The following is a 72,089-nucleotide window of genomic DNA, read 5'->3' as shown; positions in this document are numbered from 1 at the left end:
TAAAGTTAAGCTTAAGGCTAATGATCCATGTGTGCTATATGCTGTGGTTTCAAGACATCCTCTCACTTTTAGCAACAGGTGTGCAGGTAGGAAAAAGGAGTTACCAATTTTTTTCTGTCCTTATGTTTTCCTGTCTCATGAATCAATTTAAAACAGTGTTATAGCAGAATCTGAAGTATCATTCTCATTTCTTCCTCTTTCTCTTTCTTAATAAGCTAATTTTAAAATAAGTCTTCATTTTTATCTACAGGCAATTCTTAATGTTTTTCCCATTTCTCTGAAAACATTTGTCAAATATTGACTAATTCTTTTTTTCTTCTCATAACTTCTCGTAACCACTACAGCTTAAATCTTTATGTCTGTACAGTACTGGAAATTTTAATAAAAAAGTCTGAAATAGAATGTTTCTCATTGCATCTAAGTCAAACATAGTCTATTTTTGCATTTAATGTTAATGACGCACTAAGTTATCCTGTGTTATCCTGTATCTCATTAAGAATGCTAAAAATGCTGGGTATGCCACAATGAGATTTTTGCGAGGATTAAAGGTAACCTTTCTGGCTGACTCATGCTTTGTATTTTCTGCTAATAGCTTGCAACTCCCTGAGCTAGTTGGGAACCCTGAAAATGCACAAAAGGACATGCTAATGTTTATTCAGTGTTTGCTCAAACAATGGCAGTTGGCCCAGGAGATTCCTAATTTTAATGGTATTATTAATAATAATTCATCCTGTCAGGAATGGTTTGTTGTACTACGAAGAAGTGAGATAGGAAAATTAGCCTTTTAAATCAAATACTATGCACTAATGAATTGTACTGCTGTTACATACCCATTATATCCTTTGCTGCCACTGAAAAGTCTAAGCAGAAAGATGTGGGAAGAAGTACCAGATTCCCTGTGTAAAACCTTCTAGAGCTACACATACTGTTTAATTTTTCAAAAACAGCATTTTTTTTAATGTCTGCAGAGCCTTTCTTCATAACCATCAGATAAATACAAAACACTCCCAAACTGAGTCGCATTTCCAGATGGCTTTAGTCTATGTAAGGAAATGCGTAAGTATCATCACAGAATCATAGAATCAGTAGGGTTGTAAGGGACCTCTGGAGATCATCTAGTTCAACCCCCACCTGCTCAGCAGGGTCACCTAGAGCACATTAGACAGGGTTGCATCCAGGCAGGCCTTGAAGATCTCCAGAGAAGGAGACTCCACAACCTCTCTGGGCAACCTGGTCCAGTGCTATAATGCCCCATGTGCTCAGTCTTTTGGTAACAAAGGATGATTTTATATCATTACTTATTCTTGGTATAGTTATGTTTAGGGACTGCTGAGCCTTTGCAAGGAGGGCAGAACAAGCCAGGTTATTATCATCCGGTGTTCAGCCTAGGAATGACTTGGTTACATTCCTGACTGACCAATTTGCAAACTTACGTGGACCGTGACAATGACAGTGACTGTGGATGCTAAAATACTGCCATTAAGTCAAAATGTGCACCCTGGAGAGGAAAGGTTTTTGCCCTTTCTGGCAAAAGTGGAAAACGATTTTGCCTCATTAAAAATAGAAATGGTAATTTCCATAAGGCTTAGCAAGGCTTAAGTAAAAAAGTTGTTACAGATTTTCACAGCGGACTGTCAATTATAGGAAATCATTCTGACGGAGCAGATCATAAGTGTAAGTCTACGATAATGCAGGCTAAAACTGTACTTGTTGCATAGAAAAGAGAAAATAAAGGCAACTTCTGCAGAAGCAACAAACTTATCTTAGTATTACTGATAGCTTTCATAGTGACGACTTGCCTGTGAAGCAAATGAGGTGATGTCTTCTTTTTGGTATTTATCCACAACGAATAAGACACACATCAATAGGATAAAATCTTTGTTTATTGACGATAACAGAGTAACTCTTCTTTCAGGTGAAAAAACAGCTACAAACTTAGCATAGACGTATCAGCATTCATATCTGCAAAGAGAATGTAATAATATCATTTGAAAGTGAAAAAATATACTGCAAGATTTGATCTTTAACAATATAGTCACTTGTATCTGAAATACTACTGGGATACTCCACTAAGACTAAAATTCAGAGCAAAATGAGAACAAATATTGTTTCAATTCATACGTTGCATAATAAATTAGTATGCTACAGGTACGTCCTCTTTTGGTATTGATGGTTATATAAGAAAGGCTTTACTTTTTTTTTTCTGCCAAAACCAAGTTTCTTAATTTGAGGCAATATTTAGTTCTCTTGACTGTGAATTTTGAATACGTTTGGCTACATCACAACTATACAGAACTGCTTGTAAGCTGTTATTAAGGGGATTTTAAAATGTTTTCCAGATACTAGCAATTATGTCTTGTAAACTACAGGAGTTTTCGACAGTTCCTTTTTTTCTATTTTCCTTTCTCTTTTTTCTTTCTATTTCATTCGCTAAAGATGCTCAAAGGTGGAATAAGTTCTAAATCGTTTACTATGTTTCTGTCTTTACTGGGAGGTTAGTGAGTTGAATTTCCTCACTAAGGATTCAGTCAGACCTTGGAATAAGGCAGGATGGGGCTACTCAACTAGGGCCTTGGCAGGAGGAATGGAGAGGGCAGGAGGGTATAGGACCATTCCTTTTGGCAGCAAGTCTTGAAAAAATTGGCACAGTTGTCTCATGAAATATTACCCTCAGCATACATTTATTTTACATATATCATCTGGGTCAAAGTCTTGGGCTGTTTTCTGTCAAATGACATTACATGCTCAGGCCTCTACAAACAGAAGAGGCATCTAGAAAATCCTGTTTGCAAAGTGATTTGTAAGCATTGGATAAATATTGTCAACATTCTGGTAATTCAGTCACAAGTAAGTTGATTTTCTGCTTTCTATTAACAAAAAATAATTTTCTATACAAAACATGTGGCTTATTCATTTTTCTTGCTTTTTATTTTTACTATCTGACTAGTTATTTGACAGCTAGGGACACAGAGTTGAGTAGCTGTAAAGTTGAGAAAATCCCACTGTCCAATGATATACATATGGACAGCAGCAACAGAGGACAGAGAACATTCAAAAGAACCATATAACAACATGAGAGGAAAGTCTTTTTAGTTAATGATTCCCATGAATTTATGTTGCTTATACCCATCTACCTGAGGTAAGATACACCTCACTGGCTGACCAAAGCGAGCCTGAAGGCTTCCTTCTCTGTGTTGGGGGTTTTCACAGGATTTAGGCATTTATTGGTTTGAACAGAAAACATGTTAAGGCTTGAGCTCTTCCTCTCCTAAAATGTGCTTGTATGTCTGCTTTCTGGCACAAGGCTAAAGACCCTGCATTTATGCAGCATAAGTGTCAGGTTTCAGGATCTCTCACTAAGTTGTGAGCATTGCAATTATGACACTCCTGAGTGTTCAGTTCTTGTCATCTGAACACGAGTTGGGGATTTTGTGTGTAAAATATCAATCTCAAGGCAGCAGCACACAGAAAGGTGCTATTTAGTTGACAATTTTCATCATTTCTAACAGGATTAGTCTTACACCTCACGTATTTATTCCAAATAAATTACATTTTTCTCTGTGTGTAATTGCACATTACTAACTTCTCAGGGGGTGTATTACGAAAAGCCTACTCTTATTGTTAAAAGCACTTCTGTTTATATTCTCTTGTCTCCACTAATTGCAACCTAATAAGAAAACTGCTAGAAACTGAATGTCTCATTATGTGGGGGGGGTATTTAAATTGCAGTATGGAAATGGAATTGAGTTCTGCTAAAAAAATCCCTGATGATAAATGTAAAAAAGGTGAGATGTATGTTAATAATAACAATAATACTCAATATGAATCTTAGCTGAAAGTAGAGTATCTATCTAATTCTGAAGCTGCTGGTCCTAAAACTATTTCTAGAGGATTCTGTCCCCCGCCCACATTTCCTGGAAAGTGGGAAAAGCAAGGCTGCCGTCAACCTCTGACCCATTCCTTCACTTTGGCAGGGAAATGATTCCATATTGTAATTATTCCTTCAGCAGTGACTAACTTTATCAACTGTATTCTGGACAAAACGAAGCCTTTAAAGATTTCAGTTTGGAAATCCACACATAAAAACATTTAAAAGGAAGTAGAATGAATGTGATACAACAGTCACTTTAAATGAATTTGCTTTAATCCTGGAGATCCTGGGTTACTCTGGAGTAATCTGAATGTCCTGAAGATATAAGTAGGAAAAGCATTTTGGAGCTAAAGCTTTGCAATATGTCCTGTAGTTTCTTAGAAATAGTTGGCTTTCCTTTCCTTTTCTTACCCTTTGCATTTCAGAGAGAACTGAATCCTCTCTGTTACATGGATGTCAAAGGAGTTTTCCATTAGTGTTCAACAGACCACCACTTTCTAAAGTTATAAGAATTCCTTGGAAACAGATCCTGCCTATCCTGCCTATGCTGAAAAGGTGTCTAGACAATGAAGAAGAGCTCAATTGTTTCCTGGCTGCCTTTTAAAATTGGTACCATTTGCACTGCTGCTGTAATCTTCTCCAGCGAGAGGGTAAGCACTGTGTACTGTTTGTCTCCTTACTCTAGCCCTGTCTGTTGAGTGATATTTGATATTCTGATATGAATTGTTTGATGGGTGACAGGTGGAATATTCTTTGTTGGAGCATCGTAATATAAAAACATAGACAAAAGGCACTTATTTAGGCTTATATCTGATTTTTTTTTAACCTGGCCACTTACAATAAAGGATGTATTTCTAAGAAAATAGAAACTGGTGCATTTCTAGGAAAATAGAAGCTGTCTCACATCAGACCAGTGTATTCCCTCTTGTCTGTGACACAGTCCAATACTGAAGATGTCAGCATAAGGCACAAAAATCTCCAACTGATCACTTGTATGGAAACTTGCTCCCAAGAGGGTTTATCATTAACTTTGAAAAGGTAGCATTTTGCTTGCTTCCTGGTTCAGAAGAAAATTAAAACAGGATAAGGGAAGCAGGATTTTAAAACTGGATCCAACTAGACTTTTAAAGTCAGTGGGAGATTTTTAATCACTTTCAATGAGAAGTTGAATCAAATCAATAAACTCTGCACAATTGCACATTCTTATGCCACTACATGCCACTACTTTAACACTTAACTAAATTACACTGTACACAAAAAAATTATATACAGTAATGTACTTCAGTTTTTTTCCTGGTCTTTTATCAAGACAAGGCAGCTGTGATTTACCTTTCTGGTTATTGCTTAATCTGTATAATTTCATCATTGGTCCTTGTATGGCTCATCTGTAATTCAAACATTACTAAGCTTTTTATTTTCTATTTCCCTATTTACTAAGAATCTTGCCAGCCTGTCTTTTTTTTTCTAACTATTATTTTTTTATAAAGTCAGCACTGGGACCAAGTAGGTAGAAGACAGGATAAAGAGACGAGAGCTGGCTTCCTTGCTTACAATAAAAAAGCCTTGATGCTTCAACAGTCAGACTGCCCAAACAATTCTTTATTCTCTTTAGGGGGGTATTTATTTGAATTTGAAAAAGTTACTTCCTTTTATGATGCCTAATATCATACTGAGTCTGTTCTTTATTCCTATGCTGCATATTTCATTGCCACAAGATAGCAAATAAATGAATGATTTTGGAGATCTTTTTAAAATTATTTGGTTGTGTTACAATGCTTTGACTAAGAGGGACTATAATTTAGCTACTCTAGGTTTTGAGGAAATGTTTTTTGAAGAGCTAGAAATTTTACATTCAACAAAATAGTTATTTCAATGGAAGGGAAAATACTTATTAATGCTGATCATTTCCTTTCTTCTGCCCTTCTATTCCTATATCATTCGCCCATTGCTTTTGTGGACATTATTATCAATTTATCCGTTTGCACTGTCATTGTCCTAGTCACCAGCTTGAAACCTTGCTGGTTTGCAGGCTGTGTAGACTGCGTTAGACATGACCATCCTAATTTGCATTCAAAGGTGGCAAGATGCAAGAAAAGGAATTGTGTTCTTTCCAGGTATAGCTCTTTTTTAATGAGAGGGTGAGTTTCCTTCTCACCCCTGACTTCACAGGTCGAATGCTGCATTGGTGTGCACCACAGTGAACTAGCTGGAGTTCAGTGGATTTATCCAAGTGTAAAGCAGAATTTGGCTCTGTGGTCTTACCAGATGGGCTTTCACTTACTGTCTAGGAAGGACAGTCAGGCAGGCACAAAGATTCACTGTCACTAATTTTAGAGCTAATTTTGAGATGTCATTCCATACACTACGTTTATAAACCACTAAACTGCAAACTGCAAAAGCGTCGGCTCCTTGTTATGAATATTTTAAAGAAACTAAATAACCACACTATTTTTATTCAGCTCCTAATGCTGACTTAATTATCTCTTAAAAGAATTTAGTGAGCGTAGCCACAGTCCCTCTGGAAGCAGAAAAACAAATTATTTAAGCATGGAAATCTTCCTGAAAATACAGATAGATTATCTGAGTCTTCACTTAGACAAAAATTACTCAGGCTTATTTAAAAATGGGATAAACAGCACAAATCCCATATCTCCCACTGAAAATGCCAATTGTTAAATGCAGTGATTTTGCTCTCATTTTATGAAATATTGATGTTATAGCATTTACTAGCTTAGTAGCACTAGCAAATAAAATAAACAGTCTCCTATTCCCCAAATGCAGTAGGCATGAAGGTGGGCAGATACAATAGTATCAATAGTTTAGGTATGCAAATAAATTATGTGAATGCTTAATTTTTCTCACTCATTTTCATGAACTACTCACAACCTACTCCAATTACCCACAGTAGCTTTCAAAATGCTGATAAAGAAAAGCTGTAGCTGAAGACTTCTCAAAGATACTAAAATAAAAGGGAGGAAATGAAAGACAATAGGCAATGTTGATGATACAAAACCATTCAATGTGTTATGGATCTTTAAAGATCCTAGCCTTTCTTCTAACTGTATCTGTGAAGGGAATAGCAATATTGCAGGTAAGCTAGAAGAGAATGAGATTTCTACTATTCCTGGGCAAAGTCATACATCACTGAAAGAGAATATTCAAACTAGCTTTTCACAATATTGTGATTTTCATCCAATACAGATTACACCTAGTTCAAAAACAAAAAAGTCAGCATATGAATAAGGACACCAGCTCTGTTCCCAACTCTGCAGGTCTGCCAATAAGTGGCAATAACTTGAATTTCACTATCAACCTAATCCTAAACCTAAATTTAAACTAGGGAACCTGTTTTGATATGCAAATAGAACATATTGTTGTTGAAAAGTGTACATGTTCTGCAGTATTTGGCTTAGTTTGCAGCTATTGGCAACATTTGTAACTATGGAATGACTATGCTTTGTTGGTATCTTTCCACTTCCTTTTTTTTTTTTTTTTTTTCCTATCTCAAGGCTTTTGGACTTTGCCCTTATTCAAAGCAAGAGAAAATCCTTCTTCCTGTGAGCTCCACAATTACTTCTTCCCCTTTCTTCAACTGCATAACAAAGAATATTTATGCAAACAAATATTCAATGTTCAAGAACAGGCTAATTAGATTCCTTTTGTAATTGGTAGTTTATTACACATTTGTATTCAAAACTGTTCCAACTATACCAAAACCCTAAGTTGCAGAAAAGAGATTCAGTACTTTTATACCACGTGCTTGCCTTAGCTGTCCAACCTAACTAAAGTATCCCTTACTGCTATTTTAGAAAGACCCTTCAGCAAGCATTGCTTTCTACAGGCTAATGACCAAGCTGATAATGTCTATATTACTGTCCCATGCAGAGAGAGTGCAAGAGCCTCATAGGCTTTCGGGCACTTTCCTCCCAACTCAGTATCACATTGGAGGGATATAACTGCTGCTAATGCTTTTCTTTGGATAGTAGCATACTTCTAGCTGCATTTCTTCCCTCAGCCTTTGGCTCTACTTCAAGAATACAGTTAGAGGAACGTCTTTGTCCTACATTCAAGAACTGCATGTGTATCAGAATATTATAAAAATATTGTTCTATTTCTGTGCAAAGATTAGACACCTTAGACCTTTGGTCCTCAGTAAAATCTTTAACTCTTCTGATGTGCTCCATGCCAATGGCAATGAAATAGGGGAGAAATAACCAGCAGCAACTCATACAGACAGTCTCTGCTCAGCAAACACATCGTTTTGAAGACACAAACAGTTGGAGGCAGGCTAGGGTTATCACAAGAACTAGTCTCTGCTGTTGAGTAATTTGGCCTTGGTTATTTCCCAAGTAGGGATGGTACATAGGCTATGTAAGAAAAAGACCCAGTTCCCCCTTTTCTCCCCCCAAACTGTGCTGTTCACAAATGTCATTTTCTTTCATCCAATTGACAATAGAAAAAATTGAAAACTGAAACCCATTTCTCATTTAATATATTACATGTATCTAACAGAACTCTATAGACCAATAGATACAAAAAGAATATTGGGCTTAAAGATAAACATATCATTGGACCAAACAGGCACTTTCCTTCTCGGTTGTTACCTCTGCACTCTAAATAGTTTCCTGTTATCTCTGTTATGTTCCTTTTTATGACATAGTCATGACATAGTCTTCACAATAATCCTTTCCTAAATTCCAATTGACTGCTTCGTGCACAAAGTTTGTTGAAACATATTGTTTTTTGGTATCTTTATTAAATATAGCTGTGTGGCAAGAGTATCTATCAATACTGACATTTACTCAGTAGAAGAAAATATGTGCTGGCTTCAATTAGAGATCCTATTGCCAAACACATTATTAAATAGAAAATTTTGGTAAATACAGCCTTTTTTTGCAAATAGAATTAAACCAAGATGAACTTAACTATCAAGAAGGTATTTGCACTTGTGGAATTAGTTCAACATTTTGAATAGCTAAAATATATTTCAGATTCAATGGATTTTAAGAAGAGAGAATCACCTTCTCAAATGTTCTTCAGTAGCACATGAGCTGCATTTACATCTACAGGATGTTTACAAAAGACAAAGTAGGTTCCATTTATTTTTGCTTGCTGGATATGTTGTAGTTTGGAAAATGTATTATATATTCAGTATTATCTATCAGCAGTGGCCTTTCTTTAAAATCTTAGTTGTGCAAACTAAAACCTTCCACTAGATTGGCAATTTTCCTGGTTTACACAGTTTACCTTGGTTATGTGTTTACCTTGGTTATAATATCAGGCATCTGGACTTGGTTAGCAATCTTCTAGTCCTATATTATCCTACTTGCATTCAATCAAGAACTAAACCTGAATGTGAGTAGATAAGGACTCTGTAAATCCAGGACTTTGTGTAAAGAAAACCCAGGCTCCACACATTTTTCAGAATATCAGTATAAATAAATTCAGTTGCCTGAAGAGTGAACAAAACACAGGAAACATGAAACTAGAGATTGTACCTGGGATCAGATGTAATTTTGTGGTCTGGTCTTCACTGGTAGAGTTCACTTAACATTCACCAGACAGGGACAGAATAAGGATCTGAAAAGGTGGCATGTTGAAGAACTGACTAATCAAACTGGGAATATTGCTGAAGTGAAAGAAGGTAAAAGAGCCGTAGGTTTGGTCTGTTGTTTGCCACCTGCATGTTTCATAAAGCTAATGATATTAGTGAGTCAGTCCGTGAGCAATTTTCAGTCACATAACTTACAGAAAAAGAAGAGTGCCTGAAAAAAATTTCTCATAAAGTATTTCAAGTGCAATTACAGACTATTTCAGTAGTTGCTATGCTGGAGAATGTCATCTAGATGGGAAACCTAGGTATTCTGTGGCTTATCAAACATTATTAATATTTTTCAACTCAGAAATAAATGATGGGGTTGAAGAAAGAGAGAAAGAAACAAACTGAATCCTGCTGGTAAATCTTATAGTAGAAAGTACATATGCTGACTAATAAGCTGATGTTTTGAACTGAAGCTAGCAAAAGGTCAAAAAAATGACATCCTACATAGATGAGTAGGTGTTTGTGCAGTGCAGAAGAAATGACTAAATTAACTTGGAAAGAGAACAGTGCGCATGCTTGATGAAGGATCGATAGTTATTTGAAGTACAGAGGGACATGAAAGGTCACAAAGTTGCATTGGAATAAACATGAAGGCAAACCTCTGCACTCTGAAGTAAGCCCTTCGCATTGAGTCGTGTGTGACCCATATCATTTATTCTCAGGTGGTTAAGGCACGCTTTAGATATCTTTTGGAAGGATTTAGCACAGATAGATATGAATTTATAACTCACGTCACAAACTTGACTCTGAGCAAAATGTGCACAATATGACCCTAAGCTTTAGCCAGGCATCAGCAAAGTGGCTGATGTCCATGACCATGGATAGTGACTGGTGCTCCATGACCATGTAGGTCATGGAGATCTCCAAGCACAATGTAGATTTTCAGCAAACTTCCCACTTTGAAGTCTCTTTGTAGGCAGAATATCGTAGAGATGAACTCAAAACATTAGTAATGCAGTCCTGCTCCATTGGCTGGTATCTCCCGTCTCTAATTGTAGTAGAGATACTAGTAGAATGGAGGAACCCTTAAATCTCAATGCTGCTATCTGTGTAAGTGTAAGAAATTATTCACACTTTACCTTGCCAACCCAGATTTTTGCAATGCATTATGATTCCTTACTTTGCAATAATTGCCAGTTTTGATCTTTGGTAACAAAATTTAAATTCCTCACATATAATAATGAAAATTTCAGCTTACTGATTTCAACTGTGAGAACTTGATTTTTTTTTTGGCAGTAAAATAGTTGAATTATGCTTCATCAGTGAAAGAAAGATAATGGCCTTCTTCCTTTACAAATTTGAAAGGCCTGGACTCGACAAAGTCAACTAGTTAAGTATAGGAAAAGCTGCAAATCTCTTGTGACATCAGGTCTGTGTTGTCTGGTGGAAAGATATGGAAAATGACTATGCTAGAAACTGTCAGAAGTTATCAGCATTGATTGTACATGCTCAGTGGGCAAAGGATGATTTTCAAAGATTGTTAATGGGATGTGGAGCTCTTTTGCTTTTTTGTTCTGAGTTTGTAAGCAGCTTTCCTTTCCATTATAATAATGCCAAGTGAGAATTTATATACTTTAAGGTAAAAGCACGAGCAAAAGCAATCTATTTCCCAAGATTTTCACAGTCTTGGATGGGAAATGTTTTAATACCATACTGACCCTCTTCAAACCTTCACAGTGTTTACCTCAATACGCTGTGTTTAGGCCAAGGATAAGGGCAACTTGTGAGGAAGTGGTGAGAGATTTGTAGTTTGCGGGGCAGACAGTGGTCTACACTGTCAGTTTATATGAAACAAGTATTTTTCCTGTATATTTAATCTGTGCTTTCTCTAGTTTATCTTTGTGTTATTCTGAATCCTCGTGCATTGCAGGAAGAGGTGATGTCAATCACATCCCATGTCCATTTATGGTACTCTACAAGTTTTAAGAAATTGTGCTCAAGCTAATATGAGTTAGGATGGTATACCGTGCCTTGGACTTAACCCAATTTTGCACGCAAACGCTGAAGCATTAATGCTTAATTACAAAAAACAAAAAAACAAAAAAACAAAAAAGAAACAACTGGATGTAATTATCCAATGGGTTAAAATTGCAATGTGTCTATTATTATTGCCAAGGAGCCTTGCTTCAGATTGAACACTTCAGGCTTTCTGATAATGAGATTTTTCACATCAAGAAAAAAAAATGTTAGTTTTACTGATTTAAAATTCTTACATATTTTTTCTGTACATATGAACATACCTGTACATATATCATTGCTGAAGCAGTCTTTTAAAATCATCTTTGTTGTAACCTTTCCACCTCAAAATCCTATTTTGGATTACATCTTTTTTAAGATTTGGTATATTTATTAGAAGTAAACTGCTAAGAAAATTGAAACACTCCAGTGCCAGATGGCTGGAATCGCAACAGTTGCTGTCTTTTTGTACCCAGAAACATTTGGTTTGTCTTTTGAAAGCTATATGAAATACCTGTTTCAGTTCTGTCAGAAGATCAAATTCTCACTGTTTTACTGGAGTGGTCCCCTACCATGAGGAAAACAGGTAGTAGGCCTCCCTGTTTCTTACTTGGCAGAGTCCATTACATTTACTATATGGTACAAAAAAAAAAAAAAAAAAAAAAAAAAAAAAAAAAAAAAGAGAGAGAGAAGAAAAATGAACAGGATAAACAGTAGTAACTTTAGTTTATGCTTAAAATGGCTAATGGATACTAGCATTTTTTTCAGCTACAGGGATTCACCCTTGTTATGAATGATCTTTCAGTCCCAAAAGAAAGAGCAATTAAGCTTATTCATTTAGTAAAGGCAATGGGAAAAATGAGGGGAGGAAAGGCCTGAAGCATTTGGTGGTATGAAGATAACACATCAGTAACTCAGGGTTTTCTCACCTGTAAACACAGGTGTTTGCAGAAGAAGCACAGATGCTCATCCTTTTGGATGCAGCGTTCCTTATAGTGACATATCTGAGTGAAGATCCTTTTACTTACTGTTTATCACTCAGGTGCCCAGAGGAACAGGGCTTTCTATCTTTTTTCCCCCCTCATAAATACACAAGATATTTAAGAATATCCTACTTCATCAGTTTCCAGTCTAATAGAGAAAATCCCCCGAAGGCAAGAAAATTTCATTTAGATCATATTATTCATGACGATGACTATATTTCTTTTGGTTCAGCATGTGTAAATTGGCATGCTAAAAATAATGATTCATTTCTCCTCTACAGATGTGAATGGGATTTAAGTGCATGTGTGCATACACTGGGGAGGATTTGACACTGTGTGAAGAAATATCACCGGGAAATATTTCTGCTATCTTCTGTGCTACTTTCAAAAGCTGTTTTCTTTTCCCTGTCTGTCAGAGAGGTGACGATGTTGCATACTGGCTACTCTCCTAGCCTTTCTTCTAACTCTATCCTGTGATTAAGAAAACCAGAAAATTAGAAAAAGCAAAAAATAAACTGAGGAAGTAGTGTGTTGTTACAATTCTTTAGAAAACCTTGAAAATGTGACTAAAGGTGATGTTGATAAGGCTGGTGATGCTGCTCAAGGTTTGAGTCATGTATATTGACCCATTCACTTTGTTGGGTAACAGCTTTATGGTCAGTAAAGATATATTCAGCATCATTGTTGGTATCTATTTTCCTGATTACTAAAAATCTTAAGAAAATGGGAGAGGTATTTTATTCATTTTTAAAATTTACTCTGACTAGTAACTCTAAGTTATTACCTCAGGTGTTTTGGTTTGGAAGAGCATGAGATTCCCCTTTCCCCAGCTTAGCGATTTCAATTGAAAAGAGCCTGAAAGAGCATCAGAGCTGCAAAGCATCATGACCCAGGGGGCTGCATGCATAAATACCAGTGCCCTACGGGGTGGTGGTTCAGAGACGATTTAAGACTTCAGTAGGGTTTCAAACCACTACAGGCAAAACAGCTGAATTAACTCCTCACATAAATATTCCAAACATGCTATAAACATACCAGGTGGTTGACTCTTTTAGCTGCAATTAGACTAGTGTGCAAAAGCTTGTTAGAGTTTCTTCAGTGAAACAGAACATCACCGAAACACGCTGTTCTGAAGCAAAAACATTTTTCAGAGAAATTGTTTTGGAGTAAAGTCTTCTCTAGGACTGTAGAGGAGCTTTGTGCTCTGTGACATTCGAGCTTGACAATTTTAGGATATTTCAGTTGCTCCATTCTTCCCATCAAAATGGACAGAATAATAGAAAAAATAGGACTGAAAAACTGCAGGCATCCAGTTGAGGGTTATGGATCCCAAGGAAGTGGAAACACTCACTGGTAGCTCACCATTGTTGCAGTGGCCAGTTTTGGGAATGCATTTATTATCACCATTTCCCACAGGCTCACTCTGTATCCTAAAAGCTGAATATATTGTCTTCAGCTGAACTTAGGTCCTCGAGAGGCTGACTAATTTCAGTTTCTTTTTGAGGTACAGAACTCTCATTCTTTCTAAAAATGATGCTTCATACATCTAGCATTTTGTGAAGGCACTGGCTTGGAACAGTTAGTTTAAAGTGAGAATTACATTATTAAGTATATATTCAATGTGTTATTTGTAACTACCTTAGTATGAATGTTACTTTGGTGGCAAGAAGAACTGTTTAAAAGGTTGGACAATTATGCTCAGATTTTTATTCTTTTCAACATTTAAATACAGAACAGAAATATTCTGTAGTGGTTATAGCTGTAAGATAAGCTCTGATTTTAATATTCTTGTCCTGGGTACAAAGACTTGCTTACTCAGGGGAATGACTCATTCTCCACTGCATTCATATCTAGAAAGTTTAAATTACACTGATAGCTGAGCTGGGGATCAACTGTTCATAAAGGAGGAAGAACCGGGTCCCTAGCAGCTTTTCAGAATAGCTTTCTGAGATGCACTCTCTGTGAATTTCTGCTTCAGATCAGATAGCAGCACATTGTATAATTCAGTATTCTATCAGATATATTTATCTTTACAGAAAGGTAATACCTCTAGTCCAGTATTGTGATTGGATGCTTTATCTGAGCTGTTCTTGGTTCTCCAAAGCTCTCAAATTTAATTATGCTTATCAAATTACCTTGAAAACTGCAAGTGTTAGTAAAACTGTCAAGCCTCATTGATTCCAGAGTTGCTGGGTGGTGCACAGCTTCTTCCTTGTCCTCTTTACACTTTCCTGTCAGATAGTTATCCACACTGATGAGATCCTCCCTCAGTCTTCTCGCCAGGCTGAACAATCCCAGCTCTCTCAGCCTCTGCTCATGTGACAGATGCTCCAATCCCTTAATCATCCCTGTGGCCCTTTGCTGGACTTGCCACAGTAGGTCCATGCCTCTCTTGTACTGGGGAGCCCAGCACTGGGCTCCAGGACTCCAGGCAAGGCCTCACCAGGGCTGAGCAGAAGGGCGGATCATCTCCCTTGACCTGCTGGCAAGGCTCTGCTAAAAGCAGCCCAGGATGCCATTGTCCTTCTTTGCCATGAGGGCGTATTGCTAGCTCATGGTCAGCTTGGTGTCCATCAGGACCCCAGGTCTTTCTTTGCCAAGATGCTTTCTATCAGATTACAGGTTTGTTAACATGATCGTACAGCTTTTCGAATGGCAGCTTGTAGGGCATAAAAGCAGCTCAAATATTGCTCAATAAGGTAGGAAGACTTTTTCAGAATTATACTATCCTCTACTGGGATTAAACAAACCCTCCAGCAAATAATGTAAGTAAGACAAGTATGTACTCTTACAGATGCAAAAAAGAATTGCTATATTGAATGCCTAACCTCTACAATGCTACTTCTGAAAGTTAATTAAATCATTCATTAGGAAACAGGAAATGGACCTATCAGAGAACTAATAAATCTTTTTACTCTAAATTAAGATCCTAATTTCAACAAATGGGATTAGGAATCTTGTCTCTGGAAATATCATACTGAATAATTTCTTTAGTAAGTTGATAATTTTTCTTTAGTTAATTAAATGGAAATGTGCTTTAGAGAGCCCATTATGTTATAGAGTGTGGCTAATTAGTCATATTCCAGCTCCAAGCCTGAAGTTAAGCAAATTCTTTTTAATTTTTAAATGAATAATTTTTTACTTTGACACTGCCATTGAAATCTTTTTCTTTTTCTTTTTCTTTTTCTTTTTCTTTTTTTTTTTTTTAAGGGCAATGAGAAGATAGAGAGGTTTTTTGGATAAAATAGTTCCATATATAACATTTCAGTATCTACATTTGTTTCACACATGGCCTGTGTTTCATTTCAAAATACAACTGGAAAGTGACTCACAAAAAAATGTGTTCAGAGAGCAATTAATGAATGCAAGTTACAAAAGCGACAAGCATGCAATGTCCTTTGGTCCTCAGTTTCCATTTGCCAGAGATTTCTTTCTGTCGGTGCTACTCAGCACTCAGCCACACAAGCCTGGAAGGACCCTTCCACCCTTGTGCTGATTAGGAGAATGCCGAAGAAGCCCTGATGCACTTCGGAGGGTCAATCGAGGCAGGGCTAGATTTCCATGAGGTGGCTGCTGGCATCAGCTTGGTTGCGTTTCATAGGACTGAGTTTAATCCTACTGTGTTGTCATGGTAACAGGAGCCTTTGATCAAATGAGCCTTAATCACGGAGTTAGAAGTCAACATCTCTTTCTCATAGGAAATAACACGAGGGAAGAGGAGGAATCCTTTTTTTTGTCACAGAAAAGATCAGACAACTCTTTTGACTACTTCATGTCAATTTTCCACTGTTGATGCTTAGGAACAAATCCCCTCTACACAGCTAAGAGTCATAAAATTAAAAAATATGTGTGTGTTATTCAGGGAAAAAGTATTGTAAGAGTACTTGCTATAAAGAAAAATGTATAGCAATAGCACCTAAAAAGCTCTACCTGGACTACATAAATAGTATAGCAGTATGTGGCTGAATGTTCTTTGGACCATGATGTTCATCAGGTTTGGAAGAAGGTTAAGATATTAAATAATTTTATAGCAGTTGTGGTAATGCTGTATGCTTTTCCTGGTTAAAGGAAGTTATGGAGACCTGTGTTAAGTGCAACTGTAGCACAAAAGACAAATAGGTTGTATTGAAGTGCTGCTACATCAGGTATTTTATTCATATAGCTGCATTACTAGGAAGGGGGACTTTTAATAGTCTGAAACAACCTTGCCACTGCAGACCGAGTGCCATAGTATTCCTTAATTTTGTGAATTAATTTATTCAAGACTGAGTTCTATGGTGACAAAATTGCCTCTAGTTTCCAAGCTGTTATATTTAAAGCTAGCCTTTAATAGGGCTATCCTTAATAGCACTGCAGTGTTCATGTAAACATACCTTCAAGGAGCAGCTTGATAAGCATGAAGAGATTCCCGCTCAGTGGGAATGGGTGAAAAGATGAAAGGCTTTTCAGGAATAATAGTGTGTTGTTACTCGGTTATTTAAAGATATCGTAACAAAGTGAATTCTGGAGAGAAGAATAACTGGACTGAAATCTGGTTAATGAATTAATGAATTAAACCTCTGGCCTCACAGTTGTGAGTTAAATGATGCCTGCCAAATAAGGTAAGGACTACATGGGGAAAGAGAGACAATTCTTAGATTAAAAATAATGCCCCCCACACCCGGATCTCATCACTGAAAAGGCAAGTGGCAGAAGTAATTGAAGAAGAGTTTAGGCATCTCCCAAAAGATAGGGAGCCTTCAATAAGCTGCAGAAGACATGTGAAGGATCCCAGCTGTCCTGTAGGAAAGCTCTCTCTTTTTAAGGTGGAACTAAAGGAGAAATCACAGAATGTGTACAGACACAAGACTTGCTCATTTTATAAATAAATAAAAAAAATCAATAGAATCTATCTTTTCATCCAATCCAAATGAATTAGTATGTTGAAACAAAGTGAACTATTTTCATTGCATTCTTGGTGAGAAGTGTCAGTGAACAGGCAGTTGCCTGCAGAGCACTTGAATATATTTGGCAAATATGATGCCTCCTTTTAGACATTTCTGCCAAATGTCACATCACATCAAAGGCATTTGTCTCCAGCAGGGCACACCTAAATGGTGCTTTTCAGTTAGTGTCTTTTCTGTTTGGAAAAAATACCACATAGCATTTTCTTCTATTACTTGTTGGTTGCAGAATGAGGGAGGAAAAGAGGCAAAAGGTGATAAATAATACATCTAGGAAACAAAATATGACAGCTATCAAATCAAGACTTTATTGATCTAATTACAGTTACTGTTGTAATTCTTCATACAAGTATAATTAATACTTTACTTAATCAAAAACTATTAATAATTAATATGCTCCTATTGGATACATCTTTTCTGCAAGCTGATCTTCAGTATGAAATTTATATGTGAAAAACTCAGCAACAGCAGGATTTGGCTTGGGTTCTTTCTTTTGATGCTTTTATTATAGCAGTGCAGGGGGTGAAAGTCTCACAAGAAAGCTGCTGGAAATGGAAATAACATGCTGGTTGCTTTATTTCTCAGTCTAACTCAGGAGACTGGAAATTTCCATTTATTTTACATTTTTTCTTTATTTTCTTAAGTTCAGGATTATTTAAAGATAACTCAATTAGCATTGCTTCTTCTTTAGAAAATTTATTATTTTTATGGTTAGAAAGTGGGTCAAGGAACAAGAAATTTTTCAGCCTTAAATCATTTTCTACCAAAGAAGAATATCCGAATCTGATTTGAAGAGCAAGAAATGTGATTGCACATCTTTAAACAATTTTGACTACTTAATTTAATGGATTTATCATTTAGCATTTTTGAGAAAGCTGAGAAAATGTCACAACATGCATTTTTTTTGTTGACTTCACAAGCTCACTTTGAAAATGTTGTTTTCTGAATAAATCTTCTTTCAGTTAGAAAAATATCTCCTATTCAACATAATTTTGCTCTCTAATAAGTATTCTCAAAATTGGAATGGAGACATTTTGGGTGGTAAATATATTCAGCAACTAAACTGCTTCTATGGCTTAAAGTTCTGGCTCTACAATTATTTTCCACAGATTGATATTTCAGCTAGGTAATTTTCATTTGAAAAACCATTAAAACCTACTTTCTTTACTTAATGTTAGATAATATTACATTCAGCACATTCTAAAATGAAATAAAAAAGTCTTATTCGTTCAGAAATAAAAAAGTAAGAAAGAAAAATTGTTAAGCATAAAGCAAGAAATAAAGCAATAAGAACAACAACAACAACAAAAAAATACAGACAGGAAAGGTAGCTGTTTAGCTAGACAGGCTTCAAAGCCCTTTGTATGTGCCTTAGAATCAATATAACAATGGATGTATTGTGTAGAAATACAATGCTGCCACGATGTATTTCATTTACTATCAGATAATAAATATGTAAAGTTTTACCTATTTTTGCCCTTAGCTCCCCTTCAGCTTGCCCCATTTTCTTGTGAGTTTGCCTGGTTGGGGTCCACTGGGGTGTGGAAGGAGAGGGAAAAGAATGAATGCATTTTGTGTTTTAAAAATAATTTTAGGGTCTTTTTTCACAGATTATCCAATATATTGCGGACCACTTGTGGTCCATGCACTACCAATGGGGTAACAGTGGTATAAAGGGTAGTCAAGACTTCATAAATGATATTTTGAGGTAAGCAAAAAAACAGTAGGAGGCTTTTGGAAGCCTTCGAGAGAGTTAGAAGTGGTTGGCTAAATCCAAAACAATAAACACAAAATACTGACAATGCAGTTAAAAGGCAAGTCAACATGGAAGAATGTAAAAGAAGACCATGATGGGAGCAAGGCTATCACTCCCACAGTTTTCACAAGAGCTAAAGGAGTACAAAAATGTGTGTGTATAATCTAGCTGCCGGTCCTGACACCCTGCGAGCTCTGTGGTGCAAAGCTGTTTGGTGGGAAATGGAAGAAAAATCTTCAGGAAACAGGGAACTGCATGAGTCCTGCTGTGCTGGCAAAATAAGTGTGAAAGTAAGTTGTCCAGAGACATCTCAGAACTGGAGGCTGGCGGCTGGTGCACTGTAAGAGCTCCCACAAAAAATGAGCATCCCTCCCGACGCGCAAACAAAGCTCTGATGCTGGCTGTGGTAAGACTGCGTCGTGTCATTATCTGAGGAAGGCCAGGGTTAGCAGCAACTGGTCACAAGGCATTTAGTATCTTTGGAAATGGTGCTTTCTCTTATTTGCTTCCCAAAACACAGATTTCATTTTGCCTCTCTCCTATCACTAATGTATGACTTGCAAACTAGATGTACACCAGAGTTTTTGTCCAGAGTCCCCTCAAGAACAATCTAGAATAAAGTCTGATTTAAAAAACAAAAAACAAACAAACAACAAAAGCTTTATCTGCAAATAAATGTAGACTGCTGCTGCTAGCATTGCTTCTGAAGATGAGATCCAAGGTCCACGCTGCTGCAGAGAATGCTTCCAAGCATTATTAAACATGACTAATTTAGGTCAAACTCTCTGAAATACCACGTTAATATAGATAGTTATTCATCCTTAAGGGCTGTTTGGTTGAAAAACAAGATACCAACTCTCTTGAAGAGCATTTGTTTTAAGCTGGCTGGAACCGATGCTGGTGTTTAGAAGGTAATGTGCTCCAGTGCTGATAGTTTGAACTCAGGTGCAGCGAGAAACAGACCTTTATGAACATCCTCCACTGTGAGTGATGTCTGAATAGGGGAATAGCCTCAACCTTAGTAATGCCTCAACACTTTATCATAGTGAAAGCAAACTGAGAATGCAGCTTGGATACAACTTCAAGTCAAATACAACTCTGAGGTCTTTGAATGACTCAAAATGTGAAATGTAACAAACCTGCAAAATGTAACTCTTTTAGGAATTTAGTACAGCCACTACAAAGATTAAAAGAAGAACAGTGAGGCTTTTTTGTGTGCTATAAAAAATGGAGAAGAGATGTAATAAATATTATTAACATTTATGTTAACACTGATAGAATTATGGGGTTACAAATAAATTTTCAATTCTAAAAATCTTTTTTGTAAGCATTTTATTGTCTGTTTTGATACATAACCCCTTAAAGGTAAAAGCATTTTCCAAAGTAAGAAAAATATTATAACTAGAAAAAAGAAAAAATTGAAGTTCATGACAATCTGATGATATTTTTAATTGTAAATTGATACATATTTTATTCCATAGTTTCACATATAGGTAGTTATTACATACGTGTAATGTTGCATGTAGTTATAATATATTATTTATTACATGTATTATGTACAATATAGAATATATTACTGATTGTTGATGTCGTACTGTTATATATCACCTTCTATCTGCACTTCTTGCTTCTAGTGCTTGCCTGTCCTCTGAGGGAGCCGATCTAACTCTCTAAGCAGGCAGAAATCTATACCCTGTTTTCCACTGGATCACAAAAATGCGAGAGAGGGCTGCTAGACCTGCTCAGTCTTTTCTTCCTGCATCCTTAGTTCAGGCATAGAGAATGAGAGCCTAAATGAATGTTTGCTTCAACCTTGGTTAGAATTAGATAGGCAGGTCCACACGCAATGATAGCCTTGCAAACCATTTCTGTTCTAGGGGTTGGCATCTCCTCCAAGGACATGAAAAAATGAACCTAGATGAATATTTTCTTATTCAAGACTCCCGACTCTTCTATAGCTTCCCTATAAAATTTAGATCTCTGAGAAGAGAGGGCTCAAAAACCTTGTACTTATATTCCTTTGGCAGTGGCAAGAATGAAGCAGAAGACCTATACTCTGATAGATGCATGTATTAGGAGGTTCCAAATTATTTAATAGAGGAGAGGCTTTGAAGACAATATCTTTCTCAAATATTGTTTTCCTGATAATCAACCACATATTTCTTTAAATAAGAATCATTTTTTCCATTTTGTATCAATTTTACAACTGCCAAAATTCTGAATTACTATAAATAACTGCTACCATCATGTATTTCAGTTTTCTTGACCAGAATTCCTTAGAAAGGGTGGTATGAAGGAAAATATTTTACTGATTTCTAGGTAAAGATGATGCCAAAGCCTGCCAGGAAATTAGAGTAAGATTTGCCTTTACAATAGCCCATCCCAGTGTTATGTGTTTTATATAAAAGGGAGTTTTTTAACTTTAAATTGTCTTTGATATATGATTCCACAAAATTATATTTGAGGGGATGCCACTGTGGCAGACTGACGGACAGGTGAACAGGTGCTGCATTGCTGAGGAGTCCACCCTCCCTCCCAAATTTCAATAATACAATAAATGGCAGCTTTCCAGAGCTCAGTGTCCGCTGCTTTGTCAGCAATGTTTTTACTTTAATTAATATTTATATAGCAATTTAGGCATAATGAACTGACAAAAATGTGACTGCAAATTGTACTCAAGTGCATCAGTTTCAGGGTCATTTTATTATGGGTTAAATTCTTCACAGTTAATAGGACCTCACTCTGCAAATAGCACCTTTACGGCATCACCCACCATTCCAATCCAGAAGTTGTGCTGAAAGTAAGCAAAAATGGCAGAGTCTGGCCTAAACTTTCCAAATTTACATCCTCTTCTTGAAATATAGAATGGAAAGAGAAGAACTTCACTAATTTCGCTTACTTTCTGTCAAAATGCTTAAGAAAAGGTGTCCACCAATACCAGGAGGAAATATAGTAAGCTTCTAAAATGACTTTCTGGGGCAGTTTTGAATTAGGGGAAAGTAACAAGTTTAAGAAATTCAAGAGACCACGCATTCTTATCACCATCTCCCCAGTAGGAGGAGGAGAGGGGCCTACAGGTGCACGGAAAGAGGGAGCACTGGATATACAGACACGCTTAAGCACAGTCTGATCAAGCTAATTTGGATAAGAGCTCCGGTGAAGAGCTGCGAGGCTGCTCTGACTTCTTTGACAGCTGCTTGAGCCCATGCCAGGGCCTCACACAGCCGAGGAGGTTGCATGCTGTGCTGAGGATGGGCTGCGTGTGCAGCCTGAGCTAGCCCAAGTAAAGCCTAAATAAACACACCTCCTCTCAGGATGCACACTTCTCTGGGGGCACAAGCAGATGCGATCCGAAAGGGGACACGAGGCAAGGCTGGAAGCTGTATGTGCGTGCGTACTGCCCGGAGATTGGACCGGTCTTGTCAAACAAAAGAAAGACTTGATGAAACAAAAAGCACAGGATATAAAACACAACTTTTCTGAGTATATTAAAAAGCCTTTTGAACTTGGATAGTTTGTATCCAGTTGTTTAAGGTCCATTTCTGCTTCTTTCACCTGACTAGTTTTCAGTCAAGAAAGCAGGAAGTCTTTAGTAAGACTAAGCTTTTTAATGAGCTGCTCATTTGCCAGTGTCTAAGAAAATTGCCTTGCTAGCATGACAGGCATTACTTTAACTAATTTAACCTTTACAGACATTCCTTTTATTCATAGTAGCAATGGACAAATTATTCCATTCTAAATGTAATTTGACTTCACTGTTTATAGCACCCAGCCCCTAGACAGACATGAATATTCTTGACTATCGCTTGATCTATTAGAAATGTCAACTCAAATTTAATTAGAAAAAGTCTTTAATAGAACTGTTTCTTCTCTTGAACATGCAAAGATCTTTCTAGTCTATCCTTTCCTACCAGCTTAAAGTATAATATCTCTGACAATACCACTTAAAATAAACCATGTAAAAGATTGACATTTCTGTGGCTAAAACTGTTACTTTGCACCTGAAGGCAAAGACTCAGTGATAAATAATAATAATAAAAAAACAATTAAGAGGAGATGTACAATTATTATTTATTAATTCATTCCATATTACAGGAAAATCTTGCTTCAGTGAATGGATTTATCGCAGGCAATGTTCATGCAATTATAGCTGAGAGACCACTTTTGAATTTTTTGTGGAATCTTTACAAATGTGCAGTCCTGAAATTCAAATCACTTTCTGCTGTTTTCTGTCATCACTAATTCATGGGAGCTGTAGATGATATAAGCATAAAAAATATAATGTTAAAGATGTTGGATAGGGAGAACTTCACTGACACCTCTTTAAAACAAACATTTTTATTACCTGATGGATGGACATATTATAAAATGTGATTTTGTGCCTTTAAAATGTCTAAAGAAAATGATATTATCTAAGCAACTGATAAGCGTGAAGACATAGAGCCCAGTAGTTAGTGTGACAAAAACATATTCCCCCTCCTTCCTCCCATCATGTTGCAGCTTGCAGGAAGTTGATAACTATTATTGTAATTAGAGAGTAAAATTGGATAGTTTTTGGATAGTGAAAATTTGGGTGAATGGCTGGAGAGAAAAAATTAGAACCTGGCAGGAGTTAGAATAGGGGTAACTTGTAGCTACATAAAAGGCTGTCTGTGTTTCTCTGCAGAATATTATAACTCACAGAATAATAAATCAGTGTTTTTGCTGTAAGAGCCTGAGTGTGCCCTCTCCCTCTGTAGGTCTGGACCGAATTGAGCATAACGATTACACATGACAACCAGCAGGCAATCTGTCAGCTATTTCAGGAGCCCCGTGCTGTGGTGGGGGAGTAATGATGGGTCATGCTGCTGCTGAGAGGCCAGCAGAAAGAACGGCCCCCTCGTTCAAGTGCAGCCTAATATGTCAATACGAGCCGTTTCGCTCCTTGTTTTCCTGTCTGACTAAAAGAAACCTAAGGGACAATTGTGTTATGAGGTCCAGTCATGACTAGAGAGTCGTGACTAGAGAAGCCAGAGCTTTCAGGCTGAAGTAGTCTTTCCTCGGGGTGGGGGGAGAAGAAGGGGAAGCAAACAAACAGCTTTCCCCGAAATACCTTTTTCCATCTATATTTAATATAACACTACCCTCTTGTTTTCATTTTCATTCAGCTCTCAAGTCTCCAAAATGCATCATCAGTAGTGCAAAACACTTTAAGTCTGAGCACATGGGCTTGAAAAGGCTTTTAACAGTCAGACTACACCCGTTTCAAGCGCAGGAATTTGATACGGGCCTGATAGAAAAGTATTATGAGAGCTGTCTTGTCATGCCTGTCTCCTCCTGTAGAGACGAGAAGAATTTACGGTCCCCATCTGTGTCTTAAAAAGAGCTTGTGGCACCAGCCTACGTGACGAACAACCTCACTTCACTGGTCAGGAGTCTGCATCACAGCTACACTCCACCATTGAAGAAAAGTCAACGTGACATAACTCAGGGGACTGAAACACAGTTTATTGATTGTGATCATTCAAGCCACTACAGTGAGGAGAGAGCACACAGGTGCTAGTATTAGTCAGTGTTAGATCCACACAGCCAGAAGATCACAAGCCAGAATCAAACCCACTGAACTTACCTGATGTCTCAGCCTTGCCCACTTCTCTGATTTAATGTAATTCCTCATTATGGTAAAGAACTAGCAAGTGATGTCTGATCCAGACCAGTCTCAAAGCTCCTTAAAGATGTTAACTGCTGCAAGCACGCGGTACCTTTTAAAAACACTGGACCTGAGGAGACCACTTTCTTTCCACTTTTCCCATTCTGATGTTAGTTTACTTGTACGCAATTTTCCCAACAAGTTTTCTTTGACAGTGAGTAGTTCTGCAGGAAATAGCAAAAAATCTATCAGGAATTGACAGGATTAGAAATAATGAATTCTGTTACATTGTCCTCTGCAAAACAGTAACATTTCTGTGACAGCCTTCGCTGTCGTATCTGTCATACAAAAATGATAAAAGACATTTCCACCATATCTTCCCCCCCCCTTTCTTTGGTGAATGCTCTTTTCAGAAAGATTATGGGTAATTTTCATAGTATATTTCTAAATGTAATCAAAGTAAAATGTTCAATTTCTTTTACTTTTGAAGGAAAACCTTGAAAAAAAGTCACATCATTCAGTCTGAACATGAGAGAGGTGAATTTGGAAGTCTTGACAGAAAATTCAAAGCTGTAAATGGACAGCAGAAATGGTTTTGATTTCCAAAGACTGAAAAATCCTTAGCTGAAACATCAAGTGTTCACATTTTGAAACAAAGATTATTCTTACTGTCTGTCTAGTGAAAAAAGTTGAAAAGCTCGAAAGAATTGACAGTTTTGCATAGAGAATTAGCTATGCTGTTAAAAGTATATTTTCCTAACAATATTTTTTTTGGCCTGTTCTGCTCAAAAATGAAAAGAAAGACAGTTATTCCATTATGGTTCCATTATTACACAAATATGGTACAAATAGAAGGAGGCAAAGTACACAAGATCTGTCAGCCGTGGAGAATCACTTCACATTTCTGTTTGCAGGCTGATGAGAAAATGATGACAGGAAAAAATACCAGGGTCACAGATTACCTTCATCCTTGTGAAATATTCTGATCACCTAAATAATAGGGTCAGTTCAAATATGTTTACCCGTTTTCTGCATTTTGCTACTATTGAAACTGCTGATTATAAAGATAGACAGCTAAGAGGTACCTTCCTCAGGAAAAAAAACCCAAATATATGACATCTTACATTATTCTCTTTGATTTTAAAAGATGATCTATAAAAAGGGTCATTTCATCTTTATGCTCTTAATAAATAATTCATAATTTTCCTTAGAGCATGAAACTGTAGCCAGATTGGAACTCCTATTTGTTTAATGGCTTTCTCACACCTGACAATGTAGTAGGTTCATATTCGTGACAGCTGTAGTCTTCTCCGTTACATTACAACAATCAAAGGCCTGGTTGGCTCCACCAGATGAAATATTCACATGCAGGTATTATCAGAAGGTACCGACTGGCCTGCAAGGTCCTTATTTCTCTTCCATAGTCCCGAAGTTTATTTTGGTCACATTGTCCATCTGTGCTGCCTGAGGCCTAACTCCCGACTCACCCCGTTTGTGGCACTTTGAATTTCCAGTTTTGGATGTGACTATTAAATATGTAAGTAACTAATTACAAAATCTGCTTATCTCTATCAAGACTCAAAGTGTGAGGCATATATTCCCCAGGGAAGTATTAAGCCGGAGGGGACAGAGCCTTTCACTCTGTTGCTCAGCGTGCTGCCCTCCCTTTCGTTTCTTCATTTGTATTTATGGTCTGTTTGGAGAGGGGTTTGTCTTCCGTCACAGTGATCCATAAGGATTCAAAGTGACCGATGTCCATCCCCGTGCTTCAGTGTGTGCTCTCAGAGAAGACGACAGTTTGGAAGCTACCTTGCCTACGTGGTCACTGAAACAAAAGGTAGGACAGAGTATGTGTAGAAATATGCACCCTTTATCTCCCCTCCTCCTTCAGGAAAGCATAAAATTTCTTAACATTCCCTAATGTTTAGGGTAAGGTTACAATTCAGAGATAATGGAGAATTTTTCAGTGATGCATTTTCTTCTTTTGAACCCCTTTTTGGTGAGTCTTTTTACTGTAGAGATATTTTTCAGGTCTTACATGCAAATTTTGAGCATTTCTTTTTAAATAAGAAGGAAAAATCAAATCAGATGTCAGGCACACCCCTGTCCTTCATGAAAGAGTAGATAATTTCCTGGTGGCTAGAGTCTTTCAGCATGTTGGAAATGTGAATATCTTTGCTTCAATTCTTTTCTTATTTTTCCATATTAATACAAAATAGAGAAGGTCCTGCAGCATGACCAAAGATGACTGTAATAGCCATTTGGAAGTCTGTTGCTCTGATGAGAGAAGACCTCTTTCTCAGTTTCCTCAAACTTCTCTCTCTTTCCTCCACAGGTTTCCTAATGTCAAACTTTTGACCTGATTTAAAATAGAAATTTTTTTTAAAAAAAATTATAGTCTTGTAGGACAGGATAATTCTATTTCTACGTATCAGTAATCACTGTAAATAGCAGGATATTATCATGTGTATGTTGTTCATAATGGGTAAGAACAATATCAGCTTTGTTAATGGGGTAATAGCACCCATTTGCTAAAAATATAATTAGTCTGATGATCCTCTGCCTAGCAAAGTATAACCCTTTCATACCTGCATGAATGCTGCAATGGTTTATGTGAGAGGAGAAACTGGATTTAATAATGTGCCTTGTATAAAACATGATATTGGTAGGATGGCAGGAGAACACTGAGCCAAATAAACATAATAGCAACTGGCATGTCAAAATTATGTTTTCAAGAGCATATGTCACTTCTCCAAAAGATTGGGCAACAGCTATTAGCACATGTTCTTGGAGAAAACATATAGTGATTTCACAGAGAGGAATAAAATCCTACATGGCTTAAACAGATCTACAGCACATGTAATTATCTTGTTAGTGCTTTGGCACTGAATTTTTTGGCAACCCTTCCCCTGGTCCTGTAATTATGGCACTGCAGCAATTCATGTTTGAAAAATATAAAATTGATGCTATTTTGTGAAGGACCAGGTGTCTTTCTCCAGCATGCCCCTTTTCATGTGCAAGCTAAGTCACCACACACCCATGGGGAGAGCCAGTGAAATCCCCATTCAGAGCTACTGTGCAGACAAATAAATACACGAAAGCTCTGTAACATATTTATTGAACTTGGTTTTCCACACAAAGAAGTCCACTCTGTCCAGCTTCATCACAGAAAGAAGGGTTGATCTGCACACTTATGTTTCAAATTCTCATTGCACACGTCACAAATGAAATCACAGGGCAGCTGGGGTGCCAGGACCCTCTAATACTCTGCTATGCATCACTTTCCATGCTTAGCCCAAGTTGCAGTCACCTATCTCTGAGACTTTGAGGAGAGCCAGGGGAACCCCAGGGACAATTAATGCGCCTGCACAGTAACCTGCCTGTTTTAGTGTGTCTTTCCTACTCTGTCGTGTGCTAGTCTTGATGCTCATACGTGCATGTTCTGTGCTTAGTCCAAGAGGGAAACAAGGTTCAGAAAGGTTTTACCAAGGGTTATCAAGTTCTGGTGTGGCTGGACACCTTTATCACAGAGGTAAGAGCCACCCCCCTAAAACAGAAGTCCTCAGTATGGGAAGCACCCAAATGCCATGGTCCTGGGCATTGGTTTAACTTTTTTTAATAGAATTAATGTTCATTTCTGATATGCTTGTAGTAGTGCTCATCTGAGATTTAAAGTTTGATCCCTGTAAACACTTTGGTGCATAATTGACTTCCACTGACTTTAGTGGGGTGACTTGCATACTTAAAATAATAACGTTTATAGACTTTATGGACAACTTGTTACATGAAATGCGTTCACAAAGGTTCAAATATTGAAAAAGTAAAGCATGGATATATTGTCTCTAAAACATTATAAAATAAATAGCTTTTAATTTATCTGACATTGCACTTCCTGAAAACCTCTGGTATGAACCTCTGGTAAACATAATCAAATACATGTTTGTGATATACCTAGACATTCTATTTATATTAAATTTGAATTTTAATTCTTTGAAAGGTGATTAACGGTTTGTGTTTTTTTTTTCTTTAGCTCTTTCATTGTGTGTGTGTGTGTGTGTGTGTGTATATATATATATATATACACATATCTCCTTTCCCTTTATACTGGTTTTCATTTGAAATAGTTGCACAGAGAAACTATAAAGTAGTTATGCTAAAAGTGCTCAGGCATCTAAATATTCCACTTTTGTCTGTCCTTTTCCATGCACATCAATTTGCATTTTTATACTTGAAAAGCAAATGGAAGTGGAAGCACAAATTAGGTAATTATATGCTCAATCACAGACATATCAGGGTTGTTTCATACTTCATATTCAGAGCTAATATAGCAAAAATCCTGATTTATACTACATAGATTCATTACAAGGTAGAAGTTAAAGTACAAAGAACTATAGCCCATTCCAGCTTTTCCTCCTGCGAGCTTTTGTCCCATGAGCCCCTTTTCTTGCACAAATCTTGATATTTGGAGGATAGGAGAGTGCAGTTCTGAGTAGCAGCAGAAATCTGCTATAAAAAATGGAGTGCCATTCACCCGTCTTCAAGAATTCAGCCTTTTAATGGCAAACTGATTTACAAAACTTCTACCCACACCCACCTACATCATGTGTTGTGCATTACATCCACCAGTTTAGGATGGAATAAAAAAGAGAATTTTAATGCATATATGGATGCACTAATTTAAAAAAATAAAAGCTGAATAGGAGAGATTAACCTAATATTCTTGTACACTCAATGAATAAATATATTTGTAATCAGTTTGGTGTACAAGAAAGTGCATAGAATATTTGGTGTTAGAGATGGGGTTCACAAGGTGTTGTTTCTCTCTTTTATATTGTTTCAGTTAGAGCAGTCTGCTCCTATTGGAACCATTATTCCAATGAAGCAACCCCACTTTTCATTCATGTACCTGAATCTAATAACAGATGTCTTAAAAGTGAGGATAAAATTCTTATGACCAGACCTTGCAGATGTGCTGAGCATGCTTACCTTGATCCTGAAAATCAGACAAGCAGTCCTACTGAAATCAGTGGATTATACCAAAAGGATGAATTTGGCTTAATCTCTCTGCAATGATCATTCTTTATTTTAAGAAGACCCTCTGGTTGCAGGTAAAGCTCCAAGGAAATCTGTCTGAGTCACTGTTCAATGTATTCATTGTCAGCTGATTCCGTCACTGTTATTACAGCACTATCTGAAAAGCAAGAGACATAAGGCTTGTTATATCCTTTTATCCTTGCTGTGGAAGGGTCTTAGCCCTTCAAATATCTTTTATTTTTTTATTTCTTTATGAGGTCTTCTGCTTTACTTCAGATGGAGAACAATTGGTGTCTTTTCTTCCTCTCACATAAGAAAAGGTACTAAAAAGAGTTTATGATATAGCCAAATCCCTTCTTGCTATATTGCAAAGTGCTTAGATTTTTGAGGACATGAAGAAATATCTTGAATATTATTTGCCATTTCCTGTGTGAGATGAGAAACAGTTCTGTCAGCTGATCTGCACTTTTTTTTTCTTTTGGTGAAATCATCTTTCTGTTTCTTACCTCATGACATTTTCCCCAAGCTTCACTTTCTCCACTGTAACATGCCTTGCATCTTTGAGACAGTCTTCATTAAACATCTTAAAACATAAATATTAATATGAATGGAAGTTTTTAAGCTTCTGTCTTCATTTTACAACTTGCTTCCCTTCAAGGACAATGTTTTTCTTTGTCTCTTCTTCTCTTTTATTGTCCTCAGAATGTATCTTTTATGTCTTGAGACCACAGTCTCAGTCTTGCTGTGGGTTGAGAGTATGACCTTTCTTGTCGGTACTAATTTTCTCTTGTTTTATTTTAATCTCTGCACCACTGCTGCACCTGTAATAAAACCGGTTGTGAATATATTATTTGATATATTATTTGATTCTAATAGCTTAGAAGGTATTGTATTTATTTGTTCATGTTCAGATATGAGTCACAAGATCCAAATGTCATCATGGAGGCACATGAATATGCATACATGTGTGTTGTCTTGTGGAAATGTTAGTTTCTTGTGACTGTTCCTCTTGGACTATGTTAAATGAATTCTTCCTGTTATGAATTAAACTTGGTTTGATTTTTTTTTTTTTTTAGAAAGTTGCAATAATATTGATTGTTAACAGTGGCAGACCACTTCTTTCTAGTTGCTGTCTGTCCTGCGAAGTAATGTTATCTTTCGAATGAGGAAAAAAATAAACCAAGAAGAGTAGCTTTATTGATTGACTTAAATTTGGTTAAATGGTTACTGACTTGGAGGTCAAATGTTGAAAACATTAACTTATTGAAATATTTTTTTAACAGCAAATGGTGAAGTATCTGACAGGGATACTTTATTTTATTCAGAGCTATTTGCAATCATGGACTTTGCTTTGGGGCAACTCTCAAAGCATCCGTATCTGTACATGGTTAGCTGCAGAGGTCAGAATATTTAGTCTCTAACTTGCAAATAATTTCAGTACTTAAAGGGGAACTCGCATTGTGCATCCAAATCAATGTCTAAATGGTTGTAGGGGGCCCAAACTTGTCCAGACTCTGAGGTAGATCTGCTTCTACTTTCTTTTAAGGCAACATATCAGAAGACAAGAAAAGGCCTCTTAACTTTTGAGTGAGACAGATTAAAATAAAAAGATTTGAAAATAAAATCTCCCTGGCCACATGGTCCTTGGAGTATATGTCCTTTACTTGACTTTTGCTCTCCAGTCCAGCAGTTTTCGCGGTCTTCCTTGGCTGCCTGAACACAATACAGCCTCTTTGAGGTCTCTCGTAACATCCTAACTGTCCCTAATAATCTCCTCCCTGTTGCTTTTCTCAAGACTGTCTCTGAGCTGCTGTCAGCCTCATGTCCTCCCTGAGTCTCTTCGGCTGCAGGGTGCCCTTGTACTTTACAGAAGCTTCTCCCTGATGAAGAAATTCAATGGCTCCTTGCATAAGTGCAATCTGTCCTCCAGGTTACATAGATCATACCTTTTCTTAGTAGAAAAACACATGCAACTAAAAACAAGAACATTAAATTGTTCTCCCATCCACACCAAAATGATAATGGTGTTGAGGGCATTTGTTATTTATTCTCAGCCACTCAAGTGAAGATCTTATTCTAGTACTCTTGGCCTTTGCTCTTGTGGATGTAATATGCTCTGTATGAGGAAAGAGGGCTTCAAGGCCTTTTCAAAAATTTTGAATGGTGCTGTTTTAAGACTTTTGAAGTCCTTGATAGGTAAATCATACAGCTTTGACAACAGCTTCACTTTGAACATAGTAGACAAGTTCAGCTGGACTTCAGTGTAAAGTTTCTCAGACTGCATGTATCAAAAGAGCCTGTAGAGAAGCAGTTGGCTGGTAACATGTGGAAAGAGATCTTTCATATGCTTTTTCATATGGGATATAGCTTTTGAATGTATAGGTTGGGATATCTGGGGACTCTGGACCTAACTAGTGCCCTGGTGGCCAATGTTTTAAGATTGTACTGGCAATGATCGTGCAGGACTAAAGCATAACATTCACTAAAGCATTAAAATGCTTTTATGCTTAGCTTAACCCCTGTACAATGAGATACAGCCATAACAAGACAGATGATCTATTAATTATTTGCATTCTGTATTTCACTCAGAGGACTTAGGAGTCAAGCTCTTGTATGCTAGCCATTTAGTTAAACGCAACTGTTCTGTTGCAATATTTTGGTCTGGTAATTAGTGAATTGGATGAGATCTTGCATTTTAGCAATGTCAAATTTGCAAATTTGAAATTTGTTCTTTCTCTGATTTGGAAAAAAATGTCGATAATTATCTTGGCCTGCAAAATTTCTAAAAGTTTCTGCCAGAAAACTTCTTGTCTCTTTCCCATTTTTTCCCCACACTCATCTTTCCAAGAAAATCCATTTGAAAGTTTCAGTTAGCTATCTATGACTCAAGAAAGGAAGAGCTACTACAAGCGAAGAATCTTGACTTTTATTAGTGTGTAAACCTATCTCATTACCTTATTCATATCTCTTATATCTGATTTAACATTATTAGCATATAGCAACAATAAAATCATGGAATCACAGAATGGCTGAGTTCTGAAGGTACCTCTGGAGATCATCTAGTCCAACCGCCTTGCTCAAACAGAGTCACCTGGAGCACATTTCCAAGGATTTTGTCCAGAGAGCTTTTGAATATCTCCAGAGAAGGAGACTCCACAACCTCTCTGGGCTACCTGTTCCAGTGCTGTCACCCTCACAGGAAAGAAGTTCTACCTCATATTCAGGTGGAACTCTCTGTGTTTGTGCCTGTTGTCTCTTGTCTTATCACTTGGCACCCCTGAAGAGAGTCTGGCTCCATCCTCTCTACACCCTCCTGGATACTTATACTTGTTGATAAGATCCCCCTCAGCCTTCTCTACTCCAGGCTGAACAGTCCCAGCTCTCTCAGTCTTTCCTCATAAGAGAGATGCGCCAGTCACTTCATCGTCTTAGTAGCCCTACCTTGGACTTGCTCCAGTAGCTCCATGTATCTCTTATATTGGTGAGCCCAGAACTGGACAGAACTCCAGATGTGGCTTCACCAGGGCTGAGTAGAGGGGCGAGGATTACCTCAAAATAACAAAAATAATTAAGAAAATCAAGAAATATATTGTCTTTTCCTTTTATAAGGCTTTTGATAAATAATATCAATTTAGTTAATGCTTAAATGTAAGCCAGAGCTCAGCTCAACTAAAATACCTGCATCACTGAAAAGTAGAAGAGAGCTCTATTATCTCTTGAACTAGAATAAATTTACGGAGTCTTCTACCTCAACGTGTTCATATTAGTCTATCTGTCATGCTGCCTAAAGTGGTCAGAGAAATTACAAGGACTGCAATTTGAAGAGAAAATTTTCAGGGAATTTGAGACCAAGTATCCTCAACTTACTTCACTGCATGCTTCTGTGATCTGCCTAATTTGGAGACAAAGTATATTTTAACTACTTTGGGGTGGGAAGCAACGTAAGACATTACTGTGTTCAGATACTTCTGATCAGTCTTCTGCGTACACAAATTTATTCCTCTTGTCCCATGGCTCACCTCCAGAGTATTAATGCAATTCCATCTACAAAATGGAATTCTTATAGGCTCTTTTGTAAGGACAGAATTTGTGTTTAACCAGAAAAACCCTCCACATGAAACAAAAAGTCTAAGCTAACTTGTTTTCCTGTGTCAGCACATCAGGTGAAGGTCACTTGGCTCCAAAGCAGAATTATTTTTATAAAACACTTGTTACTTATATGCTATTTTAACATCAGAGCTGATGCTAAAGCTTATGGAAATTACACTTCTCAGGTACACATCAAGCTACAATTCTGGTTGTTTGGGTATGTTTTACAGCTATGAGTGAAAAATTTAGAAGAATATAAGACAAAAACCTTAACTTTTTTAGATACATCTCTTACAGATTGAGTGGACCATCTTTGTTGTAATGAATGCCATAGCCTACTTTTTCCTTCTCCTTACCCTTCTCTTCTCCAAAGACTGCGCTAGTATTGGCAACAGAAGCATCTTAGCACTCAAACAAACCAGCAGTGAATAGGTATACGTAGTCTGTCCCTACTTCTTTTACATAAAAAGCTCTGGCTGGGATGAGACATCAAAGAACAACTCAGACTGGCAGACCAGTCTGAGAAGATGATCTTGTCTGAGTAGGCATGGTGAGTGGGCAGCTCCTGAGCAGAGTATGATCAGTTACAGAAAGAAGCGTTTTTACTGAATAATCTGTCTTGTCCTATTTTGTTTCTTTACAACACAGAGCAAAACAAAACATTCCAAACCTTGAAATTTTCTGTGAAATACAGTTATCACTTTCTACTCAAGGTTCCTTGACCTGAAGTCATTCCAAGGACTGTCTTTGACTGGAGTGTTACATAAGGCCTTGCTGGGAAGTTGACTGTTTTCCTTTGTCAGGTAGTCCTGATGACAACTAAAATGGAACTTTCTGTTGTTTAAATAGGACCAATGTTTTGACTGAATTGGCGGCAAAACATGAATTCTTATAACACCCATACTGGAATGCCTTGTAGAGTAGCAACATATACAGTGCTGTATGTTTGTCATTTTATTCCAAAAACTATTCCGAGCAGAAAAACCTTTTGCACGCTACATATTGCCATTAAAATCAAATGGCTATATTTAAAATCCATCCTGGTTAATGAAGGGCAGAGGGGCCTAGGAGAGTTGATTGATCTTCAGAGAAAAATTCCTCAGAGAACAAGAACAGTCCATTCTGATATGCAAAAGGTCAGGCAAGTAGGGCAGAAACTAGCATAGTTGAACAGGAAACTGTTGACAAATCTCAGATAGAGAAAGAAGTATACAGAAGGTGTAAGCAGGGAAGAGTATGGAGATATTGCTTGAGTGTGCAGGGATTGAATTAGGGAAGCCTCATCTCAGCTGGAGGTGAAATTAGTGAAAGATGTGAAGGTCAACAAGAGATGTTTCTGTAAGTATATTACTCCAGCTGGCAGATGGTTACTAGTGCTCCTCAGTGGTCAGTACTTGGGCTGATATTGTTCAGCATCTTTGTTAATGGCCTTGATTATGAGAGAGTATGGGCCTCAAAAATCTCAGTAATACTGTCAAATTACAAGGATGGATTTATATGGGGGGGTGCTCTTTCAGACTACATTGGCTGGAAAAATGGGCTGATAGTAACTCCACAAACTTCAGCAAGGGCACTATGCTGCCCCTGGGATGGAATAACCCCATGCACCAGGCTGAGGGTCAGCTGGATAATAAGCTGCTTTGCAGAAAGGATCTAGGGGTTTCAGTATACAACAAGATGACCACAATTCAGCAGTGCATCTATGAAGCAAATAAGACAAGTTGTGTCCTGGGCTGTATTATCAAAGAACAGCTAGTCAGCTGAGGGAAATTGCTGTGTCCTTCCACTCTGCTTATTATCACCCTTAGAACTCTTACAGCTGTCTTCAACTGCTTAATGGGTAGAGAAGCGAGTATCATTTTTTTTCTCTCTCTTTTTTTAGACCTGCAGGGACTGGGTGAGAGGTGGATGAGACACAAATAGGGAAAATTTTGATTATGCAGTTGATCACATTTTTCACACTATTCATGGTAGGATCAGTCAGGCACAGAAACGGTGGCCTGAAGAGACTGTGGAATCTCCATTCTTGAATACATCTAATACATCTAATACATCCATACTTGTCTGCCAAGCAGTACCACATATTTGAAGGTGCAGTCTTTGCTGGTGTGGATGGAGCCAAGTCCAAAGCTGTCATGATTCTCACCATTGGTTTCAGAAAAGCATTGACATATTTTACTTTCCCAAGAAAAAAGAACCTGCCCTCTCCCCGACTATATTTTCACCTGCAACTGTACTGTCACAAAGAAGCAAAGTGTAGCCTTAATTGCTCAGATGTTTATGACAGAAAAAAGGAACTTTGTTCCTTTGACTATGCCAGAAGAAAGATGTTTTAATTACTGCCTTAGTCAGGAACCCTCTTCTGATCCCTGTTAGCAATAGTCTACCTTATCATAGTTCCATTCCATGTTTTTAACATAAAACTAAAATTGATGCTTAAAGATAGTTGATTCCTCCCTCTGCCTTTCATTGCAACAGATGACAGGAACTATGTTCTGTGTGATTGCTTTTTCCTTGTCTTAATAATGGGCACTTTATAGTGAGTTATTTCTGTGTGGGTGCCCAGCAGGAGGTTTTCTTTTCAATTAAAATAAAATACACACAGATATAGAAATATATTTAAAGCACAGTTGTAATTTCAAATGCATTCAACATTAGCAAGGGTGTGTTTCCACACTGTACTTCCTTGGCAACATGATCAGACCCATAGCACATGCGTGTATAAATCCTAATTTACAGTGTGCGTTCCGAGTAACTTCAGCATGCACGCATGCTCTAGGCAGTGCTTGGAGTAACAAGCGCACTACATGAGTCCAAAGGCAACTTGCTGAACATGGATGGTAATGCTGGTGTGTCCCTGGGGTGTGGGACTGTCACAGTATGTGCAGTGTGAGCAGATGCGTGTAGACATGAAAGATTTCTCCATGCCTGAGTGAGGGAAGATGATGGCTGGAGGTTGCTCCTGTAAGTGATTTCTGAGGTTTAAAATCCAGCCAGACAGGAAGACCCTCGATTTGAGTGAGAGGCAGGGAAAGGACAAGGCATAGATGTTCAATCCAGTGCCTTTGGAGTGAGAGGAAAGTGTATTTGCTATAAACTTTGGTGTGCAGTGGTATGCATGGGCCAGATTAGCTTTTTGGGAAGCCAAAGTTTGCTTTTTCATTTCTTGTTCTATTCGCAGAAATGATGAACCAAACAACTATACTCGGTTCTGTGCTTAGCTTTTAAGCTAATTTAAGATTAATTATATATAGCTTTTAGTACTTAAAGCACTTGCCAATGACCTGGGAGATCTGCATTGAAACCCTAGCATTGAGTCAGTGGGAGTCAGGGCCTGAATACCCCAGCCACATGCTCTCCTAGCAAGCTCCTAAGTAGTCTGAGATTAATCTTAGTGTTTCCTAGTCAAGTCATTTCATTCTATGTACACAAAAAAGGTCAGAAGAGCTCCAAAGGAAGTAAGCAGTCACATCTATTTAAAAAAATTTGGTATCTGTTGTATATGAATAGCCTCACACAGTGATTTCCTCTCTACTATTGCTGTTAATTCAATTACCATTTCTGTAAGTAACTGAAAAAAATGGGCCCTTAGCAGTTTAATCTTTGGGAAAAAATAAGCTTTCATGTCCTACAGTTGTATCTGTTGGTTATAGTATTTATCTAAAGGATTTACTATAACTGAGTGGAGTGTTGATAAATGGTTTGGTTACAATAAAATAGTTAAATCCCAAGCTGCATGACACTAGTTTACAGCATCAAGAATAATGCAGTCTGTTGTGGAATTCAGATGAGATAAATATAGAAATGTGTAGAGAGGAGCTAGTAACTTAAATACCTAGCTAGAGGTCTCTGAACTGAATAATCCTGCAGAAAGTATAGTAATGAGAGGCTAGAAAATTTTCAGGGGTGGATATAATCAGGAGTTGCAGTGTGCATGGGAATTTTTCATAATTTCACATAAATTCATAATTTTATGTAAACTGAAGCTGTTACAGTCTTTTTATCTGTCTGAGATGAGTTATATGTGAAGGTAACTTGGGAATTTTTGTAAACAAGTGACATCACTGGTAATTGCTGCTTTTTATAGTAACTGGCTTTTATAATCCCATCTTTCTTTTTGCTATCTAACATGTGCTCTACCACTCTAATTAGACTTTGTGAAGGCATATTCTTCACACTTACATGACATTTTTTTAATGTAAGGGGATAAACCATATTTTGATATTTATCAAACTTCTATTTTTACATCTTTTTTTGTACAACAGAACTTTAATTCATTTAATCTAGAATGCCTTTCTGATTTCTAATGACTGTACATCTAGATAAAGGATTTTCTCTAAAGTTAAATAAAAGGAAATTGAAAAATTATTCTCAAGGGAAACAAAAGATAGTCTCCTATTTTCACTTCAAATGTGCCAGACTATAAATTACTTTTAGAAAAGACAAATATGAAAAATCATGTTTGCTTTCAATATGAAATTTGAAGTTCTCCATAGACAATAATCTGGAAACTTTGACTCAATAAATATCATCAAAACTTATTTAGCCTGTAAATGTATTCAGTTATTCTCCGCACAGTGGACATAAACAGCTTATCACTATTCTGTCACTTGTGATGTCTTTTTTTGGAGAAGTAATTCTTTAGACTGGAATTTATAGCTAGGCTCAGGCCATCTGCTTTTTGACAGAAAAAATGACATGTTTTAGCCCAACAGTTTTCTGTTTTGGTCATATGCATGTGTATTATCTGCTTTTATTTTAAAGGCATGACTGGAAATAAGTGGGTAATCTCTATTTGTAATACCTGAGTCAATGTATTTATTTTAACTGAGGGCTCAGTTTCACTATCATAATGTAGAGACACACATCACCTTGGTTCATTTTCTAAGACAGAAGCACCTGTTTTATAGATACAATGAATGACATGGGCTGCCTCTGGAATAATTTTGTTCCTCCAAGACATAGCTTGCTATTTAGGCTGCAGTATCCTCTGATTTGAATTGTGCCTTGTTCTAACTCCAAACCACAGAACAATGTTCTGTCCACAGACTGGCAGAAACTTTAATTTCACAGTTCCAGCTCCTCACTGCATCAGGAAACGTAACTGGATTGGCTGATCCCCAAAGATTTTTAGCAGTCAATATATCTTGAGAATGATTTCCAAGAGAACCACAAGAGAGAAAGCTCAAGTAGGAAATTCAAGGTGCAGCAGGGTGGCAATGAATCTAATTTATGTCCTCCCTAGTGCTAGATGGTGCAGCTACATCCTCTTCAAACCAGTGCTTCCTGTTTCAGAGAACAGTCATTAACTTGAATCAATTCTTTCACCAAATCTAGGAATCAAAAGCAACAGTTCAGTCTCATATACAGTAGACTAAACAAAGAGAATGCATGTATGTGCATCATCTGCTTTTTTGTATTATTTTTGTGTATTTTGTGTTTAAAGGAGTATGCTATACATTTTACACTACAATATTGTGTTTCTATGTTGGCTTTAATTACCTGTCACACCACCAATATCCTTTTTTATCCTTTTTGATTGGATGCCATTTAATTTATTATTTCTGAATGGCTAATCACATATTCATCTACTTCATCCAGAATTCTCGTCTTGGGTCCTAGGATCACAGAATATGCATAAGCTGTACAGTAAAGTGTCAAATTAGAGACTTCCAAATGTGAGCTAGTTCAGCCATAAATCTCAGTGCGTTGATACTGGTACTCTCTACACTTGCTTTCTGTAAAGGAGTATGTATATGTTGCATTGTCAAGCCCTGATACTCCTGCTTTCCCTTTCCCTTTCTCTAACAGCTCTTATTAGCGAGACTACTGTATCACATTCACATTACTTTCCTAGCCGTGATGCCAGCTTCACTAATGCCAATTCTGTCCGTTCTCAAATACAAAAGCATGGCATTTCTTCAGCCTTTGTCCACCAGACAGGGTAGCTCTCTTGTTGCTGTTCAGATCTGCCTCTGGGGAACACAGAAAACTTCCTTGGCAAATGAGTGGAGAAAAAAGGATCAAGTGTGTTTTGTTTTTAAGGCAGAAGGTGCAAAACTTACATTGGCTTGCACAAATCCACGAACGATCAATTATACGTAACACTGATAACTGATATTTGCTCTCTTGAGTTTGACTGTTACCTTCACAGGGATGAGTAACTCCGTGTAGCAATGTGGTAGAACGTATCTGAATGACTATTGAAGACGCAAATGCACAGGCATAGATAGTCCTCAGAAGCCCTGTAGAAGTCTAGGGAGGTTTCCTCCAAGAGGCTTTGTTTTAAGACCACTCCTGTTACCTTCAGCATTTCTGTATATAAACCCTGAGTCTGCACACAAAGCTATGCCTATCTCATCTGTCTTTGAAATACACTGGCTTAAAAGTGCTTGTGCTGGACAATAGATGGTCGGGATTTGTTGTATTCCCTCTTGCTGATCTGAGTCTGCTGGAAGGTGGACAGAAAGGCCAGAATGGAGCCACTGACCCAAACAGAGCAGTTGTGCTCCACCGAAATAGTGATCTGATGCCAAAGCTGTGATCTCCTCCATATCCTGTTAGCATTGTGAGTATGTGTGGTATTACGAGAGAGCGCAGTGTGACATGCAGAGCCTTACAGATCTCTTATATCCTGATGTTTGCTACATCTATAGTTGTCTTTCTGGCCTATATCTAGTGGTCTTGGGTGGTCAGAGTTAGATGGAAATACAGTATTATGGGGCATCAACCCTAGTAAAACCAGCCTCCATGTACTGAAGGTACGGTCAGCAAAAGCACAGCAACGTCCTCCCTCGTCCATGGTTTATTTTAAAGAGTTGCACATTTAAATCTTTGGCAGACAGGTCACTCATCCTGCTTGGGGGAAGTGTGATGCATGCAGAGGGAGATCATAGTGCTGCTGGAACCCAAACAATGTGCTGAAGGGGGGGCACAGGTCTGAGCCCGGAGAGCATTGCTGGTGTCCTGGTGTTCTCATGTGCTCTTAGAAGTTGGCAGTCCTTTTTTCTCGCTTAGTTATTGTTTTACTGCTGTTCTGTAACTCCTTTTTTCTCAGTCCATGATTCGTTTTAAATTTCTTGCCAATGATTTCAATTCTGCCTGTTTTATATTACATGCTTACTAATGAAACTTTTTTTTCCGTTTTTTTTTTTTTTTTTTTTTGTCTTTTTTTAAAGCTGCAGGTCTCTCTCTCCCAGGCTTCAAAGAAGATGCAATACAGTCTTGTCAAAAGTTTAAAGAAGAAGGGGGGAAATGTATGAAATTTAAAATTACAAGTACAATCCTTTTCTGTTTTGATATTGTTTTAATTTTTTCAGAGCATAACAAAGGTAAGCTTCTTCAATAGACATCAAAGACAAGTTTTAAATCAGACATTTACTTGCTATATGAAATTTCTCTTTGGATGATAAGAATCACCTTGCAAGAACTTCAGCAATATGTAGTTTCGTGAAAAGATGAAGATCAGATAAAGAGAATGTGATGATAAAGGATCACAGTTATCCTCCTAGTGGTCAGAGAGCTGAGGCCTAGAAGAGTGGAGAGGAAAGGGTAAGAGTAGCTACTTCAGTGTCTTGAGTTTTGAGCAGTCTTCCTCAGTTGCCGGTGTGGCCTTCCAGTCTACATTGGTAGACACTGGTTTGACTGATTTTAAACATGTTAATGAAATGGTAAAACTCCATATTTTCTAGAGTAAAATACAGCTTCAGTTGAAGCTTCCTCAAGCAGGACAGCCTTGTTCTGGAAATTACAGCTGTGCAGCCATGTATCCTTACAGTTTTATTCTCTCGTTTTTGATACTTTTATCGTTTCACTAATACTTACTGTTTCTGAAATTACAAGAGTAACCAGCTTATAGAAATGATCATAGAATCATAGAATCAGTAAGGTTAGAAGGGACCTCTGAAGATCATCTAGTGCAACCTCCCTGCTCAGCAGGGTCACCTAGAGCATGTTAGACAGGGTTGCATCCAGGTGGGCCTTGAAGATCTCCAGAGAAGGAGACTCCACAGCCTCTCTGGGCAACCTGGTCCAGTGCTCTGTCACTCTCACAGGGAAGAAATTCCCCCTCACGGTCAGGCGGAACTTCCTGTGCTTCAGTTTCTGCCCATTGTCTCTTGTCCTGTCACACGGGACAACTGAAAAGAGTTTATCCCCATCCCCTTGACACCCTCCCTTCAGGTACTTGTACCCATTGATAAGATCCCCCCTCAGTCTTCTCTTGCCCAGGCTGAAGAGGCCCAGCTCTCGCAGCCTTTCCTCATAGGGCAGGTGCTCCAGTCCTCTGATCATCTTCGTAGCCCTACACTGGACTCTCTGCAGTAGCTCCATGTCTCTCTTGTAGTGGGGATCCCAGAACTGGACACAGTACTGCAGATGAGGCCTCCCCAGGGCTGAGTAGAGGGGTAGGGTCCTCCCTTGACCTGCTGGCAACACTCTTCCCAATGCAGCCCAGGAGACCATTGGCCTTCTTGGCCACAAGGGCACATTGCTGGCTTATGGTCAACCTGTCATCCAGCAGCACTCCCAGGTCCTTCTCTGCAGAGCTGCTCTCCAGCAGGTCAGCTCCCAGCTTGTACTGGTACCTAGGGTTAATTTTCCGTAGGTGCAGGACTCTGCACTTGCCCTTGTTGAACCTCAGGAGGTTCCTCTCTGCCCAGCTCTCCAGCCTGTCCAGGTCTCTCTGAATGGCAGCACAGCCCTCAGGTGTGTCAGCCACTCCTTTCAGCTTGGTAGCATCAGCAAACTTGCTATGGAGGCACTCTGTCCCCTCATCCAGGTCATTGAGGAAGAAGTTGAACAGGATGGGACCCAGTACTGAGCCCTGGGGACTCCACTAGCCACAGGCCTCCAACTAGACTCCACGTCACTGATGACGACCCTCTGAGCTCTGCCTTTCAGCCAGTTCTCAATCCACCTCACAGTCCACTCGTCTAACCCACACTTCCTGAGCTTCTCGAGGAGGATGTTATGCGGGACAGTGTCAAAAGCCTTGCTGAAGTCAAGGTACACAACGTCCACTGCTCTGCCCTCATCTACTCAGCCAGTCATTCCATCATAGAAGGCTATCGGATTGGTTAAGGATTAGGTATCATGCTGTGTGAAAGTGATGCAAAAGAGGTCCCATTTGCTGAGGGGGGTGAATTCTACACATTTAACTCAATTACATTCTTCTGATTACCTGAAGTAGTGCAGAAAAGCACAGCAAGATTTTTTTGAAATGATTTACATTGTGTATTTCTTCTGTGCATTACAAAACATCACAGGCGAAGTTCTGAAAACTGCAGAAAAAAAGGATGTCTGCATTTTTCAAAAGCACTAATAAGAGACTGCAGATTTTTTCCAATAAATTTCATTTTTTACACCATTTCTGTCTCTGTATCTTCTTACGCTTCAGAGGTACAAAAGATTTAAATTAAACTCAGCCTTAATAAGCACCATAGCAACCAAATTTTTCAAAGCCCAAACCAGCCCCACATGTACATTTTTTTAAAGAAGCTACCATTGTAATAGTCTTATTAAAAAACAAATAGGAATATAGGAATATTACTTTTGATCTATAGAGCTTTCACTGTTGTGCTGCCAATGGATATACAGTTGCATAGGCAAACTGTCCAGAAATAACAATTCTGCATCTATTCAGTCCTCAGTTTCTGCTCAAAATGTCACCAAGGCTGCCAATCCCTCTTGTCAGCACTAGCAAGAGGGTCTGCGGGTGAAAGCTGCACTGACTTCACCAACCTGTTTCACACAGATCATTAAATAGCTTTTGATTTTTAAGAGTTTCGGTCGCTATTAATCCACAGTAGTTTCACACTTAGAATTGAACTGATGTTATTAGCTACATCAACGACCCTCCAAAACTACTTTTGAGAAAGACCAGAGAACAGTGAAATTGAAACGTATATCCACGTGTTTGAAGGACTTGCTGTTTGTGTTAGACAGCTAGATTTTTGTATATAACATTTTTGTATATAGATTTTTGTATATAAACATTTATTTCACTAAATTGAAATGAAAGTAAATGGTATATCCTTTTACTATTAAAATCTGTCAAGAGACATCTATATTAAAAAATGCTGAAAAATAAAATGCTATACTTCCCATTCTGCTTTCATAGTCACAAAAATTATCACAAGTTATAGATGTGCGAAGCTCAACATACAGAAACTTACATTTTTTCTGAAAAACCCACCTTGTGTTAGAACAGAGAAGAGAGACACTTTTTCTGGTCTAAGAGAAACTGGGTCTTATTGATTGATATATTTTATTTTTAGGTGAAATTAGCAAATTTTCGAATAGATTTTTAATGCAGATGTAAACACATTTGCTGTACTGGAAGTAAAACTATGTTTAGCCAGAATCCTTTCAGTGAACTGTCTTGCACTCTGCCTGGATTTGAAACCAAGCACAAAAATGACATCTAAATCTCACCACTCACTGCACATATAGGTACTACTCAGTGATAATTGCTATCAGCATGACAAATTGCTAGCCATTTAGACTTCCTGATAATCTTTTAAAGCACTAAAGATAAAAATGTACAAGAATGTAATCCTACGGTAGCGAGCACTTAAAAGACCCAGCACCGATGACACTGCTCTGCATCGCAGAGGGTAGATTAGGCTGATGGATCCTTGGTCCCCTCCTCCCCTTCCAGACCACCATGGAGCACTGGAGCAACCTTTTTTTTGCAAGGGAGAGAGCAAATGCTTTTAAAATGACAATCCTCCCAATCCTGCTGTGAGTTCGACAGGCTTTTTGCTGTTTCTGCTACTTAGGGCTATCTACGTGGCTCTTGTTGAAGTTTTATGACCTCTCCTGCTTGATGACTCGACTAGATCTGGATTTAGACCTGAGGCCTCTCAAGGACTCAAGTGTATACTCCAAATTCCACTGTTGCTTACTGCTCACTTTTGTTCCTTTAAAAATGAGCCTACTTTCTCCAGGAGTTCAGGCCATTATATCATGCATACAATCATTCATATACATATATGAAAACATATATCAAAATTCATTTATAATGCCAAAAATCTGACTTTTGCCAAATATTTTGAAAACATTTGTTGAAATTTTACTTGAATTTGAAACTGATTTTAACTAACCTAAGATACTATAATTCTCTGGCTGTAAAAATGTAGATTATATAACTATATAACCATTGTAACTTCCAAAATGCAAGATACAGAGGAGCATGAGAGTAAGTGATAATTAAACTTTTTACTCTATAGTTATATAAAAGATAAATGAATTAATAGTTTTAGTATATTTAATTTTAAACTATTGTTTTATTTTTCACATACAGTATTTCATCATGCCTTTATAAACATGTATGACATAAGTTTTTGAAGGGAAAAATAACATGTATTAAGTGATAATAATTTAATGAGACTGCTTTATCTGAGTATTGTCCATGAAACTTAGGAGTCTCTCTCTCTCTCTCTCTCTTTTTTTTTTCCTTTGGAACAGACCTATGGTCTTAGTTTTCTAGTTCTCCAGATCACAGAGTTATTTGAAGCTTATCTTGGCTCTTGCCTTGTTGTGCATAGGTTTCCTTTTCATCGAAAAAAAATAGAGAAAAGGGGGCTGATGTGCAGCCTGGTTTCAATCCCACATGGATTTGGAATATGTCTGGAGAATTCACATACCCAGGAACTCAGAAGTGCTCTCCAGTCTATCAGTTTAGAAGTAGATTTCGTCTCACTAGTGCTCAGCTGCAGAGCAGTTACCAGCACACAAATGCCTGAGCAGGTTTTCTGAGGGTGGGAATATTGCAAAGCTCCTGAGTGATCTGAGGCACGTAAATGTCCCAGGGAAATTTGCCAAAATTTCAACCTGCTTCTCATTTTTCCTTCAATATCTCTTCTTTCTGTCTTCCCCATCTAATCCCCTCCATCTTCCTTGTTCGCACTTCTTTTTTTTTGTTGTTGTTGTCATTGACTTCTTAACTGTCAGTAACGTCCCTCTTTAATGTATTCATTCGTGGTGATTCCACGGTCTGCCATTGATGAGCTACTTTTTCAAGTATAAGAAGAAAAAGGAGACGACTGTAGTGGAAGAGGTTCCCTGTGTATCCTGTGGATGCTCATTCACAAGAGAGGAGCACTTGGGTTTGCTGGCACTTGCAGTCAAGCCAGAGTTTTCTGTCATGTGTCTCCCACTGCTATATCCAATCTACTACGGAAACCAAAACACTCAATGGAGTATTGGAATGTGTGCTGCTTTTACATGCCACCACCACCACCATGACCATCACCACCGCCAATGAATGTAGATCAGAGAAACATCAGGAACGTTGCTGAAAAGAGGAGAGCACTGACAGTGCACCAGTTCCTTCATGAACTACCATCTCAATAAAGAATAAGATGGAATAAAGGAAACAGAGTGGCTTTCCAAAACTAGGATAAAAAACTTGAAATAAAACCAAAACCTGACCCCTGTGGACAGAACTATATGCTACTCAGGAACAGAAAATGAATGAGAAACTTCTTTCTGTGAGGAGTATTTTTGCAAAGGAGGTGTTTAAAATGAAATGTTGAATAATCCCCTCTCCTACTTGACAAGTTCTCAATGTAAATTTGTTAGTAAATACTTACTGAAATCCTTATTAACAAAAATACTTACTGAAATACTTACTATTGAAAATAATAAATTAAAATACTCATAAACAGAAGTTGAAATATATATATATACAAAATCTCACATTGCTTTGTGTAAATATGTGTGAGATGCACTCTTAGACATTAGAGTTCCTCTTTCTCAGTCATTCTTCACTGCTAGCAAGAAGAAGCTAAAAATTAAAAGAGAACAAAAAACCCCACATTTTTTTTCTGACATCCCTCTATTTCTCTCTTTTTCCTTTATATACTTGTAAAGGAATTCATTTTCTTCCAGTAGTTATAGATATAGTATAAGAAAACATAGTATACATAATAACAGAGAACTAGATTTCAGGACAGGTTTTTAGTTATATAAAAAAAGGGTCAACCTGTTAGGAATGAAAAATGCATTGACTGCAAAACCATGTAGACTGAAACCTATACACTCCATCCTGCGGTTCTGATTTTGTTTGATTCTTATTTTTCCCTCTTCTCACCTCAAGATAAAAAATAGTGCAAGTGTATAGGAATCTTATTAAAGTGAGAACAAAATCAGAACAAAATGTTAGGTAAGGTTTATATGTTATTGTCTGACTTAGCTAGGATTAAGGGCACAAAAAGCATAATACAGAGTGAGAGATTTGAGAAGCTTATGATTTTTTATATTGACTCCAGTACCTGTGCTGCTTTGAGTACAAGCTACAGCTTTCATTTTTACTAGAAACTAGGGATAATTGTCAGCTTTGGGCTAAAGGCTCCAAAGTGTTCCTGGCTTTGGAGAGCAGGCTGCTAGCTGATACAATTGTGAAGAGTTTTTGCAAAGCAGAAATGCTTCCTTTTTCCCTTTCAAGCTTTTAAGAATTTAGATAATATATATTATATTCATGGCTATACTACAAGGACTGACACACCAGATGACAGGTGACTCTCAAATAGTATTTTTAAAAGTTATTATTTTTTTCCCAATGTACTTTATACTTTTAATACATTCTATTTCTGTATTAAACTCTCTCTTAATAACAAACTGTATGGTTCTGTTTTTGGTTGGCTGTGAATTTAAGAATTCAGTTTTGCATATGAAGAACTCTGAAGTTTAGCTTCACAAAATTCCTCTGAAATACTAATGCTTTACAAAGGCTTAAGCAGAAGTACAAGGTTATAGGAAGCAGAAGAGTTAGTTATATGTAATGGTGGACTTAGCACTCTCTAGTCTATGTACGCTTCTTCTGTTGACTTTCCTGTTAAATGTTTTGTGATTTGTGAAAGATTAACAGCAGTTAGTGTTTAAACTCTGTCTCTTTCTACAGCTTGGCTGTCATCACCAACAGCACAGGACACCTTCTCAGTGCTCGGTAGTTGCTGAGATGTCTCTCCAGGACACCGCACCTAATTCCCTATTTTTTTAGGGAGTTACTTCTGTCACTCTATACTCTAAAGAAAAATGTCTTGCTATATGCCAGTGTCTCCTCCTTCAGGACTTGAAGGTTCATTGTTTTGCTTTATTCCATTATGTTTTCTTCCTTAAAAAAACCCAACCAACCCGTCAACTCCCTCATCCTGAACTTACTTCCAAATAGCCTAATGCTACATCTCCAAACTACTGGCAAGCCAATGGGAGCCAGAATCAAAAGGATATCAGATCTAACTTCTCAGAAAATTGCCTTCTAAGGTCTGTGAAACAAGTACAATTGTTCTTTATTAACTTTTTTTATTTCTAGTTCACCTCTTGTTTTTGAAAATCAGTTGTAAGACCAGTCTTACTCCATCCTACTGATGATCCACTCTTGATATTTAGTATTTCTGTGGACACTGATGCCTAAGAGTCCCCTGAATAACAATATATGTGTGCAATCTTGACTTCCCTCCAAAACAAACCCTCACACAAACCAACCCCCCTAATGCCCCGAAAAGCAAACTGAAAAAAAAAATAACTCAAATGATAAAATGACCTGGAATGCACTCAGCTGGGGCCCATAATGCATTCATAAGAGTAGCCTGAACTTTCAAACCTTTTTGATGTTTGCTCAGGAGAAGTAACTCAAAACTACACATTTGGAAAAACAGTAAATAAGTGATTACCCAGGAGAATGTATTTGTTAGCTTCTGAGAGTAAGGCTTCAGGGAATAATTAAAAACCCAAATCAAAACCAAAAAGGGGGAAAAAACATCCTGAAAGCAATTCCCAGTGCTGGAAACTTTGTGGGTAGGTGATGAAGGTGAAGAATATTAACTACATGTATTCTCACTGTCAGAGAGTAAAATTTACAGAATTAATCTTCAAAGCTCCTATTTGCTACAGCTCTGAGGCATGCACCATCTTGGTGTGCATCATCTTTCTAGTCTAAACATGGAGGTCCAGACAACAGAAATTCTCTATTTAGTTTACAAACTTTATTAATTAGAGCTTACTCCTCAAACATGACATACCTATCAAGCTACAGCATGTTCTGATATGCTGAAACTCCTTCCTCTACTTTTGGATGTGACTTTCTTTGAGAATGTTACATTTTTACAAAGCTTTCCATATATGACATGTTGGTACTCCTGCTCCTCTATATTTTGAATTTCACTGGAAAAAAACAAAAAGTGCCCAAACTCCACTGAAACTATGTTTTGTGCAGGGAAGCAACATATATATGAGATAAATGTGAGATATATTTGCTAGGCAGCAGGGCAGAATGTTTTGCTCTATGTTGGTAATTTGGACAAACATTATTTTTATATTGTCAGGACAATTTGGGCTGGTCAATATTATTCTACTGAACCTTTTTGTAACTTCTATTATTTTTGAAATTTGTAGATGAACTTGTTATTTGAGTTTCATGATAATAAAGCTTTCTCTGGGAAAGATTTCTCAGGCAAGGAATTATCAGGTTTCCAGCTGGTGGATCACCCATATTCTGTTATACAAATGTGCCCCTTGATAAATTTATAAGCTCGTCTCAAAAGAATATAGATTATTGACATGTTTGGAAGGTTGTTCTAGAAATTTCATGCCTTGAATGATTAAATCCTTCATTTCAGTCTAAATGTCCGAATCATAGCTCTTTGACTTTGTACCAATATTATCCCTTAATTCTTCTTTTCCTTGATATTTACTCTGAAAGATGGTTATACAAAATCATCACTTTTTCTCTCAGCCTTCAGAATTAATATTTGCTTGTTAAGGCCATGTAATTCTCAGTCTAAATTTGATGAGGGCATACAAGTGAAAACATAGCATCAGTAATTGCCATCCTGTTCCTACAGTAGCAATATGCATTCTTCCTGTGACAGAACAAACTTCAGAGTCTGATACTTTCGAAATAATTCTACAGCCTTCAGAAAAAATACTACTTGTTTCTTTCACTCTAAGAAATTTTAGAATATTCACCTTGAAACCAAAAAACTTTATTTTGAATTGACATAGAATAGTCCAGCAATAAAGTTTCATTGAATCATAGAGTCATAGAATCAGTAAGGTTGGAAGGGACCTCTGGAGATCATCTAGTGCAACCTCCCTGCTCAGCAGGGTCACCTAGAGTGTGTTAGACAGGGTTGCATCCAGGCGGGCCTTGGATTCTCATAGATCTAGAAGTAGGAAGTATTAAATCTAGAAAGAACAAAGGAAGCCCTAGAATTGGTAAAAGATGATCAGGAGAATTAAGGGATTGGGTGAAAATGAAGACTGAAAAGCAATTGATTTCTATAAACCCTTTAAGTAACATCAGAGAAGGAAAAGATAGATAAGTGAAAGTATAGAAAAGATACAAACCTGAAGAGTTATAAACAAGCTACAACTGAATTTAGCCTGGAAAAGAAGTGGCAGCTCTGGAACAGCCTCCTTGTAGAAGTAATGGGTACAATATTTCCAGCTTGTATCTCCGAGCATCAGGAACTGGATTTGATGACCCATGAGGTCTCCCCAGTCCTACTTTCCACTATTTTTTAAACCAAGGAAATCCTTCTTTGCATTTGTAGCAATATGGACATCCGACAAAATATCTGCTTGTATTTTACGTGCTTCTAGAATATCAATATAATCATTGTTTTCTTTTTGTCTGTAACAACCAAATGTGTGCCTCCAGTATACCTACCTTGCTAGAACTCATACAAAGATGTAATATTATTTCCACATTTTCCAGTAGTAAAACTCATTTTTAAAACCACATTTTGCCAAAACATTGATTCTCAAATTCATAGAGGTTACAATTTAATCTATTTTAATGCCTCAGACAACTGACAAAATCACTACTAACAGATTTTCTGGACAGTGCAATGCAGTGGAATATTATGAGTTTTAATACAGAGTCCTTTATTTTCAGCTACCTGAAGATTTCAAGTTGGTGTGAATGATTTTGGAAGGCACGGTTTTTCTAACAATTTAAACCAGTGTAACTGAGGCTGCTATGGTCACATTTACTCTTTCTCCAAGTCACAACTTCCTGCAACCTTTCCTGAGATATCAGTAGCTATAGTTTGAGTCTTCTTTCTTTTCTTCCCCCCTCCCTCCCCAATGTCAGTTTTTGGTTCCCTGAACCATCTCTCTGAAGCTTCAGTGGACGTCTATGTGAAGGGACAGCAATGTCCAACCAGTGTCAGGGGATGAAGGGTAGGATTATGGGATTGGCCTAAAATGTCCTAGAATTGTACATATTCAGAAGAACTGCAGTCATGGTCTCATATATAACATGGATAGGTTGAGGTGGTTGTATAGGCAATAAAAACTAGAACTATGGAAGTTTTCCTTGGAGAAGAAGGTTATATTTTCACGTACTGCCCTTTAAAGAAAGTCTGACCTTGGCAAACAGTTTTTCTGGGAACTTGCTGTTAGATGTCAATATTTCTGAATGTTTATTCATTACCACATAATGTGAAGAGAGGCAGAATTGAAAGCGACTATACTAATGAAAAAAACATATTTTTTAAAAAAGATCAAACCAGAAATTCTAGGGTTCCTTATGAAGCTAGCATTAGTCTCTGATGGTTTCAGTTTTATCAGTGTCACAGTCCCAAGAACTTTTCTCAGGAGTTTTCAGTCCCTGAGAGATCCCGAGGGAATCAGAGACAGGAACATCGTGACGGCATCAGTTTCAGAAATACTGTAGTTGTTATGTTGGGACTAAGTAGAAGAGGCATTTTCTAGTTTTGAATCCAAGAGAAATAAAAAGTGACATTTCTTATCCAAACCAGACTGAGACTGGACATTTTTCAAGAATGTGATTTCCATAGAATTGTCACAGACTTGCACTCCACAGTATTTCCTGAGAATTAAATACATATTAATTGTCAGTGTTATGCAAATAACAGTAACGTGACAGTCTGAAAACTTGATTCTGTAGAAGCAAAGCTGCTCACATAGAGCTGAAAGGTGGCAATATGTTATGTTAAGAGAGAGGTCTGGCATTCTGCTCTACAGTCCTTGGTTACCAAGTCAGAGGAGAAGCAACGTGCTCTCACTTGCTCAGCTGAGCTAACCACAGCCATTACCTGAGTGGTGAGAAGAACCAGTTTAACTATACCTGGCTCCACTCCCTTTCCTCTACACCTCACTTTACCTTAAACTGGAAGATTGTCTTCAATAATGCATTTGTTATAATCTCAGGCAACTGAGTGAGGCTGCTTAGCATACATAGATTTTTATGCTGATGAGTAGTTATTATTTTTATTCCTTATTATGTACTATCACTCAACCATTGTTTTGAATTTCAATCATCTCCATTAAAAGCTGAAGAAAGAAGTCAATGCAAAACCTGGTCCTAGAAGTACAGGACCACTGAGAGTGAAAGAGCCCAAGATGCTTGGATTTTAAGATATTTAAGATTATGTTTCTCCTTGGTCAAGTAAAAACTAGAAAGGAAAGAATTCATCTTGATAAGTTCAGAGCAGCAAATATTGGAAAATAGAACATACAAAGTCAATTTTAAAGTGATTTGAGTGTTGTTGACAAAAATGCTACTGTGATTATTTTATACCCATGCTGAATACTAAGGCAGTGAGAGTGCTTGACTTATGGTACTACAAAATCTATTAAGTAACCTGTGTCGAGGGATGTCAGATGAAGAGAAGATGGAGTGTCAGAGCTGCGTGTATGTTTGAAGAGAGAGGTAATTTACTGAGAAAGTTTTTAGGGAAAAAAAAGTAATTGTTAATGTTGTAGAGCTATTTAGTAAACATATTTAATTTATTAGGATATGTAAGAGCAAAAAAAAAATTAAATAAATTCAGGTCCTCATTCATTCAGTGCTGTGAGACACTTTCTCTTGACCTCAGTTGTGGAGTGTTTCAATTAAAACTGTAAAGAGTTAAGGGCTCAGGCAGTATACACAGGCGAATAGACTCAAAACACTGTATTATTATTTAAAGACGAAATGCAAGCTGAACTAACTAGGCAAATATTTAGGCTTTTTCTCTTCCCCAGAAGTGCACTGCAATCATATTTTCCTGTTTCATAACAGAAATATTTGGACTCAAAAATATGAATGCTTTTGTAAGATAATGAGAAAGCTACACCAGTTTTCATATTCAGAGAACATATTCACTAGCAAGAATTCTATAGAAAGTGCAGCCTCTTATATGTTCTAGTACTTTTGCATGTGTACCAATGTTATCAGCTGTGCATCATCTCATAATTCCACATACTTGATATAATTTCATTTAAATGAGTAATTGTGAAATGATAACGTATGAGCTGGGCTATTATGGAATATGGCTAGATTTACTAGACTTAAAATATCTACTCGACAATCTTTTTTTTTTTTTTTTTTTTTTTTTTTTTTTTTTCCTGCAGGACTACTACAAAGTATCCTTTACCCACCCTTTCAAGTAGAGGTCAATGCAGAATAGGTAAATCTGTTTCTGGAAGGGAGCAGAGAGAAGGTTGCCACCCTGTGACTGAAACTAGATGGTGCTTTATGTCAGGTTCAGCAGAGTCAATTTCTATGAAGGTGAATGTGGGAAGAAAAGAGATCACAGCTGTGCCTTCTGCCCTAATCAATTCTTCCAGCTCTGGAGAAGTTTCTGCTCTGGAGCTGCACTGTGCAGCTGTGACAGTCTGCCTGCCTTCCTTTCCTCCACAGCTGAGGATCTGTCAGACTATGAAAATCAACAGGGGAAAACAAATGCAAGGGTTAAGAACAAAGTATCAACATCTTACTTTAACGCTTTTGTACCTCGTACCTTGCTTATGTTTCTGGCCCACAGAAAGCTCAACATTGCTGTCAGAGCAGAGTGTTGAAAAACAGGATTACAAGGCTGTGATTCAATAGATGCCTGCACTTGTGCCAAGCCCTAAGAGATACTTTGCACAGATGTAGGCATATTTCCGTGTGATCCTTACTGAAAGCTGTAGTCTTGGTCTTTGACCACAGGATTTGTTGCGTGCAGCATACTTGCTGATCTTGTGTGGAATCCTGCTGATATCAGTGTTTGGGTACTTTAAAAAGGAGAAAAAAAAATTGAAAATATATTCACAAGGTATTTTTACTCCTTCCTCCCAGCAACTATGTTTCTGTCATGAAAACGAAATGCATAGTAATTCAGACGCACTTTGCTGACAGTTACCTCAGGAGAACTCCTGATCTCTCCCCAATCTTACTGTTAATATCTTCATTTTTCTTTAATATTTTCTTCCTTTTTTTTCTGCTTGATGATGCGTTTATTCTACAGTTCCTATGACCTGCTCATAACAGTTATATGTAAAAGGGGTGTCTGATGTTTAGCTGTGATAATTCAACTTGAGCCTCCACTAGATAAACTTTAAGGATCATTCAAGAGTTCTCGTGTAATTATTAAACTGTCACATTTCACTTTACTGGAGGTCTTATTACCTAAGCAATTGAAATGTCTTGTACTAAACTTGGAAGACAACAGGTTATTCTCTCTTGATCTCTTAGTCTGTCATTTGCGTAAAGCCGCAGCAGACTTCACAGGATTCACAGACTGTGTAAGTTAAGCAGGATTGTCTCAGAAAAACCTGATGAAAGTAGAAATTTCTATAAGAGGCCCTTCTATGTAACGTGAAATGAGCATCAGTTTCTAAAGAAATTCCCTATTACGAGAAGCATGATAACAGTACAAAAGATACTCATAAAAACAGGAAGAAAGATAGGCTGAGAACTGGAAAACAGAATGTCTGAGAAGGTAGCAGCATCATAGTCTTATTTTTCCTTCAACCATATGCCCCATTTACCTTGCTGAGAAAATACAGCATTATGGTAACAGGGAGGAAAAGAAAAGGACGGTGCCAGAATGGTAAGAACCCACATGCATGTGGGTTTTCTGATTTAACCAATGTTTTCTTATTAAAGATTTATATAATTCATATACATACTTAAATGATCACATAATAATACTATCAGTTAAATGTCAAAATCCTTTTCTCTTTATTAATTGGAACAGCTATTCAATTTTAATAAGATTTAAAATGTAGAAAACATTGACTATAGTTTATCCTTTCAAGGACTAATGCTGTCTTGAGGAAAGACTCAGAACTTGAAGTTGTGGGGGTGACAATCTGCTTGAACCTGAGTCTAGACCTGACAACGGTAAGAACCATTTCTAATTCATTGAGTAAGAATGTTTGTGGGTAACAAACACAAGAGTAAGATGCTGGCACCTTATTTACTTCAGAATGGGAAAGATTTAGGGTGGACTTAAGGTAGGGTACCTACTTTACACATTATTTTAGAGATAGGTGGAACTTTAGGATGAAATAAAATTTAAAAATGCTCACAAGACTTTACTCCTAATTTATTTAAATCTTTTATTTCTAATTTATTTGCTTCAGGTAAATAAGTCATTTGAAATTCACTCTGCCTTCAAATAAGTTATCATTTATCATTTGTATATGGTGCCATATGCTTAGAGAACATATTCCTTCTTTTTAGGAAACTATATGCAGCTCCAGGCCCCTTCTCCTGTAACATGAGGAGGTGGAGCCCTATACTTCAGAGGGGTTGGCTGGGCTCTTTGCGTCATGGGGAGCACTGCAGAGATTCTCAGACATTTTTGGATATGTGCAGTTAGGTAGGTGGATGATTCGGGAACAGCTCATGGCAATGGGAAATCTACATTTTAGTTTTCTAGGGGCATCTTGAAGTTCTTAGTTGGAAATATCGCAGGAAATAAACTGAAAATATTTATGGCTATATTTTAAAAAGGTTCCCATTACAAAACTAGCCTAACATATGTAAAGCGTAGATCACAGACATGGTGGTAAAAAAAGAAGAGGTTCATTAATATAAATATTTAGGGAAAATGTTGTCCTGATTCTGAAGGAATCCCAAAGTGAATTTATATGGCAGAAATCACCATAGTTACCTCACATTTCAGAGCTGGAGAAAAACTTTCAGCCAGCCAGGAAATAACTGTATTAATGACAGACATCAGCCAAAATCAACTCCTTTAATCCTGGCAACTACTTTTCTTTAACATCCTTTGGAGTAGCATTTAGCCAAAAGGCTCCTTCCACAGAAAGCAGAAGGTAAGTTACAGATCTGCTTTCCTTCAGGATGAGCCCACTACAATAAACATTGGGCTTCCTGTTTCTCAGGAAAATGAAAAAAAATGTATGCAGAAAGCTCATTGTGCACTGCACCATTGCCAAAGAAGGGGAAATTAATATTTGCTATCTGTTCAGCCTTCTATCAGCTAACCCCTCCATCACTCTAGGGACAACGAGCCCTGGTTCCTCTTCTGCTACTCAGACGAGCCCAAGTCTGTTGGGTTTGGTACAAACCAGCCCAGACAGGCAGGTGTCATCAGATATGTTCCAGTTTTTACTGTTATGGAACAAACTAATTACTGGAAGAAATTGCTGGTGTAAGGTAAAAGGATATGAAAAGTGCTCTGAACATAGGAATGTTGAAATAGGAAATAGAAAAGTAGCACTGAGCTCTTTCAAAGACAAGAGACATTACATATTTTTTTCCATAATCTCATCAGAGAGTGCTTTAAAACTTGTTTTGTCTTCTGTCCCTGTTACTGCTGCTAAAGGACTGTCCCAGAATTTCTGTAGTTAGAAGCGATACAGTCCTGAGCCTCAGCATTTTCCTTAGCAGACTGCACCCATAAGATAACATGGCTTTTAGCTCATGTAGTTCCTTTCCCCCTCTGCTGGGAACCCAACCAAGCCTATTCATTTCGTTTATTGCTAGTAGTTTTACTCACTCACTGTCTTCGCTTTGGCAGTTCTACAAGGGTTTTGCATATATAATGCATTCTCATAACATATTCTCAGGCAGTGGCTTGATAGACTTGCTCCCTGTATGTTCCAGTCTGAATTACCGGGGAGCCTCGTTGGGTGAATGAGTCAGGCAGCTGAACACAGCTTGTTGTGCTGCTGCCGTGCCTCCTCCTGCATTTTGAAGTTATTGTTTCTGTCATCCTATGCTAAAATATTTATTTTCAGTGAAAAAGTTCAGCAGTGTATCTGCAGAACTCTTGCATTAGAGGCTACCACATTGCAGCAATGTTTTTCATGACCTGAACAGTGACTCAGTTCCCAAACACTGACCAATCTTATGGTCCCCAATTCCTGCTTCCAGCTGCATTACTATTTTTCTATTTCTGTTGACATATCTTGGAGACTTAGCTGAGGAGACATAGTAATCCACCAGTAAATTAAAACAAACAATGACTGGGACAAAAAGTAGCTATATTTGTATGTTTATTTGATAATAGACGAACTTTTTCCTCCTCAGCATAAGCTTTCTTAAAAATGATACTACAGCTTGCTGAGTTTCTTATCTTTTTATTGCTGCTGTCTTTTGGAAAATATTCACTGGCTTATTGTTATTTCCATTAATGCCTTATGCATGCCTTAATTTTCATCAGGAATTTATTCTAATCAAATAATTTGAAGTTGAAAGGTCTGAGGAGAAAAGAGTGATTAGATTTTATTTTTTTCTGCTAGCCTGACATAACAGATAAAGGCTGGATCACTGTGAGAGCAAAACCTCTTCAAAGAGAATAAGACATCAAGCTAGAAGAGCTTCCAAACCAGCAGGTACATAACTATGATTCCTGTTAAAAAAGTGAAATAAAAAAATCCTTAGGAGGAAGGTGGGAGCACTGATTCATTTCCTCCTCCATAGGGTTACTGACCAAAGATGAAGCAAAAATCCTGTTTGTTACTATGTTGTACAAGTGTTAGAATGACAGAAAAAGAGCTGAAGAATACGTGGACTAGATTTCAATGATCCTCCTTCCCAGGGTTGGGACTTGTTCAGTTCCACAAGGTCCCTGTTGGCCTGCTGAAGTCTCCAGACGGTAGCCCTGGCTTTGAGCGTATTGGCTGCTCCCCCCGATTTGGCATCGTCTTCAGACTTGATGAGGGTCTGCTTCATTACCTTTTCCAGGTCATTGACAGAGATGTTAAACAGGACAGGCCCCAGTACAGACCCCTGTGGCACTCTGCTTGTTACTGAGTTCCAGGTGGAGTGCAGTAACCTCTCCTTTACCCTCCAAGCCCAACTACCCGGCCAGTTTTTAGTTCATCCATCCAGACTGTAACATTCTAACTTGGATATAAGACTGTTATGGGAGACAGTGTCAAAAGCATTACTAAAGTCAAAGTCAATGATACCCACTGTTCTCCCCTCATCTACTAATCCAGTCACTTCACCACAGAGGGCAATCAGGTGGGTCAGGCATGATTTGCTCTTGATCAATCCATGCTGATGGTTCCCAGTCACCTTTTTCTCCTCCATGTACGCAGAAATGCATTCCAGGAGAACTTGCTTCAAGGTTTTCCAAGGGACTGAAGTGAGATTGAACAGCCTGTAGTTCCCTGGGCTGATGTTTTGGCATTTTTTGAAGATGAGTACAGTAACTTTGCCTTTCTGTAACAGTCAGGGACTTCCCTCGACTTCCAAAGCCTTTCAAATGTGATTGAGAGCATCCTTGCAAGGCCATTGGGCATGTCTCTCAGCACCCTGGGGTGCAGCTGGTCTGGTACCAGGGACTCGTACAAGTTAAGATCACTCCAGTTAACCCTAACTTGTCATCATCTGCTACTGGTCATTCTGCTGAAGCTTTCACTAACCACAAAAACCTGGGAGACCCTACTGTGAATGTTGAAGCAAAGAAGGTATTGGATACCTCAGCATTATCTATGTCCGCTGTCACTAAATTGCCTGCCCTATTCAGTAGTGGTAGATTTTCCTTGTTCAGCCTTTTATTACTAATTTATTACTAGTGAAAGAAGCTCCTCTTGTTGCTTTGGATGTCCTTAGTAAGTCTCCATTCCAGCTGCGTTTATACTTTCCTGACACCATCCTTACATGCCTGGACAACAGTTCCAATCTAAAGATGTCATCATTTTCTCCCTCAGATCAGGTGGTCTGTAGCAAACTACCACCATCATGTTGTCTTTACCGGCCTCTGTGCTGACCCACAAGCCCTCAACCAGACTGCTGTCCACCCTGCAGAACAGCTCCATACAGCTGAGCTGCTCTTCTGAACAAAGAGCAACCTCCTTCCACTCGCTCTTTCTCTACCTGTCTTCTGCGAAGTTATATCTGTCCTTCACAGCACAGTTCTGTGATAGCACACACGGATCTAGCTCCCCCTGCTTATTTCTGACACTGCATGCATTTCTGTACATTCACTAGAGGCTAGTGTGCCTTCATCTATTACTGATATATCTCTTGCTCTCATTATCCTGCACTCTCTGCTTGACACCTTGTCCATCATTCTCCATCATGCATGAGATGGCTCTCATCTGTTCCTAGCCCTTAATCCTCAGAGAGGGTTTCATGATTGTAAAAGCCAATGCCTTGATGTTACTGGAGGCTGCACAACCAGATGTTGATCAGCATGTTCCTTCCTTTTCCCCCTAGCCTTCCCCTCCATTAAAGGGACAAGGAGACAGCACCTGCCCTCCTACAGCCTTAACCCTCATCTCCTGCACCACATAGTCATGCTTGATACACTCCAGGTCTGTCCTGGTAGTATCACTGCTGCCCATGGGAAGAGCAGCAGGGGGTAATAGTCCAGGTACTAGATAAGCCTCAGTAGCCTCGCTACAATGTCCTGAATCTGAGCCCTTGGCAAGCAGCGCACCTCCCTAGAGAGCAGGTCAGGCTAGTAGATGGAGGCCTTCACCTCCCACAGCAGGGACTTGTTTACTACTGTTAGGTGCATCTTCCTCCTGGTGCTGCTGCATAGTTCAGGTCCATCTGACTTGGATATGTTGCTAGACGCATCTCCGAGATCCTAAGCCTGCTATCAGAGCACCAAACCTGTTCTACAGTTTCTGATCTGTGAGTGGAGAAGGAGCTGCCCTCCTGACGCCAGAAGTTACAAACCTCCTGGTTTCCCCATTATGCGAGGCTCCATTTACCCCATAAGCGACTGTGGTCTTTGGCTGCCCCTCCTGCCACTCCTTCTGTGTAGTTCAGGCTCTTGTCTTTGCAGGGCGTCTGTGAAGATCCAGTCAACCCCTCTTTCATTCTCCCTGATACTGCACAGTCCGTTCACCTCCTCACCCAGCTCTGTAGCTTGGTGACACAGCCCTTGCCTCCTGCAGCTGGGGAGCCCATATCACCCCCACGGTGAGAGGTGCCAGGCACTCCCTGCGGCCCCGACCCCCTGGAGCCACATCCACCATTGGGAGCTCACTACGGGACAAGGCATCTGCTGAGCCCAGGGTAGTTTCTTCTATGGCTGCTGGATACTGTGCCCTGGGGGGCAGCACTACCACAGTACATCAGCTCCACGTTGCCTTCAGCAGTTTCTGACCTTCTCCTGTGCACCCTTTTGCACACGCTGCTGCATCTATTTGCTACACTCACCACAGAAACCTGGCTTTCCTGTAAATCTAGGTCTATAGTTCAATCATTTGCTAGTAGGTTATCATCAGTAATTTCCAATTAAGTCTGATTTAGTTTAAAGTCCAACAATTAAGTCTCTCCATTTCTGCTTTGGTCATGGATTTAATTTTAAGCTAGTGCTTTGGTGATTACAATAGTTGGTGGCATTAGCTCCACATTTCTGGGGTAAAATTAACTCTCTCAAAGTGCATCTGTTAACTGTTAAAATATGTGCTGTGATTTACCAAGGGATAACAGTTTTAATTTGTGGAATCTCATATGCTGAGATGTAATCAAAACAGTCTGGATTTACAAATGGCCATTTGAAAACACAAACTCAAGGTGATAAAAACATTCAGTAGCTAATTGTATATGGAAAGAGTAAGATATTTGTTACACAGAGAATTTGAATAGGGGTTTAGTCTGTATATCTTCCTGTGAGGCTCAGATCAGCTGTGAAATCAGAATTTGGGATGTTCAGTAAGCAGTACCAAAATAAAATAAGTAGTGGGGGATGATGACTTCCTAACTTGGAAATGGAAGATAACGTAAGTGTATTTGAAGTATGAAGAGAATGAAAAAGACTAAATAGCGTTTTTTAGTTTGATATAGAAAGGTCAGTTGAACGAATGTTAATTTCTCATGCAAGTAATTAACAGAATTATTCAGGAGAGAGTAGATGATAGACATTTTCTTATACTTAAATAAATCAATATGGAATAATAAGATAATGTTTTCAGAAAGGGAAAGCTATAGACTGTGCCAATTTTCAGTGCTCTGTTAGGCACATCTGCTGTGCTAATCATTATACTGACACTACCAATAATGTCTCTGGACAAAAATGATTTTCATATTTTGACAGATGTCCACAACCTTCGTGATCTTTTAGCAAATCACAAAGTGAGAAGACCATTACAGAGTTAGTGGAGACTGATGCTTCCTCTTCCTTATTGCATTTTCAATAAAAGGAACTTCTAGCTAACTTACAGTCTTGTTTACTCTTTCTTCCTATTAGATCACCCAATTCTTAAGCAACGCTTAAAATCTATAAGTAATAAGGTTGATTAAAAAAAAAATTGGGTTCAAACTTGATTGTGTTTCATAACCTGGTTCATTTTGGTCTTAGAACATACACAAGAATATAAAGCAAAACAAAATGAATGAAACTTTTGCCACTGTAATGAAAAAGTTCTGTTCAGAAGCCACTGCCTGTCATAAACTTTAGGAAAGTTTCATTGTACTTGTTTTATGTGAGGATTCTGGTAGTTTTCCTTTTGATCATTATGCTGTTTCTCATTACTCATTCCCCTTTTTATCTCCTTCTTTTCATCAGGTACAGTTTAGTTAATATAAGCATTTACATATGTAGTAGCTAATTTTTATCTAAACTGTTCTGCACCATTGTGCTGTGGAAGCATTGAAAGCCTGAACTGAATCAAAAGCTCCACTGGGACAGATGTTCTACAAAATGCATTTTAAATGAAGATTCCTGCTTCTGAGATCCTGTTGTCTTCTGTTATATCACACAGACAACACAACTTGTATCACCATGTATCCCATGGTGCTCTGTAATAAAACTAGATACTGTAAATAGGTAAATAAGGTTAAAATAGCTTCTCTCGTCATGTAGCTTTTTTCATTTGTGCTTTCCTGTAAGAAGTAGTTGAATGAACTAAAGTGTCTCAATTCTTGCAAAAATGGTAGCACTTGCTATAAAGTGAGAATAAGAGCTACAAAAAAAAATATAAAAAATGTTACCTGAAATGAACACATTACATTCAAAATGCTGCTATTGGCAAAAGGGAACACAGGATACAGGAATTTATTTTTTAACAAATTAAAACATTAGCAGTCTAATTAAAGGACAATAAACAGCTGTTATGAGTCCTGTTACAGTAATATTAATACTAACAGTCTCAATTATATGAAAACAAGCCTCATTAATTAAACTTTAGGATTGTTTTGCAGGAAAACTTACTAGTATCTCTCCCTTGTCTGGTGTGATGCTTCTTCTGTCCCTCTGTGTCTTGAAGCTGGCAGTTTGGGTCTCCTTCAGGAAGAAAGTGTGCTTGGGGGGTTATACCAGGTTGTTGGCATCTTGACGTCCTTCCGGGGAGGAGTATGGAATCGGTGTTTTCTTTCTCTTTAGTCTTCAGGTCCACTCGGGTTTCTACACAAGCGTTTTTTTCCCCTCAGTTTCCACATAAAGCCCGAGACTGGCACAGTTGTCACCCTCAGACCCAGCTTCCTGAAAAAGTTGTGTTACTTGCTGGCTCCCCGGGTCTAATCGTTGCGTATCAGGTATCTCAGAGAGAGGCTGAAATAGGAGAGGTAATTGGCACTTCTCCTCTAGGCAATTGCTAAAATAGGCTGAACCCAGCTCAGCCCACAGAGAGCCCAGATAAGCCCTGAGACCCTGTGCTGTCAGGGCAGCGCAAAGTCTGTGGCCTGTTACTAGCCATGGCAAGAAAGATATTTACTGGGCTGCATAACAGAAGCATTTCTCCATACAATTGCTGTAGTTCAGAACAGACTGGTGTGATAATGAGTACGGTGATTTCATTATAAGAACATATATTATGTTACCATCACATTTTTTTCCGTCACAAAAAAACCCTACACTGATGCTGATGTCTGCAATTTGTGTTATTTTCAGAAAGAAACTTTGCACCCAAAGATGACTTGCATGTACTCAGTTCTGTCTTTAGATACTATTTAAGCACTTAGCTCTGTATTTTACAATTAAACATAATGAATAACAAAATTATGGGATAGATAGTAGGAAGCTTTCAAGATTAGACCTCCAACCAAGAGCTGTATTTTCTTTCATATCACCAAATTAGTGAATTCATGTTCTCAGAACTCTAAATATGTTCTCAGAAAATTGGCAGAAGAGAGGGTACATTAACTAGCAAGAAAATTTTATTCAGTTTTAATGAACTCTTAAAAGCTTTTCTTTATGTCAGAGAGCAAAACCTTGGGTTTTTCCAAAGCTATGCAAACCTACTTTTTCCTTATACTGTGGTTGAAAAAGCCGACATCTCTCATATCACACGCTTAGTTTCTCATGAATCTCATCTCAATGCATTGTTTAGTCCCGAGTCTAAACAGTCTGTTTCTATAAATAGCCATTCATGCACAAACACACACACATGTTCTTCTTCTCTGCTTCTTAATATCCACCATTCTCTCTATATCTGAGATAAGCCAGCTTGATAAGAGAAATTCATCTGTGAAGAGAATATTTTTCAACATGTGTGAAACAAATTTGGACAACTTCTGTGAGCTGTTCCCATAAAGGGAGAAAAGTAAGTGAGGTATATGCTATACACATAGTAACTACCTCCTGCTAATCTAGAGATGGTTAAAATCATCCAAAACTCCCTGCAGAAAGGTCTGAGAATAATACAGATGAATATAAAGAGCTCAGAAATTTCAGGCTTAGGCAGAAGAAAAATAAAAGGGAAAACATATGTTTTTAAAAAAATACTGAAGAAAAAAATTATGGGGATGAGAAGACATACATCCAGCTCAGCTAATTTTTCTCTTCTACTCTCTACATTTTCTTAAGCTGCAGGAGAATTTCAAAAGCAATATTATGCTCCTTACTTCCACCTTTGGATTGGGCAATAGTCACAGTGCTAGAACAGAACTCAACAGAGCTCAGTTTACTCTATTGATTTCAAAGACAGAAGGAAAATAAATGTATTTACTTGGGTCTTCTTCTATTATAAGAATTTGATCTGACATGCATACTGAGATCACTGGAAAGGCTACCAAGAAGGGCTGAGAGAAAGACAATAAACACCATCCTAAGTAACTCAGTTCTGCCTTTATGCATCCGTACCCAAATCCCTCATCTAGACTAAAAACACAAGATGACTTGTGCTGTGGTTCCTTTATCACCACAGGTCTATATCCCCTAGTCCCAGCTAAAGCAGGCCAGTCAGTTCTAAAAAATTTTTGGAAGCTGCCCACAATCTCTACTAACAACCTTTTCCTCCTATTCCATACCCAGACAAGACCAGAAACAGCCACAGCGTGTGCACAGTGTCCCAGTCCCACATGCAAAGTGAATTCAGTACATATCAAACACAAATATGATATTCATGGAATGGTCAATTACACAGAGAAGAAATAATTAAGGACAAAAATTTATAATAGAATTATTTGAGGTTTTTGAGTTCAAAGAAAACAATTCTTTCTAAAGTTCCCCAAACCTATTCAACATGGTGAAGTTCAACCTATTTTAAAAAATACAAAGTAACATACACTAGGACTACAAGAAACTCTTTTTTTGCTTGTTTTACATTAGAGTAGCATTCATAATGTAAACACCTCAATATTATTGTTGAGAGTTCAGCTAGAATTTATGCTCAGTGTGTAGCAGGAATTACTATAAAATGAAGAAAGCCACTTACAGGAACATACAGAGATGATCTCTGGACAATTATAAGGTGGACTATAATAAGCTAAAATAATAGTATTAGACTTGTAATGTCGTTATAGGCAAAAAGAAATATGCTTTATAGGCAAATCTAAGAATTTATTGATAGCTTAATTAAAATATTAGCAATCTAATCAAATGACAAAAAATAATTATTAGTCCAGTTATAGTAATGTTATTACACATAGTTGAAATTAATACAGCAAATCCTCATTACTAATATCTTTAGGTCTGTTACACAGGGAAACACACTAACATCTCCTTTTTGTTAGTGTGATGCTCACCCTTCCTGCATCCCTCTGTTAATGGCTCTGATCTTTCCCAAGTGAAGAGGAGATGGGGTTTCAGAGACTTGGCAGCTTCCCAGACTCTGTGCCAAGAGAAGTTCAATTCTGGTGGAGGGTCCTCTCCTGCTCTGTTTGCTTAGCTTGGTTATCTCTATATATTATGTTATTAAAGTTTCAATCCTTACAGCTTTCCACTTAAAGCCTAAAAGTGTCTCAGTTCCTGATCCTACCCTGAAATGGTCCTCCTTAGGTCTTTCAGACTTTCTACCCTACATGGCATTCACAGACCTTAACCCAGAACAGGTGGGGCAGTTGTCACATCAGCGCTACCCAGCAGTTAAAATAAGAGAAAATCAGCTCAAAACCTATTCTGAGGCTTTACCCTGTTAGGTCAGTTTCAAGCCTATTGCCTTTTACTAGTATTGGCAAAGCTATGTTCACTGGGCTATAACAGGAATAGTGGGTATCCAATAACATGCTATGTCATAAATTTTATGTTCATTAGAGGTCGCTACTTTTTTAAGAAAATGAAAAAAAAAACAAATAGATAAAAAGTTAATCATTTAAGCTTTGACAATACTTCCCTGTGCAGATACTGAAGAGGGTATGACCATGTAGTTTAGAGATGAGAAAGAGTGTTGGGCATATTTCGAGTCTCAGGTATAGATGAAATGGAGGAAAAATACTCTGTATTTTCTTAGTTATTATAAAAAAAAAGACATCTCATGCATTTTTTTTTCTGCAAATAAGGGAAATTCCTTGTCCTTGTTTTAATCACATATAATTAACACTCAGAGCTTAGAACAATTTCAGAAAGAATCAAATCTTACCAGACAATCATAAAAGAAATTACTCTTATGGCTGGGCACAGAGAAAGAGGGTATCCTCATAAAAGGGTAGAAAAAATACCATTATACCTATTTGGTGAAAATCCAAATACTAAACAATTTCAGGGAAAAGGGGGATACACACACAACTCATCTTTGTCAGGCTTCGTACTCAACAGAATTTAATGCAGCATGTTGTACAGTTTTGAGGATGTTCAAGGAACCTATAGGGAATAGAAGCATAAGGCAGTAAAATATTCTCTCTGTAGTCATAAGAACATTTTCTAATTAATAGAAATTTCAGTTTTTAGCCTAATATTTGTACAATTCTAGTATGACTTTTCATGACCAATGAAAATATATCCACAAATCAGAATTTTCTGTGCAAATCAATTTTCCATAAGATAGTGTACTTAGCTGAAATCAGCTTCCACTTACAAGAAGGCTATTTCACAGCTGTCCGTAACAACCTCTTTTGCATTCCTCTGAAGGTATGCCAGAGGACGCCTTATACATTAAACACAGTATAGCAATATCTGTATACAAATAAGCATTATTAATGTCTCAGCCAGTGTCATTAGAAGTCAGAGTTCACAAGAGATCTAAGGGAAGGGAATATCAAATGATATTGAGTTGCAGTGGGCTTGGAACTTATAATTCTTTCAGACACTGAGGCTATCAGCTTTTGGTCTCCTGTAGGAAAAAACAGGTAAATGCTCAGCAGGCCACCAAACCTTCCATTTCTATAGGTTATGGCCCAGTGCAAGGCTAACAAACTGCTGGCAAAGTCTTTTTCTTTTTGGTGTACATGTTTTATTAAAAAGTCTCAAGATTTTCTTCATCACTTCAACATCCTCCTCCTTGCTATCGAGGTTTTTCCTTTCTTGGCCTTGGCAACATACTTAGCCTCCTGATCTCTTTTTTCACAGCTAATCCTTAGGTTGCACGTAAGTGACTAAATTAAGCTACTACCATGTCTCTTGATAAACTGTGCCTTGATTCAAAGACCTTCACTTTGTTCCTGTTCCTTGAGGCATAGTTAAGACACACAGGTCGGGAACCAGGAGCCTACACACAGGTATCTAGTGCCATTTGTGGTGCCGCCCCACTTCCACTTAAGAAGGGCAGCAGTCCCTTGCTGTCCTGAGTCATATGTCCAAGTAGATGTCTTAAATATAAGAAGGCATCTCAAATAGCACTAGCTACTTGTATGTTAGCATCCGAATCATTCCTGTAATGTCCTAGGGATTTTTTTTCGGTTATCTAACTAAAAGTATTCCTTGAGTCATACCTTTCTCAGTGGCAGGAGTAATTAAAGGCTGTTATTCTGATTACAAAAGAAGTACTCAAGTGCTTCATGATTTGAAATTATCTTGGTATAAAGAAGCCTAGTACAGTCTGGGCTGCGAGGGTGTAAATGTCTGTAGCCTTTAACAAGAAAAAGTTGGATTCCCTGAGCCCTTAAGGAGGTGTCTTCCCAGGTGTGGCATCACAGGGTCCTTTGTGGGGGTGAGTCACAATACAGAGAGTCTCGTGCAGCTGACTGGTCCAAACCTTTATTTTTAAGTCTGTATTTTTACTCAGTCAGCACCTTTATTACCTGTGTCAAAATCTCTTCTCACTCTCCTGTTACAGGTTGTATGTTGCATACAGAATATACCCTGCCATGAGGAGGTGGAGGCGACCAGGTCTTTGAAAATGAAGCACTTTATCCTTGAGTAGGAACTACTGGATATTTTTCAAAACTGAGATCCAAAGACACTTGCCTCCTGTCAGAGAGCCAGCTTTGCTTTTATCTTCCACAAGTCTTCAGGCTGAGGTTCATAAACCTGCCTGGGTTGCTCTGCTCCAGAATAGCTGTCAAACACAGCCAACAAAGTTCAGTGTAGTTTCGCTGGCTTCACTAGGTCTGTGGCAGCTGAAGCATATTTGCTCTTGTTAGCAGTCTTAATGGTTTTTTAAGCAGATTTACAAGCATCAGACTCTCTCCAAGCACATTTCAGATTCTATTCTATTCTCTCTGAAGTGTCAGTTGTTCACCAGCCCTCAGCTCTGTTTATTTGTTGCATTGCGTAGGCCACCTGTCCAGACCTTTCAAGCTATACCTCATATCCAGCCAGCAGCCAATTCTTCCAGGTCAGGTTCATCCACGGGGTACATACTTTCCTTTGAAGGTCCACTATTTCCTTCATCTAATCATGTCATTTTTAAATAACAGTAACTTCCTCTTTTCACGTGGATTTGATCCCTCTCAACCTCTCCCAATAACCCTCTCAACCTCTCCTCTCATCTACTGCATACTATGAATGTCCTTAAACAAGAACTCTGTATCCCATGAACTTTTGCCTTTTCAGAGCCTTTTCTCATTTTTTTTTCCAGCATCTATTTCCTTTCTGGTTCTTCATGGAGCATAGAATATCTGAATTAATTTTGCCCAGAGTTTTCCAGGGTCTTTCTGAGTCTCTTAAAAAGTTTAGGCCCTGTCTTCTGAGCAGGCCTAGCTTAGTTTAATTTCCTTCACCTAGAGAAAGACAACTGAGTATTAGAGACCTTAACAAAGATTTATTTAACATGAGATGCTCTACTAGCCATGCTCGTTCCACAGCAAACTTTAACTCTCTTGCTCTTGCCAAAGAATTAATGTGTTTTATTTGTTTTATTGTTCTGCTTGGTCCCTTCTAGGTTCATATCTTTAAAAGCAGATTTGTTTTTTTACCCCATTACCTCAACTGAGATAATCCTGTAGTCCCTATTTTGATTGATCTGAGCCTGCCTCAGCTGTTACAGCATTTCTGTTTTTCTTTGCAAACAAACTTTAAATAGCCCTTCTCTTGCAGAATACATTTTTATTGCCCCCCCCCCGCTTTTTTTTTTTTTTTTTTTTTTTTTTCCCCGGGGTAAGGTCTCTTTCGGTATTCCTGGCACATTCCTTTCCTCTTTCCTTCAATCACAGTACAATGCTGGGGCTTTTACAATGTTTTACGTCTGGAAAAAGCTCAGAAACTGTTCTCTGCAAAGGAACTGCATGCACCTCTTTATGTCTTGTTTCTTCTGCTTCTCAACATTAGTAACCAGTTGTAAGCAGAAAGTTATAATCTTGTGCTTAGAGCATGAGAGTGCACAGAATGCACCACGGGTATTGAAGAATTAATACAGCTACATCCCAAATTCCTGACCAGGTGATCAGTATCAGGTGTTTTCAATCTCCCAAGTATTCATGCAAAAGCTGATTAGTGAACATCAGTTCCCGTAGACTCTGTCATGTCCTTCTTGTACTGTGTATGCTGACTTAGGTACCATCTTCTCAGTGTGTTTCTATCTCATGCAGAGGCACTCAGCTGCACAGGCTTTTATAGCAAGTCCATCATCTTCATACCAGGCTCTGGGTTTGTGGGAGGGGAGTCAACTGTGCTACTTTTAAGTTCCTAGGTCCTTAGTTATATATGACCTTTAATGACAGCTAATACTACAAAGGTCACCTTGCTTTGTTTATCTTTCCTCAACAGTAAGACAAGGAATGAGCAGCCTTTCCATACTGAAGACTGTATGTCTTAAAAAGACTGATGTCTTAAAAATTATGTGCACCCCTGTGTTGGGTGCTTGTTACATGCAGAAAGGAAATAGCAATAATTATTTAAAACATGTTTCTAGAACTGTACTGTATGGGCGAGACCTTTAATCTGATGTAAATTGAGGCAGGGGACTGACACCCTAGAGAAACTTAGCCCGTTTGGGCTTACTTTGTCATCATGTCAGTTCTTATGCATTCTAATGGATATATCCTTGATTTAACCCTTTTACAGGGAGATTTTAAAGTAACATAGTCTAGTTCACCACGAATCCAGAAATGATCAGAGAACCAGGAATTTTAGAGACTGGAATATGATTAGTGGAACTGAATTGCTTTTGTTCCGTTTTGCTCTGGTATTAGCCCTGATTGTTCAGGTATTCCTTGTTAAATTACAAATATTTCCTTCACTAATTCCTTCAACTACTAGAAAAACGTTACCTCACAAGATGCTGTCATTTTTGTTTCCAGCTATTTTCTTGTAATAGTTGCTCTTGTCATCTGATAAGCATGTACTGCTTTTAACTGTACAACAAAGAAAGGACATGAAATAAAACTGCTAGGGAGCAAACTAGGAAAAAAAATCCATTTTACTTCTGCAGAAGACAGCTTCATATCATAAAACACTAGAACGAAAAAATATACACACACCCCTATGTATATATGACATATATATGTGTGCAGTCTCTGAAAACATCTCTGTGCATGTGCTTTGGCAGGCTCCCGTAACTTACTACCTTCTAAATTGTTCGATCAGACTCAAAGCAAATAATTTTCTGACCCTCTGGACTCTGATTAGTTTTTCTCAATGAGTTTGAGAGTGCTGGCTCTCAGACTAGTTTTTCTAGGAAACCCTTTTGGCATGGATGGTTCGTGCCAGGAACAAATCCTTGGGAATTCAAAGGAGAAGTTGACTTTTGCTGGGTTATACCACTGTATTACTTGGTTGAGGGAAAGGAGTTCTGCAGAAAAACAGAAAGTTTACCAAATTTCTGTTTCTTTTATCCTGCTGTTTTTTATCATCATTCTGAAAAGTGTGTAGTTTTCCTTTGATGAATTGCTGTTACCATCAATTCCAATTAGTTGTGGAATTAATTTATGTTGACTGGGATGGAAACTGATTGCAGGTTGCAAGTATTGAAAGTTGCACATGATGTGGCTAAGTGTAAAAGTAATAATTGCTTCACGTCATTCACCTGTTTTGAAAAAAGCTTTAATATTGTCAAGCAGAGTAACAAGATGCATTACAATGTAGGACATCAATAGATCAAGTAGGACATACCTACGTGATGCTCTTAGGCACAGTAATTATGAAGACAGTTATAACTTCTGAAGCAGATCAAACATTGCTTGTGTTTTAGGTTTACACAAGTAGAAGACGGCCCTTTTCCTGCAACAATTAAAGTGCACCTACATGAATTATACTTACACGAATTATGCAATTTATCCTGGTACACATTGCAGCTGAATAGGAATGTGATAAAATTTACAGTTTATTGTTTAAAATGTAGCTCTGAAAACCTCTGGTTGATAGGATGGGATGTATTCAACAGAATATTTGTACTGGAAAATTGTGGAAGTGCTTGTTTATGTTTGACACTGGGCCCTAAATATTTTCTCACATTTATAGAGAAAGCCACATTTATTTATTCTCACATTTAGTGGGAAAGAGCTGGTTACCAATGGTATGCAACTGCTGATGAGCCACGATCAGATACACTGTCTGAAAATATAAGATGAGCACTGTTACGACATTTTCACCATGAATCTACTGGTGAAATTTATCCCAGATGTATTTGCTAGAATTTCACACATATACAATAAATTTGAACAGTTAACAATTCTTTAAAAAAGTACAATTCTTTAAAAATGTGAGTAGTTCCTTCAGCTTTAAATATATCAAACTACAATATTTCCCAGTCTGGGTAAAATTTACTCTTCTAGGATTTTTTTAATTAATAGCTTATTTCTTTATCAATATGAAAATATAATAAAAAAAAGTATTAGAAGATACACTCCTCCTCCTCCACTCCCACCTATAGTTAAACAATAACAAGTTGCTAACAACTTATGCCAAATTTTCAAATACTATTTTCAGTATATTATTCATTAGTATCCCCTTTTTACTATTTTTTGACACATTTTAATTGAAAGTCGTATTTGAGAACAGTACTAGCTAGGTGTCAGTATTGCACTTATCTGTATGTCACGATTTTCATACCTTGTTGGTCCTTCTGCATAATACATGCTTGAGCAACCAGTCTTCTGAGCATTCATAGAAAACTGGAAGGTTATTGGGTCAAAGCGACTTCAGAGTTTGGACAATTTTTCATGGGAATCTAAAAGACCAAAGCCTATGACATTGTTTCCCCCAAATGGCAATAAAAAAATCTGTCATATAGCTCCATTAAAAGACATTCACACTAAAACTAGATTTGCCTTTAATCATTCCTTCTCTTAGAAAAAAAAAACTGTTGCTAGAAGATTCAATCTAAACTCTCAGCAAGAGTAATTCCCTTAAAGCACTGATTTAGAGAACTTTGTTTTAATGCAATTTAAGTAGGATTATTTAGATTCATCTGCCAGCTATTATTTAGCTGGTATCTATTTGTGTTCTTCAGCTATGAATTTATTTCTAAATTACTTCACATCAAATCGATAATCAAATTCATATGTCAGTTCCCATCAATTTGAAAAAAGAAACA

At 37.8% G+C, this 72,089-nt stretch overlaps 1 long non-coding RNA gene across 1 annotated transcript; it reads right to left on the bottom strand.

Moving 5' to 3' along the window:
- Positions 1 to 24,739: 24,739 nt before the first annotated feature.
- Positions 24,740 to 62,289, bottom strand: LOC134136313 (uncharacterized). The gene is made up of 3 exons (XR_009957476.1): positions 62,234 to 62,289; positions 29,727 to 29,931; positions 24,740 to 24,964 (listed from the first exon to the last, which is right to left on the bottom strand). It is a non-coding gene; the product is annotated as an uncharacterized LOC134136313 (long non-coding RNA).
- Between the last annotated feature and the right edge of the window lie 9,800 nt (positions 62,290 to 72,089).

The sequence above is a fragment of the Rhea pennata genome, chromosome 2 (genome assembly GCF_028389875.1).
Source record: "Rhea pennata isolate bPtePen1 chromosome 2, bPtePen1.pri, whole genome shotgun sequence".
NCBI lineage: Eukaryota > Metazoa > Chordata > Aves > Rheiformes > Rheidae > Rhea > Rhea pennata.
The sequence above is the reverse complement of the archived record's forward strand: the minus strand, read 5'-3'. Positions and strand labels throughout refer to the sequence as shown.